This window comes from Taudactylus pleione, unplaced genomic scaffold (assembly GCF_031769625.1).
Source record: "Taudactylus pleione unplaced genomic scaffold, aTauple2 ptg001110l, whole genome shotgun sequence".
Taxonomy (NCBI): Eukaryota; Metazoa; Chordata; class Amphibia; order Anura; family Myobatrachidae; genus Taudactylus; species Taudactylus pleione.
The window spans coordinates 33,718-100,563 of NW_028285511.1; the positions used below are offsets into that span (position 1 = coordinate 33,718).

Sequence of the window (66,846 nt, forward strand, 5' to 3'; positions counted from 1 at the left end):
GCCTTGCATTGCACAGTACTGCCCATAGACTCTCTATCTGATGATTATAGAGCCTTGCATTGCACAGTACCGCCCATAGACTCTCTATGTGATGATTATAGAGCCTTGCATTGCACAGTACCGCCCATAGACTCTCTATGTGATGATTATAGAGCCTTGCATTGCACAGTACCGCCCATACACTCTCTATGTGATGAATATAGAGCCTTGCATTGCACAGTATCGCCGATAGACTCTCTTTGTGATGATTTTAGAGCCTTGCATTGCACAGTACTGCCCATAGACTTTCTATGTGATGATTATAGAGCCTTGCATTGCACAGTACCGCCCATAGACTCTCTATGTGATGATTATAGAGCCTTGCATTGCACAGTACCGCCCACAGACTCTCTATATGATGATTATAGAGCCTTGCATTGCACAGTAACACCCATAGACTCTCTATCTGATGATTATAGAGCCTTGCATTGCACAGTACCGCCCATAGACTCTCTATGTGATGATTATAGAGCCTTGCATTGCACAGTACCGCCCATAGACTCTCTATGTGATGATTATAGAGCCTAGCATTGCACACTACTGCCCATAGACTCTCTATGTGATGATTATAGAGCCTTGCATTGCACAGTACCGCCCATAGACTCTCTATGTGATGATTATAGAGCCTAGCATTGCACAGTATTGCCTATAGACTCTCTATGTGATGATTATAGAGCCTTGCATTGCACAGTATTGCCCATAGACTCTCTATGTGATGATTATAGAGCCTTGCATTGCACAGTACCGCCCATAGACTCTCTATGTGATGATTATAGAGCCTTGCATTGCACAGTACCGCCCATAGACTCTCTATGTGATGATTATAGAGCCTTGCATTGCACAGTACCGCCCATAGAGTCTCTATGTGATGATTATAGAGCCTTGCATTGCACAGTACCACCCATAGACTCTCTATGTGATGATTATAGAGCCTTGCATTGCACAGTACCGCCCATAGACTCTCTATGTGATGATTATAGAGCCTTGCATTGCACAGTACCGCCCATAGACTCTCTATGTGATGATTATAGAGCCTTGCATTGCACAGTACCGCCCATAGAGTCTCTATGTGATGATTATAGAGCCTTGCATTGCACAGTCCCGCCCATAGACTCTCTATGTGATGATTATAGAGCCTTGCATTGCACAGTACCGCCCATAGACTCTCTATGTGATGATTATAGAGCCTTGCATTGCAGTACCGCCCATAGACTCTCTATGTGATGATTATAGAGCCTTGCATTGCACAGTACCGCCCACAGACTCTCTATGTGATGATTATAGAGCCTTGCATTGCACAGTACCGCCCATAGACTCTCTATCTGATGATTATAGAGACTTGCATTGCACAGTACCGCCCATAGACTCTCTATGTGATGATTATAGAGCCTTGCATTGCACAGTACCGCCCATAGACTCTCTATGTGATGATTATAGAGCCTTGCATTGCACAGTACCGCCCATAGACTCTCTATGTGATGATTATAGAGCCTTGCATTGCACAGTACCGCCCATAGACTCTATGTGATGATTATAGACCCTTGTATTGCACAGTACCGCCCATAGACTCTCTATGTGATGATTATAGAGCCTTGCATTGCACAGTACCGCCCATAGATTCTCTATCTGATGATTATAGAGCCTTGAATTGCACAGTAACACCCATAGACTGTCTATGTGATGATTATAGAGCCTTGAATTGCACAGTAACACCCATAGACTTTCTATGTGATGATTATAGAGCCTTGCATTGCACAGTACTGCCCATAGACTCTCTATGTGATGAGTATAGAGCCTTGCATTGCACAGTACCGCCCATAGACTTTCTATCTGATGATTATAGAGCCTTGCATTGCACAGTACCACCCATAGACTCTCTATGTGATGATTATAGAGCCTTGTATTGCACAGTACCGCCCATAGACTCTCTATGTGATGATTATAGAGCCTTGCATTGCACAGTACTGCCCATAGACTCTCTATCTGATGATTATAGAGCCTTGCATTGCACAGTACCGCCCATAGACTCTCTATGTGATGATTATAGAGCCTTGCATTGCACAGTACCGCCTATAGACTCTCTATGTGATGATTATAGAGCCTTGCATTGCACAGTACCGCCCATACACTCTCTATGTGATGAATATAGAGCCTTGCATTGCACAGTATCGCCGATAGACTCTCTTTGTGATGATTTTAGAGCCTTGCATTGCACAGTACCGCCCATAGACTTTCTATGTGATGATTATAGAGCCTTGCATTGCACAGTACCGCGCATAGACTCTCTATGTGATGATTATAGAGCCTTGCATTGCACAGTACCGCCCACAGACTCTCTATGTGATGATTATAGAGCCTTGTATTGCACAGTACCGCCCACAGACTCTCTATGTGATGATTATAGAGCCTTGCATTGCACAGTACCACCCATAGACTCTCTATGTGATGATTATAGAGCCTTGCATTGCACAGTAACACCCATAGACTCTCTATCTGATGATTATAGAGCCTTGCATTGCACAGTACCGCCCATAGACTCTCTATGTGATGATTATAGAGCCTTGCATTGCACAGTACCGCCCACAGACTCTCTATGTGATGATTATAGAGCCAAGCAATGCACAGTATTGCCCATAGACTCTCTATGGGATGATTATAGAGCCTTGCATTGCACAGTATTGCCCATAGACTCTCTATGGGATGATTATAGAGCCTTGCATTGCACAGTACCACCCATAGACTCTCTATCTGATGATTATAGAGCCTTGCATTGCACATTACCGCCCACAGACTCTCTATGTGATGATTATAGAGCCTTGCATTGCACAGTACCACCCATAGACTCTCTATGTGATGATTATAGAGCCTTGCATTGCAGAGTAACACCCATAGACTCTCTATCTGATGATTATAGAGCCTTGCATTGCACAGTACCGCCCATAGACTCTCTATGTGATGATTATAGAGCCTTGCATTGCACAGTACCGCCCATAGACTCTCTATGTGATGATTATAGAGCCAAGCATTGCACAGTATTGCCCATAGACTCCCTATGTGATGATTATAGAGCCTTGCATTGCACAGTATTGCCCACAGACTCTCTATGTGATGATTATAGAGCCTTGCATTGCACAGTACCACCCATAGACTCTCTATGTGATGATTATAGAGCCTTGCATTGCACAGTACCGCCCATAGACTCTCTATGTGATGATTATAGAGCCTTGCATTGCACAGTACCGCCCATAGACTCTCTATGTGATGATTATAGAGCCTTGCATTGCACAGTACCGCCCATAGACTCTCTATGTGTTGATTATAGAGCCTAGCATTGCACAGTATTGCCCATAGACTCTCTACGTGATGATTATAGAGCCTTGCATTGCACAGTACCGCCCATAGACTCTCTATGTGATGATTATAGAGCCTTGCATTGCACAGTATTGCCCATAGACTCTCTATGTGATGATTATAGACCCTTGCATTGCACAGTACCGCCCATAGACTCTCTATGTGATGATTATAGAGCCTTGCATTGCAGAGTAACACCCATAGACTCTCTATCTGATGATTATAGAGCCTTGCATTGCACAGTACCGCCCATAGACACTCTATGTGATGATTATAGAGCCTTGTATTGCAGTACCACCCATAGACTCTCTATGTGATTAATATAGAGCCTTGCATTGCAGTACCACCCATAGACTCTCTTTGTGATGATTATAGAGCCTTGCATTGCACAGTACCGCCCATAGACTCTCTATCTGATTATTATAGAGCCTTGCATTGCACAGTACCGCCCACAGACTCTCTATGTGATGATTATAGAGCCTTGCATTGCACAGTACCACCCATAGACTCTCTATGTGATGATTATAGAGCCTTGCATTGCACAGTACCACCCATAGACTCTCTATGTGATGATTATAGAGCCTTGCATTGCACAGTACCGCCCAAAGACTCTCTATGTGATGATTATAGAGCCTAGCATTGCACAGTATTGCCCATAGACTCTCTATGTGATGATTATAGAGCCTTGCATTGCACAGTATTGCCCATAGACTCTCTATGTGATGATTATAGACCCTTGCATTGCACAGTACCGCCCATAGACTCTCTATGTGATGATTATAGAGCCTTGCATTGCACAGTACCACCCATAGACTCTCTATGTGACATAATAGACACATCCCTACACTACCATCCCTCCCCTGACTGCCATATCATGGGCTCCCTACTCTAGCATCCCTTCCCTGACTGCCATATCATGGGCTCCCTACTCTACCATCCCTCCTATGACTGCCACATGATGGAACCCCTACTCTACCATCCCTCCAATGACTGCCGCATCATGGTCTCCCTACTCTACCATCCCTCCCCTGACTGCCACATCTTGGGCTCCCTACTCTACCATCCCTCCTATGACTGCCGCATCATGGACCCCCTACTCTACCATCCTTACTATGACTGCTGCATCATGGACCCCCTACTCTACCATCCCTCCTATGACTGCCACATCATGGGCTCCCTACTCTACCATCCCTCCCCTGACTGCCACATCATGGTCTTCCCACTCTACCATCCCTCCCCTGTCGCCTGACTGCCACATCATGGACCCCCTACTCTACCATCCCTCCCCTGACTGCCGCATCATGGACCCCCTACTCTACCATCCCTCCTATGACTGTCACATCATGGACCCCCTACTCTACTATCCCTCCCCTGACTGCCACATCATGGACCCCCTACTCTACTCTCCCTCCCCTGACTGCCACATCATGGACCCCCTACTCTACCATCCCTCCCCTGACTGCCGCATCATGGGCTCCCTACTCTACCATCCCTCCCCTGACTGCCACATCATGGGGTCCCTTCTCTACCATCCCTCCCCTGACTGCCGCATCATGGGCTCCCTACTCTACCATCCCTCCCCTGACTACCACATCATGGACTCCCTTCTCTACCATCCCTCCCCTGACTGCCACATCATGGACCCCCTACTCTACCATTCCTCCCCTGAGTGCCACATCATAGACCCCCTACTCTACCATCCCTTATAAGACTGCTGCATCATGGACCCCTATTCTAGCATTCCTCCCCTGACTGCCACATCATAGACCCCCGACTCTACCATCCCTCCCCTGACTGCCGCATCATGGGCTCCCTACTCTACCATCCCTCCCCTGACTGCCACATCATGGGCTCCCTACTCTACCATCCCTCCTCTGTCCCCTGACTGCCATATCATGGACCCCCTACTCTACCATCCCTCCCCTGGCTGCCACATCATGGACCCCCTACTTTACCATCCCTCCCCTGACTGCCACATCATGGACCTCCTACTCTATTATACCTCCCCTGACTGCCACATCATGGACCCGCTACTCTACCATCCCTCCGCTGACTGCCACATCATGGAGTTCCAACTCTACCATCCTTCCCCTGACTGCCACATCATGGGCTCCCTACTCTACCATCCCTCCCATGTCCCCTGACTGCCACATCATTGACCCCCTACTCTACCATCCCTCCCCTGACTGCTGCATCATGGACCCCCTACTCTACCATCCCTTCCCTGACTGCCGCATCATGGGCTCCCTACTCTACCATCCCTCCCCTGACCGGCACATCATGGGCTCCCTACTCTACCATCCCTCCCCTGACTGCCACATCATGGGCTCCCTACTCTACCATCCCTCCCCTGACTGCCGCATCATGGGCTGCCTACTCTACCATCCCTCCTATGACTGCCACATCATGGACTCCCTACTCTACCATCCCTCCTCTGACTGCCACATTCTACCGTCCCTCCCCTGACTGCCGCATCATGGGCTCCCTACTCTACCATCCCTCCCCTGACTGCCACATCATGGACTCCCTACTCTACTATCCCTCCACTGACTGCCGCATCATGGGCTCCCTACTCTACCATCCGTCCACTGACTGCCACATCATGGACTCCCTACTCTACCATCCCTCCTCTGACTGCCACATCATGGACCCTCTACTCTACCATCCCTCCCCTGACTGCCACATCATGGGCTGCCTACTCTACCATCCCTCCCCTGTCCCCTGACTGCCACATCATGGACCCCCTACGCTACCATCCCTCCCCTGACTGCCGCATCATGGACCCCCTACTCTACCATCCCTCCCCTGACTGCCGCATCATGGACCCCCTACTCTACCATCCCTCCCCTGACTGCCACATCATGGGCTCCCTACTCTACCATCCCTCCCCTGACTTCCACATCATGGACTCCCTACTCTACCATCCCTCCCCTGACTGCCACATCATGGACCCCCTACTCTACTCTCCCTCCCCTGACTGCCACATCATGGACCCCCTACTCTACCATCCCTCCCCTGACTGCCGCATCATGGGCTCCCTACTCTACCATCCCTCCCCTGACTGCCACATCATGGGGTCCCTTCTCTACCATCCCTCCCCTGACTGCCGCATCATGGGCTCCCTACTCTACCATCCCTCCCCTGACTACCACATCATGGACTCCCTTCTCTACCATCCCTCCCCTGACTGCCACATCATGGACCCCCTACTCTACCATTCCTCCCCTGAGTGCCACATCATAGACCCCCTACTCTACCATCCCTTATAAGACTGCTGCATCATGGACCCCTATTCTAGCATTCCTCCCCTGACTGCCACATCATAGACCCCCGACTCTACCATCCCTCCCCTGACTGCCGCATCATGGGCTCCCTACTCTACCATCCCTCCCCTGACTGCCACATCATGGGCTCCCTACTCTACCATCCCTCCTCTGTCCCCTGACTGCCATATCATGGACCCCCTACTCTACCATCCCTCCCCTGGCTGCCACATCATGGACCCCCTACTCTACCATCCCTCCCCTGACTGCCACATCATGGACCTCCTACTCTATTATACCTCCCCTGACTGCCACATCATGGACCCGCTACTCTACCATCCCTCCGCTGACTGCCACATCATGGAGTTCCAACTCTACCATCCTTCCCCTGACTGCCACATCATGGGCTCCCTACTCTACCATCCCTCCCATGTCCCCTGACTGCCACATCATTGACCCCCTACTCTACCATCCCTCCCCTGACTGCTGCATCATGGACCCCCTACTCTACCATCCCTTCCCTGACTGCCGCATCATGGGCTCCCTACTCTACCATCCCTCCCCTGACCGGCACATCATGGGCTCCCTACTCTACCATCCCTCCCCTGACTGCCACATCATGGGCTCCCTACTCTACCATCCCTCCCCTGACTGCCGCATCATGGGCTGCCTACTCTACCATCCCTCCTATGACTGCCACATCATGGACTCCCTACTCTACCATCCCTCCTCTGACTGCCACATTCTACCGTCCCTCCCCTGACTGCCGCATCATGGGCTCCCTACTCTACCATCCCTCCCCTGACTGCCACATCATGGACTCCCTACTCTACTATCCCTCCACTGACTGCCGCATCATGGGCTCCCTACTCTACCATCCGTCCCCTGACTGCCACATCATGGACTCCCTACTCTACCATCCCTCCCCTGACTGCCGCATCATGGACCCCCTACTCTACCATCCCTCCCCTGACTGCCGCATCATGGACCCCCTACTCTACCATCCCTCCCCTGACTGCCACATCATGGGCTCCCTACTCTACCATCCCTCCCCTGACTTCCACATCATGGACTCCCTCCTCTACCATCCCTCCCCTGACTGCCGCATCATGAGCTCCCTACTCTAACTTCCCTCCTATGACTGCCACATCATGGACTCCCTACTCTACCATCCCTCCTCTGACTGCCACATCATGGACCACCTACTCTACCATCCCTCCCCTGACTTCCACATCATGGACCCCCTACTCTACCATCCCTCCCCTGACTGCCACATCATGGACCCCCTACTCTACCATTCCTCCCCTGACTGCCACATCATAGACCCCCTACTCTATCATCCTTCCCCTGACTGCCACATCATGGACCCCCTACTCTACCATTCCTCCCCTGACTGCCACATCATAGACCCCCTACACTACCATCCCTCCCCTGACTGCCGCATCATGGACTCCCAACTGTACCATCCCTCCCCTGACTGCCACATCATGGACTCCCTACTCTACCATCCCTCCCCTGTCCCCTGACTGCCACATCATGGACCCCCTACTCTACCATGCCTCCTATGACTGCCACATCATGGGCTCCCTATTCTACCATCCCTCCTATGACTGCCGCATCATGGACCCCCTACTCTACCATCCCTCCCTGACTGCCACATCATGGACCCCCTACTCTAGCATCCCTCCTATGACTGCCACATCATGGACTCCTACTCTACTATCCCTCCCCTGACTGCCAAATCATGGACCCCCTACTCTACTATCCCTCCCCTGACTGCCACATCATGGACCACCTACTCTACTATTCCTCCCCTGACTGCCGCATCATGGACCCCCTACTCTACCCCCCCTGACTGCCGCATCATGGGCTCCCTACTCTACCATCCCTCCCCTGACTGCCACATCATGGACCCCCTACTCTACTATCACTCAGCTGACTGCCACATCATGGACCCCCTACTCTACCATCCCTCCCCGGACTGCCACATCATGGACCCCCTACTCTACCATTCCTCCCCTGACTGCCACATCATAGACCCCCTACTCTACCATCCCTCCCCTGACTGCCACATCATGGACCCCCTACTCTACCATTCCTCCCCTGACTGCCACATCATAGACCCCCTACTCTACCATCCCTCCCCTGACTGCCGCATCATGGACTCCCTACTGTACCATCCCTCCCCTGACTGCCACATCATGGACCCCCTACTCTACCATCCCTCCCCTTACTGCCACATTATAGACTCCCTACTCTACCATCCCTCCCCTGTCCCATGACTGCCACATCATGGACTCCCTACTCTACTATCCCTCCTAAGACTGCCACATCATGGACCCCCTACTCTACCATTCCTCCACTGACTGCCACATCATAGACCCCCTACTCTACCATCCCTCCCCTGACTGCCACATCATGGACCCCCTACTCTACCATTCCTCCCCTGACTGCCACATCATAGACCCCCTACTCTACCATCCCTCCCCTGACTGCCACATCATGGACCCCCTACTCTACCATTCCTCCCCTGACTGCCACATCATAGACCCCCTACTCTACCATCCCTACCCTGACTGCCGCATCATGGACTCCCAACTGTACCATCCCTCCCCTGACTGCCACATCATGGACCCTCTACTCTACCATCCCTCCCCTTACTGCCACATTATAGACTCCCTACTCTACCATCCCTCCCCTGTCCCATGACTGCCACATCATGGACTCCCTACTCTACGATCCCTCCTATGACTGCCACATCATGGACCCCCTACTCTAGCATCCCTCCTATGAATGCCGCATCATGGACCCCCTACTCTACCATCCCTCCCCTGACTGCCACATCATGGACCCCCTACTCTACTATCCCTCCCCTGACTGCCACATCATGGACCCCCTACTCTACCATCCGTCCCCTGACTGCCACATCATGGACTCCCTACTCTACCATCCCTCCCCTGACTGCCGCATCATGGACCCCCTACTCTACCATCCCTCCCCTGACTGCCGCATCATGGACCCCCTACTCTGCCATCCCTCCCCTGACTGCCACATCATGGGCTCCCTACTCTACCATCCCTCCCCTGACTTCCACATCATGGACTCCCTACTCTACCATCCCTCCCCTGACTGCCGCATCATGAGCTCCCTACTCTAACTTCCCTCCTATGACTGCCACATCATGGACTCCCTACTCTACCATCCCTCCTCTGACTGCCACATCATGGACCACCTACTCTACCATCACTCCCCTGACTTCCACATCATGGACCCCCTACTCTACCATCCCTCCCCTGACTGCCACATCATGGACCCCCTACTCTACCATTCCTCCCCTGACTGCCACATCATAGACCCCCTACTCTATCATCCTTCCCCTGACTGCCACATCATGGACCCCCTACTCTACCATTCCTCCCCTGACTGCCACATCATAGACCCCCTACACTACCATCCCTCCCCTGACTGCCGCATCATGGATTCCCAACTGTACCATCCCTCCCCTGACTGCCACATCATGGACTCCCTACTCTACCATCCCTCCCCTGTCCCCTGACTGCCACATCATGGACCCCCTACTCTACCATGCCTCCTATGACTGCCACATCATGGGCTCCCTATTCTACCATCCCTCCTATGACTGCCGCATCATGGACCCCCTACTCTACCATCCCTCCCTGACTGCCACATCATGGACCCCCTACTCTAGCATCCCTCCTATGACTGCCACATCATGGACTCCTACTCTACTATCCCTCCCCTGACTGCCAAATCATGGACCCCCTACTCTACTATCCCTCCCCTGACTGCCACATCATGGACCACCTACTCTACTATTCCTCCCCTGACTGCCGCATCATGGACCCCCTACTCTACCCCCCCCCTGACTGCCGCATCATGGGCTCCCTACTCTACCATCCCTCCCCTGACTGCCACATCATGGACCCCCTACTCTACTATCACTCAGCTGACTGCCACATCATGGACCCCCTACTCTAGCATCCCTCCTATGACTGCCGCATCATGGGCTCCCTACTCTACCATCCCTCCCCTGACTGCCACATCATGGACCCCCTACTCTACCATCCCTCCCCGGACTGCCACATCATGGACCCCCTACTCTACCATTCCTCCCCTGACTGCCACATCATAGACCCCCTACTCTACCATCCCTCCCCTGACTGCCACATCATGGACCCCCTACTCTACCATTCCTCCCCTGACTGCCACATCATAGACCCCCTACTCTACCATCCCTCCCCTGACTGCCGCATCATGGACTCCCTACTGTACCATCCCTCCCCTGACTGCCACATCATGGACCCCCTACTCTACCATCCCTCCCCTTACTGCCACATTATAGACTCCCTACTCTACCATCCCTCCCCTGTCCCATGACTGCCACATCATGGACTCCCTACTCTACGATCCCTCCTATGACTGCCACATCATGGACCCCCTACTCTAGCATCCCTCCTATGAATGCCGCATCATGGACCCCCTACTCTACCATCCCTACCCTGACTGCCACATCATGGACCCCCTACTCTACTATCCCTCCCCTGACTGCCACATCATGGACCCCCTACTCTACTATCCCTCCCCTGACTGCCACATCATGGACCCCCTACTCTACTATTCCTTTCCCTGACTGCCGCATCATGGACCCCCTACTCTACCCCCCCCCCTGACTGCCGCATCATGGGCTCCCTACTCTACCATCCCTCCCCTGACTGCCACATCATGGGCTCCCTACTCTACCTTCCCTCCCCTGACTGCCACATTATGGGCTCCTTACTCTACCTTCCCTCCTATGACTGCCACATCATGGACTACCTACTCTACCTTCCCTCCTTTGACTGCCACATCATGGACCCCCTACTCTACTATCACTCTGCTGACTGCCACATCATGGACCCCCTACTCTAGCAACCCTCCTATGACTGCCGCATCATGGGCTCCCTACTCTACCATCCCTCCCCTGACTGCCACATCATGGACCCCCTACTCTACCATTCCTCCACTGACTGCCACATCATAGACCCCCTACTCTACCATCCCTCCCCTGACTGCCACATCATGGACCCCCTACTCTACCATCCCTCCCCTGACTGCCACATCATAGACCCCCTACTCTACCATCCCTCCCCTGACTGCCACATCATGGACCCCCTACTCTACCATTCCTCCCCTGACTGCCACATCATAGACCCCCTACTCTACCATCCCTACCCTGACTGCCGCATCATGGACTCCCAACTGTACCATCCCTCCCCTGACTGCCACATCATGGACCCTCTACTCTACCATCCCTCCCCTTACTGCCACATTATAGACTCCCTACTCTACCATCCCTCCCCTGTCCCATGACTGCCACATCATGGACTCCCTACTCTACGATCCCTCCTATGACTGCCACATCATGGACCCCCTACTCTAGCATCCCTCCTATGAATGCCGCATCATGGACCCCCTACTCTACCATCCCTCCCCTGACTGCCACATCATGGACCCCCTACTCTACTATCCCTCCCCTGACTGCCACATCATGGACCCCCTACTCTACTATCCCTCCCCTGACTGCCACATCATGGACCCCCTACTCTACTATCCCTCCCCTGACTGCCGCATCATGGACCCCCTACTCTACCCCCCCCCTGACTGCGGCATCATGTGTTCCCTACTCTACCATCCCTCCCCTGACTTCCACATCATGGACCCCTACTCTACCATCCCTCCCCTGACTGCCGCATCATGGGCTCCCTACTCTACCATCCCTCCCCTGACTGCCATATCATGGACTCCCTACTCTACCATCCCTCCTATGAGTGCCACATCATGGACTCCCTACTGTACCATCTCTCCCCTGTCCCCTGACTGCCACATCATGGACTCCCTACTCTACCACCCCCCGACTGCCACATCATGGGCTCCCTACTCTACCATCCCTCCCCTGACTGCCGCATCATGGGCTCCCTACTCTACTATCCCTCCCCTGACTGTCGCATCATGGGCTCCCTTCTCTACCGTTCATCCCCTGACTGCCGCATCATGGGCTCCCTTCTCTACCATTCCTCCCCTGACTGCCGCATCACGGACCCCCTACTCTACCATCCCTCCCCTGACTGCCACATCATGGACCCCCTACTCTACCATCCCTCCTCTGACTGCCACATCACGGACTCCCTACTCTACCATCCCTCCTCTGACTGCCACATCATGGACCCCCTACTCTACTATCCCTCCCCTGACTGCCACATCATGGACCCCTACTCTACCATCCCTCCCCTGACTGCCACATCATGGGCTCCCTACTCTAACATCCCTCCCCTGACTGCCACATCATGGACTCCCTACTCTACCATCCCTCCTATGACTGCCACATTATGGACTCTTACTCTACCATCCCTCCTATGACTGCCACATCCTGGGCTCCCTACTCTAACATCCCTCCCCTGACTGCCACATCATGGACTCCCTACTCTACCATCCCTCCTATGACTGCCACATCATGGACTCTTACTCTACCATCCCTCCTATGACTGCCACATCATGGACCCCCTACTCTACCATCCCTCCTCTGACTGCCACATCATGGACCCCCTACTCTACTATCCCTCCTATGAGTGCCACATCATGGACCCCCTACTCTACCATCCCTCCTATGACTGCCACATCATGGGCTCCCTACTCTACCATCCCTCCTATGACTGCCACATCATGGACTCCCTACTCTACCATCCCTCCCCTGACTGCCTCTACCATTCCTCCCCTGACTGCCGCATCATGGGCTCTCTACTCTACCATTATTCCCCTGACTGCCGCATCATGGGCTCCCTACTCTACCATCCCTCCTATGACTGCCGCATCATGGTCTCCCTACTCTACCATCCCTCCCCTGACTGCTGCATCATGGGCTCCCTACTCTACCATCCCTCCCCTGACCGCCATATCATGGGCTCCCTACTCTACATTCCTCCCCTGACTGCCACATCATGGACCCCCTACTCTACCGTCCCTCCCCTGACTGCCGCATCATGGACCCCCTACTCTATCACCAGCCCTGACTGCCGCATCATGGACTCCCTACTCTACCATCCCTCCCCTGACTGCCACATCATAGACCCCCTACTCTACCATCCCTCCTCTGACTGCCACATCACGGACTCCCTACTCTACCATCCCTCCTCTGACTGCCACATCATGGACCCCCTACTCTACTATCCCTCCCCTGACTGCCACATCATGGACCCCTACTCTACCATCCCTCCCCTGACTGCCACATCATGGGCTCCCTACTCTAACATCCCTCCCCTGACTGCCACATCATGGACTCCCTACTCTACCATCCCTCCTATGACTGCCACATTATGGACTCTTACTCTACCATCCCTCCTATGACTGCCACATCCTGGGCTCCCTACTCTAACATCCCTCCCCTGACTGCCACATCATGGACTCCCTACTCTACCATCCCTCCTATGACTGCCACATCATGGACTCTTACTCTACCATCCCTCCTATGACTGCCACATCATGGACCCCCTACTCTACCATCCCTCCTCTGACTGCCACATCATGGACCCCCTACTCTACTATCCCTCCTATGAGTGCCACATCATGGACCCCCTACTCTACCATCCCTCCTATGACTGCCACATCATGGGCTCCCTACTCTACCATCCCTCCTATGACTGCCACATCATGGACTCCCTACTCTACCATCCCTCCCCTGACTGCCTCTACCATTCCTCCCCTGACTGCCGCATCATGGGCTCTCTACTCTACCATTATTCCCCTGACTGCCGCATCATGGGCTCCCTACTCTACCATCCCTCCTATGACTGCCGCATCATGGTCTCCCTACTCTACCATCACTCCTCTGACTACTGCATCATGGGCTCCCTACTCTACCATCCCTCCCCTGACCGCCATATCATGGGCTCCCTACTCTACATTCCTCCCCTGACTGCCACATCATGGACCCCCTACTCTACCGTCCCTCCCCTGACTGCCGCATCATGGACCCCCTACTCTATCACCAGCCCTGACTGCCGCATCATGGACTCCCTACTCTACCATCCCTCCCCTGACTGCCACATCATAGACCCCCTACTCTACCATTCCTCCCCTGACTGCCGCATCATAGACCCCCTACTCTACCCCCCCCCTGACTGCTGCATCATGGACTCCCTACTCTACCATCCCTCCCCTGACTGCCACATCACAGACCCCCTACTCTACCATCCCTCCCCTGACTGCCACATCACAGACCCCCTACTCTACCATCCCTCCCCTGACTGCCACATCATAGACCTCCTACTCTACCATTCCTCCCCTGACTGCCACATCATGGGCTCCCTACTCTACTATCCCTCCCCTGACTGCCGCATCATGGGTGGTCAGGGCACATTGGGGTACACAGTGTATGATGAGCGGTACAGGGATGGTCAGGGCACGTTGGGGTACACACAGGGTGTAGGATGGGGGTACAGGGATGGTCAGGGCACATTGGGGTACACAGTGTATGATGAGGGGTACAGGGATGGTCAGGGCACATTGGGGTACACACATGGTGTAGGATGAGGGGTACAGGGATGGTCAGGGCACATTCGGGTACACACAGGGTGTAGGATGGGGGTACAGGGATGGTCAGGGCACATTGGGGTGCACAGGGTGTAGGATGAGGGTTACAGGGATGGGCAGGGCACATTGGGGTACACAGGGTGTAGGATGGGGGTACAGGGATGGTCAGGGCACATTGGGGTACACACAGGGTGTAGGATGGGGGTACAGGGATGGTCAGGGCACATTGGGGTACACAGTGTATGATGAGGGGTACAGGGATGGTCAGGGCACATTGGGGTACACAGGGTGTAGGATGGGGGTACAGGGATGGTCAGGGCACATTGGGGGACACAGGGTGTAGGATGGGGGTACTGGGATGGTCAGGGCACATTGGGGTACACACAGGGTGTAGGATGGGGGTACAGGGATGGTCAGGGGACACACAGGGTGTAGGATGGGAGTACAGGGATGGTCAGGGCACATTGGGGTACACACAGGGTGTAGGATGGGGGTACAGGGATGGTCAGGGCACTTTGGGGTACACATAGGATGTAGGATGGGGGTACAGGGATGGTCAGGGCACATTGGGGTACACACAGGGTGTAGGATGGGGGTACAGGGATGGTCAGGGCACATTGGGGTAAACAGGGTGTAGGATGAGGGTTACAGGGATGGTCAGGGCACATTGGGGTACACAGGGTGTAGGATGGGGGGTACAGGGATGGTCAGGGCACTTTGGGGTACACAGTGTATGATGAGGGGTACAGGGATGGTCAGGGAATATTGGGGTACACAGGGTGTAGGATGGGGGTACAGGGATGGTCAGGGCACAATGGGGTACACACAGGGTGTAGGATGGGGATACAGGGATGGTCAGGGCACATTGGGGTACACACAGGGTGTAGGATGGGGGGTAGAGGGATGGTCAGGGCATATTGGGGTACACAGTGTAGGATGAGGGGTACGGGGATGGTCAGGGCACATTAGGGTACACAGTGTAGGATGAGGGGTACGGGGATGGTCAGGGCACATTGGGGTACAGTGTAGGATGAGGGGTACGGGGATGGTCAGGGCACATTGGGGTACACACAGGGTGTAGGATGAGGGGTACGGGGATGGTCAGGGCACATTGGGGTACACAGTATATGATGAGGGGTACAGGGATGGTCAGGGCACATTGGGGTACACACAGGGTGTAGGATGGGGGTACAGGGATGGTCAGGGCACATTGGGGTACACAGTGTAGGATGGGGGTAGAGGGGATGGTCAGGGCACATTGGGGTACACACAGGGTGTAGGATGGGGGGTAGAGGGATGGTCAGGGCACATTGGGGTACACACAGGGTGTAGGATGGGGGTAGAGGGATGGTCAGGGCACATTGGGGTACACACAGGGTGTAGTATGGGGTACAGGGATGGTCAGGGCACATTGGGGTACACACAGGGTGTAGGATGGGGGTACAGGGATGGTCAGGGCACATTGGGGTACACACAGGGTGTAGTATGGGGTACAGGGATGGTTAGGGCACATTGGGGTACACACAGGGTGTAGGATGGGGGTACAGGGATGGTCAGGGGACATTGGGGTACACACAGGGTGTAGGATGGGGGTAGAGGGATGGTCAGGGCACATTGGGGTACACACGGTGTAGGATGGGGGTAGAGGGATGGTCAGGGCACATTGGGGTACACACAGGGTGTAGTATGGGGTACAGGGATGGTCAGGGCACATTGGGGTACACACAGGGTGTAGGATGGGGGTACAGGGATGGTCAGGGCACATTGGGGTACACACAGGGTGTAGTATGGGGTACAGGGATGGTTAGGGCACATTGGGGTACACACAGGGTGTAGGATGGGGGTAGAGGGATGGTCAGGGCACATTGGGGTACACACAGGGTGTAGTATGGGGTACAGGGATGGTCAGGGCACATTGGGGTACACACAGGGTGTAGGATGGGGGTACAGGGATGGTCAGGGCACATTGGGGTACACACAGGGTGTAGTATGGGGTACAGGGATGGTTAGGGCACATTGGGGTACACACAGGGTGTAGGATGGGGGTAGAGGGATGGTCAGGGCACATTGGGGTACACACAGGGTGTAGGATGGGGGTAGAGGGATGGTCAGGGCACATTGGGGTACACACAGGGTGTAGGATGGGGGTAGAGGGATGGTCAGGGCACATTGGGGTACACACAGGGTGTAGGATGGGGGTAGAGGGATGGTCAGGGCACATTGGGGTACACACAGGGTGTAGGATGGGGGTAGAGGGATGGTCAGGGCACATTGGGGTACACACAGGGTGTAGGATGGGGGTAGAGGGATGGTCAGGGCACATTGGGGTACACACAGGGACCCCTCAGACACTGATCCTGTGACGTAGGAGGGCGGGTGCAGTCTCCGGAGTTTGTACAGCTGTGGGCGTGGCTTAAGGAAGCATGTGAGGGAAAGAAGGCGTGGCTATACAGCTGGAAGGGGCGTGGCGGCAGCGTTTCCCGCCCTGTTTGGGGAGCTGCGCGTTGACGTCAGACGCTGCCCCGGGACTGTGCGCGACGGAGAAGTAATCGAGGCCGCGGCTCCGGGCACCACCAGGCCGCAGAATGGGGGAGACCAAGGTGATCTATCACCTGGACGAGGAGGAGACTCCCTACCTGGTGAAGGTGCCGGTGCCGGCTCAGGACATCAGGCTGCGGGACTTCAAGGCGGCGCTGGGCCGGGGACATGCCAAGTACTTCTTCAAGGCCATGGACCAGGACTTCGGGTAACTCTCACCCCCCTATGCCTCTCCCTGCCCCTATACACTGTGTATAACACCCCTGTACCCCCCCTATGCCTCTCCCTGCCCCTATACACTGTGTATAACACCCCTGTACCCCCCTATGCCTCTCCCTGCCCCTATACACTGTGTATAACACCCCTGTACCCCCCCTATGCCTCTCCCTGCCCCTATACACTGTGTATAACACCCCTGTACCCCCCTATGCCTCTCCCTGCCCCTATACACTGTGTATAACACCCCTGTACCCCCCTATGCCTCTCCCTGCCCCTATACACTGTGAATAACACCCCTGTACCCCCCTATGCCTCTCCCTGCCCCTATACACTGTGTATAACACCCCTGTACCCCCCTATGCCTCTCCCTGCCCCTATACACTGTGTATAACACCCCTGTACCCCCCTATGCCTCTCCCTGCCCCTATACACTGTGTATAACACCCCTGTACCCCCCTATGCCTCTCCCTGCCCCTATACACTGTGAATAACACCCCTGTACCCCCCTATGCCTCTCCCTGCCCCTATACACTGTGTATAACACCCCTGTACCCCCCTATGCCTCTCCCTGCCCCTATACACTGTGTATAACACCCCTGTACCCCCCTATGCCTCTCCCTGCCCCTATACACTGTGAATAACACCCCTGTACCCCCCTATGCCTCTCCCTGCCCCTATACACTGTGTATAATACCCCTGTACCCCCCCTATGCCTCTCCCTGCCCCTATACACTGTGTATAACACCCCTGTACCCCCCCTATGCCTCTCCCTGCCCCTATACACTGTGTATAACACCCCTGTACCCCCCTATGCCTCTCCCTGCCCCTATACACTGTGTATAACACCCCTGTACCCCCCCTATGCCTCTCCCTGCCCCTATACACTGTGTATAACACCCCTGTACCCCCCTATGCCTCTCCCTGCCCCTATACACTGTGAATAACACCCCTGTACCCCCCTATGCCTCTCCCTGCCCCTATACACTGTGTATAACACCCCTGTACCCCCCCTATGCCTCTCCCTGCCCCTATACACTGTGTATAACACCCCTGTACCCCCCTATGCCTCTCCCTGCCCCTATACACTGTGTATAACACCCCTGTACCCCCCTATGCCTCTCCCTGCCCCTATACACTGTGTATAACACCCCTGTACCCCCCCTATGCCTCTCCCTGCCCCTATACACTGTGTATAACACCCCTGTACCCCCCTATGCCTCTCCCTGCCCCTATACACTGTGAATAACACCCCTGTACCCCCCTATGCCTCTCCCTGCCCCTATACACTGTGTATAATACCCCTGTACCCCCCCCTATGCCTCTCCCTGCCCCTATACACTGTGTATAACACCCCTGTACCCCCCCTATGCCTCTCCCTGCCCCTATACACTGTGTATAACACCCCTGTACCCCCCTATGCCTCTCCCTGCCCCTATACACTGTGTATAACACCCCTGTACCCCTATATTCCTCTCCCTGCCCCTATACACTGTGTATAACACCCCTGTACCCCCCCTATGCCTCTCCCTGCCCCTATACACTGTGTATAACACCCCTGTACCCCCCCTATGCCTCTCCCTGCCCCTTTACACTGTGTATAACACCCCTGTACCCCCCCTATGCCTCTCCCTGCCCCTATACACTGTGTATAACACCCCTGTACCCCCCTATGCCTCTCCCTGCCCCTATACACTGTGTATAACACCCCTGTACTCCTATATACCTCTCCCTGCCCCTATACACTGTGTATAACACCCCTGTACCCCCCTATGCCTCTCCCTGCCCCTACAGTGTATAACACCCCTGTACCCCCCCTATGCCTCTCCCTGCCCCTATACACTGTGTATAACACCCCTGTACCCCCCCTATGCCTCTCCCTGCCCCTATACACTGTGTATAACACCCCTGTACCCCCCTATGCCTCTCCCTGCCCCTATACACTGTGTATAACACTCCTGTACTCCCCCTATGCCTCTCCCTGCCCCTATACACTGTGTATAACACTCCTGTACTCCTATATACCTCTCCCTGCCCCTATACACTGTGTATAACACCCCTGTACCCCTATATACCTCTCCCTGCCCCTATACACTGTGTATAACACCCCTGTACCCCTATATACCTCTCCCTGCCCCTATACACTGTGTATAACACCCCTGTACCCCTATATACCTCTCCCTGCCCCTATACACTGTGTATAACACCCCTGTACCCCTATATACCTCTCCCTGCCCCTATACACTGTGTATAACACCCCTGTACCCCTATATTCCTCTCCCTGCCCCTATACACTGTGTATAACACCCCTGTACCCCTATATACCTCTCCCTGCCCCTACACACTGTGTATAACACCCCTGTACCCCCCTATGCCTCTCCCTGCCCCTATACACAGTGTATAACACCCCTGTACCCCCCTATGCCTCTCCCTGCCCCTATACACTGTGTATAACACCCCTGTACCCCCCCTATGCCTCTCCCTGCCCCTATACACTGTGTATAACACCCCTGTACCCCCCTATGCCTCTCCCTGCCCCTATACACTGTGTATAACACCCCTGTACCCCCCCTATGCCTCTCCCTGCCCCTATACACTGTGTATAACACCCCTGTACCCCCCTATGCCTCTCCCTGCCCCTATACACTGTGTATAACACCCCTGTACTCCCCTATGCCTCTCCCTGCCCCTATACACTGTGTATAACACCCCTGTACCCCCCCTATGCCTCTCCCTGCCCCTATACACTGTGTATAACACCCCTGTACCCCCCTATGCCTCTCCCTGCCCCTACACAGTGTATAACACCCCTGTACCCCCCCTATGCCTCTCCCTGCCCCTATACACTGTGTATAACACCCCTGTACCCCCCCTATGCCTCTCCCTGCCCCTATACACTGTGTATAACACCCCTGTACCTCTATATTCCTCTCCCTGCCCCTATACACTGTGTATAATACCCCTGTACCCCCCCTATGCCTCTCCCTGCCCCTATACACTGTGTATAACACCCCTGTACCCCCCCTATGCCTCTCCCTGCCCCTTTACACTGTGTATAACACCCCTGTACCCCCCCTATGCCTCTCCCTGCCCCTACACAGTGTATAACACCCCTGTACCCCCCCTATGCCTCTCCCTGCCCCTATACACTGTGTATAACACCCCTGTACTCCCCCTATGCCTCTCCCTGCCCCTATACACTGTGTATAACACCCCTGTACCCCCCCTATGCCTCTCCCTGCCCCTATACACTGTGTATAACACCCCTGTACCCCCCCTATGCCTCTCCCTGCACCTTTACACTGTGTATAACACCCCTGTACCCCCCCTATGCCTCTCCCTGCCCCTATACACTGTGTATAACACCCCTGTACCCCCCTATGCCTCTCCCTGCCCCTATACACTGTGTATAACACCCCTGTACTCCTATATACCTCTCCCTGCCCCTATACACTGTGTATAACACCCCTGTACCCCCCCTATGCCTCTCCCTGCCCCTATACACTGTGTATAACACCCCTGTACCCCCCCTATGCCTCTCCCTGCCCCTATACACTGTGTATAACACCCCTGTACCCCCCCTATGCCTCTCCCTGCCCCTATACACTGTGTATAACACCCCTGTACCCCCCTATGCCTCTCCCTGCCCCTATACACTGTGTATAACACCCCTGTACCCCCCCTATGCCTCTCCCTGCCCCTATACACTGTGTATAACACTCCTGTACTCCCCCTATGCCTCTCCCTGCCCCTATACACTGTGTATAACACTCCTGTACTCCTATATACCTCTCCCTGCCCCTATACACTGTGTATAACACCCCTGTACCCCTATATACCTCTCCCTGCCCCTATACACTGTGTATAACACCCCTGTACCCCTATATACCTCTCCCTGCCCCTATACACTGTGTATAACACCCCTGTACCCCTATATACCTCTCCCTGCCCCTATACACTGTGTATAACACCCCTGTACCCCTATATTCCTCTCCCTGCCCCTATACACTGTGTATAACACCCCTGTACCCCTATATACCTCTCCCTGCCCCTACACACTGTGTATAACACCCCTGTACCCCTATATACCTCTCCCTGTACCCCTATATACCTCTCCCTGCCCTATACACTGTGTATAACACCCCTGTACTCCCTATATACCTCTCCCTGCCCCTATACACTGTGTATAACACTCCTATACCCCTACACACCTCTCCCTGCCCCTACACACTGTGTATAACACCCCTGTACCCCTACACACCTCTCCCTGCCCCTACACACTGTATATAACACCCCTGTACCCCTACACACCTCTCCCTGCCCCTACACACTGTATATAACACTCCTGTACCCCTACACACCTCTCCCTGCCCCTACACACTGTGTATAACATCCCTGTACCCCTACACACCTCTCCCTGCCCCTACACACTGTGTATAACATGCCTGTACCCCTACACACCTCTCCCTGCCCCTATACACTGTGTATAACACCCCTGTACCCCTTTATACCTCTCCCTGCCCCTATACACTGTGTATAACACCCCTGTACCCCTTTATACCTCTCCCTGCCCCTATACACTGTGTATAACACCCCTGTACTCCCTATATACCTCTCCCTGCCCCTATACACTGTGTATAACACCCCTGTACCCCCTATTTCTACTTCAGGGTCCACAGGGTGACCTTGGGGTATAGCTGGATCCTGGATCCTCAGGCACCACAGAGTTAAAGCTTTCAGCTGCTCCCAGGATGCACTTGGGTCCAACCTCCCCTATACCCTGCCCCGAGCCACAGGCACCTCAGTTTTAGATGGTGCCCGGCCGGAGTCGGGTCACCCTGCGGGGTGGGGGGCTGCAGGAGCAGCCCCCTAAAGCTTTTAATTTTTTATTTAACTTAGTTAAATTTATTTATTTTTTCCTACAGTTTTTCTCCAGAGCGGGAGTGCTGGGCTGTCTGTACAGACGCCCACGCTGCCGCTCCTTCTCCCTGCTGGCGCCGCGACGCCAGCACTGAACTGGGGATCGCGGCGGGAGAAGCCAGAGTCTGTACTAGCCGGACTCTGGTTTCCCCCGGGACTGCTGCCGGAAGACGCCGGGGAGATCAGGTAAGCCGCGCACCGCTGATTAGCGGCGGTGCGCGGGTTCCTTTCCAATGCAGTCCCATGCCCCCGGTCTAGGGGACAGACCCAGGGCGCTAGCGGTGGCGGCGGGCCCCCCCTCCAGCGGAGGCATACCCCGCCAGACCACTAGACCACCAGGGTTAATATCGCGGCAAGCGGGATGCCGGCAACCCGGGGGTTAATATGCTAGCCAAGGGAGGAAGCCTTCCCTCTCTAGCGGCTCCTCCCCTCAGCTCAGCGCGCCTTTCAGCTCGTAGTCTGGCGTCACTGAGCTGCACATTACTAGGCCACTCCTCCTCTGAGGTCTCCAGCGGCCATTTTCTCCAGTGGCAGCGCAGATACTCTCAGGGAGCACGCGGACCGGTCCCCCTGTGTACCTCTCCCCTGATTAAGGACAGCGTACACAGCACTATAGCCCTCCCAGACACTGAATCTGGGAGGGTGATTGTAGTGGAAAGGTGCAGTGAGTATATCTTCCTGCAGGGTATGTGACTTCTGCTAGTGCTGCCTGTCTGTGCTTATTTCTACTTACTGTCAGCCTGTACCTATCCCTTTCCTTCTCCTACAAGCCCTACAGGTGTGCGGGGGAAGGGTGTTTCTACTGACCTCACCTATATAGATCACGTATTTGTGAGGTCCGTCACATACAGTTGTGTGCTACACAGTGCCATATTGTGGGCTGTTGTTCAGCACACTGGTGAGTGCGCACGTTTTCTTCCTAAGTCATGTCTGAGGAGGAGATTGAGCACTCCGTGGCTCCGGTATTGTTCTCCTGCAGGCGCTGTTCTGCAGGAGTGGATAGGGAGGATTTGTCACAGGACGGCCTGTGCGGACGGTGCCAGGCGCTCCCTGGTATGTCTAAACCTCCTATGTCGCAGGAGCCACCATGGGCGATGTTTTCCCAGGTGCTGGTGTCCATCGCGGACCGTCTGTCGGTCCCGACTGCCGCCCCTACTAGGGCGTCGCCTCAGCCTGCCATCCCCCATTCCCCAGGTGTCCCACAATTATTGCAGACTCCCCCGGGGTCTCAGCCTGTTGGTCCCTATGCGGGGTTGCCAATGTATATGCAGCCCACCCCGGTGGCACAGCCGGCTGTGGTGCCGTTTCAGGCTCCTGTGGCAGCTCCTCCACCCTGGGTGGATGCGCTTTCCCACACTGTCCAAGATTTGGCGGCAACATCTTCGGCTTTTCAGTCGATGTTGCGCAGTGACGTGCCCTCCAGGGCGTCTAAACGCACAGTTATGGCGTAGGCTGCGCATCTTCTGGATTCTGAGGGATCCTCGGATGATGGTGAGGTGCAGGATGACTCAGCCTCAAATGCCTCAGTCCAGGAGGTAGACACTAAGTCTTCCATCAATGTGCGGGCTCTGGTTAAGGCGGTGCGGGCCATTCTTCTGATTGAGGATGAGGCACCCGCTCCCAAGTCGAGGTATCCTAGTTTTAAAAGAGCTAAGGTTACTTCTGCAGCGTTCCCCTTGTCTGATCAGTTGACTGACCACATGGCGGTGGCCTGGCAGACACCCAGTAAGCGTTTCCTGCCACAGAAACGCTTGGCGTCCAATTATCCATTCCCGGAGGCGCATTGTAAGAAATGGGAAACTCCGCCTGCAGTCGATTCCCATGTAACACGCCTCATCAGGAGTGCTACTTTGCCATTGCCGTCTATATCCTCGCTGAAGGATCCTACGGACAGGAAGGTGGAGACTTGTCTAAAGTCTATTTATTCTCTCTCAGGGGCTGTAGCCCGGCCGTCCATGGCCATCTCCTGGGTGGCCAAGGCCATTGAGGGGTGGGCCAACGCCTTGGAGGACGCGTTTACGGATGAAGCTCCGGACGTCCAGAGGGCGTTGTTAGGACAGATGAGAGATGCCGCCTCCTACATTGGAGAAGCATCTTTGGATGCTAGCCTGTTGACCGCTAGGGTTTCGGCGGCAGCAGTGTCTGCTCGTAGATCCTTGTGGTTGCGGTCTTGGAGAGCAGACGCAGATTCAAAGAAAGGCTTGGAGGCCTTACCTTTTAATGGAGAATTACTATTTGGTCCGGACCTGGACAAAATAGTAGATACCCTGGCGAAATCCAAGTCAGCCTTCCTCCCTTCAGCTACTACACCTGCTAAGGTCCGGAGCTCGGCCTTTCGTTCCTTTCGGGTTCAGGGCAAGGCAAAGGGTCAGTCCTTCCCGAGGCAGTCCGCACCCAAGACCGCCTCAAAGCCAAAGAAGCAAGCCTGGAGTGCTAGGCGCCCTTCTTCCAAGCCAGAAGATAAGCCTTCTGCGTGATGGGACGGGCCTCCCTCTGGGGGACCCCAGAGTGGGAGGCCGACTTCTTCAATTCGCCCAGTGCTGGCACAATACCACCACGGATGCCTGGGTGCGAGAAGTGGTCTCCCAGGGGTATGCCCTGTCTTTTCGGCGCAGGCCGCCTTGCCAGTTTTTTTGCACAAGTCCTTCTCAGGACAAAACCAAGACCTTACAGGTTCGGGAAGCCATAGAGGCCTTGCTGACGGCGGGGGTCATTATACCCGTACCACAGTCTCAACGTGGGATGGGGTCTCTGGGGACAGACCGGAGGCGCTAGCGGTGGCGGCGGGCTTCCCCTCCAGTGAGGCATACCCCGCGTGTCCACAGCCCACCAGGGATTATAGCGGCAGCGGGAGCCGGCATCCCGGGGGGTTAATTGCTAGCCAGGGGAGGAAGCCTTCCCTGTCTGGCGGCTCCTCCCCTCAGCTCAGCGCGCCTTTCAATACTACAGTCTGGCGTTGCTGAGCTGCTTCCTCCGCGGGCCACGCTTCTTCTGAGGTCTCCAGCGGCCATTATCTCTCGGTGGTGCTGCAGAACTCCTAGGATGACAGGGAGCCCAGTCCCCCTGCGTACCTCGCCATTTTGGGTGAGTGTACACAGCGCTATAGCCTTGCCAGACACTGAATCTGGGCAGTTGAATGTAGTGACATAATGCAGTATATTGTATGTCATGCTTATGTGTGTATGTATGTATATATATATCTATCTGCATTGTATGTGACTTATGCTAGTGCTGACAGTCTGTACTTTATTCTCACCTGTCAGTGTATATCTATCCCTTTTCTTCATCTGCCCTAATACAGCTGTACTTGGGGTGGTTCTTAGACCTCACATATATATACTTGTCAATATTTGTGAGGTTTGTCACATACTGTTGCGTGCTGCACGTTGCCACATTTTGGGTGGAACTGTGTGTTGCATACGCTGGTAATGGGTCCCTGCAGCTAATCTTAGCATCAGTCAGGACCAGTATAGCGCTGCTTGATATTTCCGCCAAGAGGGTTGGTCAGATAGGTCTGGCCAGGAGATAGAGCGTTATACTGCACCCATTTTTACTATCCTGCAAGTCATGTGCTGCGGGTGTTAGTGCGGAGGATTTGACTCATAAAGGGTTCCGTATGTGGCGTCATCTGGTGCCGGCCCCTTTCACGACCCCCTTGGGCGGTTTGTTTCTCGGGATCCTCTCAATTGAGGATCGCCGGGCGGGCCCCATTGTCGTAACTCGCTTGTGGTTACTTCACCATACTGCCCTTTTCATCTCAGGGTATCTCGCAGTTTCTTGCACTTTACCCCTGTGTCACAGACTATTGCTCCCTGCCGGGGTTTTTTTTTATTTCACAGTACATGAATTACCTCCGGTACCACGACGGTCTGTCATTCCCCTTGCAGGGATTACCACAGCAGCCACCCTGGCGGATGTCGTTTTTCTATGAAATACAAAATGACGTGATATACGCCCTGTGGTTACTTCCCAGTTGGCTGTGCCGTGAACTGGATGATGTATTGGACTCTTTCCCTCTCACATGGGGGGAGCCGATTTCAGGTATTATTATTATCCCTGCTTTGGGGCTGGTAGCCGGGTCCATTCTGGATATAGAGAATGTCGATCCTGCACCTGTATCTTACACCCTCAGTCTAACGGGCCTTCGGGTTCCCTGTTGCTGACTAGCGGGTGGATCTCATGGCGGGAGTCTGGCTGTAGCCAGATACGAGGAGTCACAAAGGCTTCCTGTTTCCCATTCCCTGAGGGTCATCACAAGTAATAGAAATCACCTCCTGGGGTGGATTTGTATGATAATCGTCTGTTACCGGCGTTAATATACCTCCCATTCCGGCCTGGACGATTTTTACGGAGCAGTTGGTGGTAAATTTGCAGGAAATCAATATACTCGCTTTCAGGGCCTGTTGCCCGTCCTACCATGGCCATCGCATGGTTGGTTAATACTGTTGCATACTGGGCTGATGCATTTGTAACGGTTTTCCCCTCCAACACGTCTGGGGTTCACATGTCTTTTGCCGCTCACATAAAATATGCAGTTGTCATATGTGGGAATACGTACATTGTATGCCAGTCTTCTAACCTTCAGGGTTTCGGCTGCTACTGTATCCGCCACAATACCCTATGGCTGCGCTCTGGGAAAGCAGAGGTGCAGATACCATCTATGGGGAAGATCTTGTTTGGTCCTGACCTTGACAAGATCGTTGCATCACTGGCAGTATCACTCATGGGAAGATACCGTCTTTAGCTACTCCCACTACAATCCGACTAAATCTGTTAAGTCTTTTGGTCCTCAGGGTCAGCCTAAAGGCCTGTTTTTTCCTTGGCTGTCGGCATCCACGGGGGCCACCATTTCCAGTACCGAGCAGACCTGGACTTCCAGACGACCCTGCTTCTAAGCCAAAAAATAAACCTGGGGGATTCCAGAGTGAGATACCGACTTTCTCAGTTTACCCAGTGCTGGTGTCAAGTCACCACGGATGCTTGGGTAGGAGTCGTAATCTCTCACGGGTACGGCCTCTCATTGCTCAGGCGGCCTCCTCACAGGTGTTGTTACACAGGCCCTTCTTCAGACCCGATCAGGGCCTTACAAACCCAGAAAGCTATACAGTCTTTGCGGTAAGCAGAGCTATCTCTATCACTATCTCAGCGAGGGACTTTTTGTTCTACTTTCTTTCTGGGGCAGTGGTTGACTGGTCCTCCTTTGCCTATCCTCTGTCTCAAATCCCTGAATCTGCTTCTAAGGGTTCTTGGACTCAGGAGGAGTCCACCATGCTCCATCATCCGATGTTTGGAACCTGGGGACTTTATGGTATCTCTGAATATTCAGGACACGTACCTACGGGTACATATAGAGCCCTCTCATCAGCATGGGATCAGGTTTGCTGTGCCACGGCAACACTTGCAATTTTCGGGCTCTGCCTCTTGGGACTGTCCTCAGCCCGATCGGGGTTTACCAGCTTTATGGCTTTTCTGACAGTTCACCTGTTTAGTGTATCCGACTGCTCCAGTATCTGGACCGCTTCCTGCTCTTAGCAGGATCACCGAGGTACTTTACAGCCAGGTCAGGATAACCATGGCTTCTTCACGGCACAGATATTTAATCGACAGGGAAAAAGTCCTCCCTGCATCCTTCACAGGGTATTCTTCATCTGGGAGCCCTGCTGGATTCTCGGACTCTGGAGAACTTGTCTTACGCCAGAAAAATTCTCAATCTTCAACTAGGAGGGTGCGGATGTCAACGCAGTCGACATATATCATTACTCTCTGTAATGCGCGGTCAAATATCCAGAGTGTCTACCTTTTGGAAGGGTGGAATGTGCTCAGTTCCATTCCGGGCCTTGCCATAATTGGCTCCTCTCCAGATGGATCAAGTTTTTTCCATCGGATCGCTGTTCAAACGATGATGCTCTCTCCGGAGGCGAGTCGGTCTCTGTCCGGGTGGTGATGGCCAGGGTATTCTTTGCTATGGACAGTGTCTGGTCCGCGTTCATTTCGGGGCAGTTTCAGTCTCTCTTCCGCCCTGCCAATTTACTTGTTGGAACTTTAGGCTGTCTTGGGCTTTCACTCTGGCCTAACACATTGTCAGACTGAACCTTTTCAGGTTTATCGTGAAGTGTCACAACAGTGGTTTCCATCTAGGCAACACTGAAAGTTGGGTGGCAATGACAGGAATGTCACACATTCTGACTTAGCCCGAGGGTCTCATCCTGGCCTTCCCTGCAGTGTTCATTCCTGGAGCTCTCCATTGGGAAGCGGGCTTCCTCAGCCGTCACGATGTGCATTCCGGGGACTAGTCTCTGCTCACCAGGAGTTGAAACCTCTCTTTGAGAAGAGAGGGCATCCCTGAGGTGATCCTCATGGCCTTCTGACTCTATCACACACTACCAGTGTTACAGTCCAGCACTAGGGGTACTGAAGCAACCTTCAGTGACACTTTGTCAGTGAAGTGGTCCTTCCACTTTGTTTGCCTGTGCCCTCCGGTCTCCCTTCTTCCTCGAGGTCTTTGGAAGTTTAATTTGAGACGGAGGGGCTTTCCCTCTGGTGGCTCCAGTTCGTCCCAGACGTCATTGGTACTTAGATTTTCGAAGTCTCCTCATCGATGCTCCATTCCTACTGCTTCTCTGTCCAGACCTGTTGTCTCAGGGTCCTTTTTTTTCCCTGGACCTGGATCGCTTGTCTTTGACTGCATCCCTACTGTGGTCCTAGGGCTTCCCTGGCTCTGTCATCATTGAGATGTTTAGAGCACGTAGGCTAGACTTTGCTGGGATCTACCACAGACTGTGGCAAACATAATTCTTATGGTATCGTACCTGTCTCTACGATCCTCCGGTGATTAGGATTTCCAGAAGTTCTGGCATTCCTTACAGCTGGCTTGGGTCTCGCCCTCTGCCTGGCCTTCCTGTCAGTGCGGATCTCTGCACTGTCAGTTTGGAGGTGGAATTACTCCACTCTCTGGTATCTAGTTCATCCTTCAGGGTGTTTTTTCTGGATTATGCCTCCCTTTATCTCCTAGGGGCTCCTTGGGATTTAGTAGTGGTTCTTCGTGCCCCCCTGGGACTTTCATTTGAACCACTGTCCTTGATAGCCATTACATGGTCTGTAGCTTAGGCTCTCTCTCTTATGGCGTTTGAATCCGTCAGGAGAGTGTCGGAATTGGGAGCGTTCTCAGGTGGCTCCCTTTACTGGATGGTTCACCATGTCAGGGGTGTGAGTTGCACAATCCCTGGGTCTTTTCCTAAAGTGGTTTTTAAGTTCCATGTTATTCTGGAACGTATGGTACTGACATTTTAGTCAACAGTCCTCTCGGCTGGTGTGGCCTCATTGACTGACTGTGGTCTGGCCTTTCTGTTTATGTGATCCGTTCAGGTTCCTTCAGGATCTCAGCCTCCTTATTTGTGGTCTTTGGACTTCTTCACAGGGAAGGATGGCTGGCCGATAATTTGACATTGGCTAGATGACTTCGTATGACTATCTCAGGGGCCTACACATAGGATAGGCCTTTCTGTTTTTGTTGATACTTATTCTACTTGGGCTGTGGCTGGCCCTCGTAGGCGGCTCGTTGTGGCGCCTCAGCTGTTCTGCCTTGCAAGGTGGCCACGTGGTCTTCTGCCCACACCTTTTTAAGATTCTATGCATTGGTTTCCTTTGCCTCTCAGGATAATTCCTTTGGGTGACGGATTCTCCTCTCAGCACAGGAGCGTCCCCACCCTTATAAGGACTGCTTTGGGACATCCCCAAGGTCCACCATGTGGACCCCCTATGGACCCTGAAGTAGAAAACAAGGGATATGGTAAGAGCTTACCTTTGTTATCTCTATTTCTACAAAGTCCATAGGGTGCACAGGGCACCCGCCCTGACGCACCTGGCTTCATATGGGCTGTGTTACTGGTCCCAAGTTTCCCATCTCCCATTTCTGTGAGTATGGTTATTGAGTGTTCCAGTCTTCTCTTTCTTTCCTCCTTTGGCAACTTACAAACTGAGGTGCCTCTGGCTCGGGGGTTGGGTTATAGGGAGAGTGGACCCAGTGCATCCTGGGAGCTAAAAGCTTTAACTGCGTGGTGCTCGGGTTTGGTTCCCAACCTATACCCCAAGGTCAACCCTGTGGACCTCGTAGAAACAGGAGTAAGTTCTTACCATATCTCTTGTTCTACCTCTCCCTGCCCCTATACACTATGTATAACACCCCTGTACCCCCTATATACCTCTCCCTGCCCCTATACACTGTGTATAACACCCCTATATACCTCTCCCTGCCACTATACACTGTGTAGAACACCCCTACCCCTGCACCCCTTTATATACTGTATAATGCCTATATATATACACATACATTTATTTCTCTCTGCCTCTATATACTGTGTATAACGCCACTATATATAGCTCTCACTCTACCTCTATATATTGTGTATAACGCCCATATATATATATATATATATATATATATAGCTCTCTGCCTCTATATACTGTGTATAACGCCCCTATATATAGCTCTCTACATATTGTGTATAACGCTCCTATATATAGCTCTCACTCTACCTCTATATATTGTGTATAACGCCTATATATCTAGCAGGGTGCTAGATTTGACACTGTACGCATTATGCTGCCTTTATTTCATGTAGCGAAGTGTATTTTCCTTAGTGTACCCGATATAAGCGTAATATTATAGTGCTGCTCTGTATTCACTCTGGAACATTGAGAGACAATTTGCTATTATGTCGTATTACCTATAAAATAAAACATTTCTATTTGGGTAGAACTACCCCTACAACATGAGGGGAGTCTATGTACTGTCTAGAAAAGTGTATTGTGACCCTGGCTGTATCCTAATGGCGGTCATACCCGGGATTGGCAGCGAGAGGAAGGCATTGCCCAGACTGTTAGCGTCACTGTGTATAAATCTGGCAGCAGTCATCAGCGGGCTGTGTTCATGCTGGTTCTGCTATTGCTAATCGCTGTGTAACCCTGATGGTCTTCCTCATTGTAGGGTGGTGAAAGAAGAAATATCTGATGACAACGCCAAGCTGCCGTGTTTTAATGGCCGTGTGGTATCCTGGGTAAGAGCGTTGTGTGTATCGAGGAATGCCTGTGCTGTCCTGGGTAAGATCATTGTGTGTATCGAGGAATGCGTGTGGTGTCCTGTGTAAGAATGTGTGTGTGTATGGAGGAATGCGTGTGCTGTCCTTTGTAAGAGCGTTATGTATGGAGGAATGCGTGTGGTGTCCTGTGTAAGAACGTTGTGCGTGTGCTGTCCTGGGTAAGAGTGTTGTGTATGGAGGAATGCATGTGGTGTCCTGTGTAAGAACGTTGTGTGTATGGAGGAATGCGTGTGGTGTCCTGGGTAAGAACGTTGTGCGTGTGGTGTCCTGGGTAAGAGTGTTGTGTATGGAGGAATGCATGTGGTGTCCTGGGTAAGAACATTGTGAGTATGGAGGAATGCGTGTGGTGTCCTGGGTAAGAACATTGTGTGTATGGAGGAATGCGTGTGGTGTCCTGGGTAAGAACGTGTGTATGGAGGAATGCGTGTGATGTCCTGGGTAAGAACTGTGTGTGTGTATGTATGGAGGAATGCGTGTGGTGTCCTGGGTAAGAACTGTGTGTGTGTGTGTGTGTGTGTGTGTGTGTGTATGGAGGAATGCGTGTGGTGTCCTGGGTAAGAACTGTGTGTGTGTGTGTGTGTGTGTGTATGGAGGAATGCGTGTGGTGTCCTGGGTATGAACTTTAGGTGTAGATTTTCTCACCATAATAGGAGGGCTGGATGATTACCTTTTGGCAGGAGGCTAGTTCTGTGTTTCCATCCATAGAATAGACAATGGATGATGATCACCCCGGTAGGAGGCTGGGTCCACGTTTCCATCCTTCAGGATAGACCATGGTTGGTGACCACTCTGGCAGCAGACTAGTTCCATGTTTCCATCAACAAGTTGATAAAGTTGTGGCAGATACCCTGCTGGGAGTATTCCCCATGTATTACTAGTAGCGATGGATGGTGGGGATATAGGGGAGGGGTTACTGAGTAATGGAGCAGAGCTGGGGATATAGGGGAGGGGTTACACAATAACGGAGCAGGGGTGGGATATATAGAAGGGGAGGGGTCACTGAATAACGGAGCAGGGGTGGGGATAAAGAAGGGGAGTGGTTACAAAATGGGTGGGGGTATAGAAGAGGAGGGGTTACAGAATAATGGGGTGGGGGTTACGGAAGGGGAGGGGTTACATCATTACAATGATTGTAGCCTGAGGCCAGTCTCCATGAATGAGAGAAGGATTTACCTTCTGTACAAAGTCTTCTCTCCCTCCGTGGCACAGGCAGACCCGTACCTATGTACCCTCTATGTACCTATGTTGTACCTATATACCTATGTACCTATGTTGTACCTATATACCTATGTTGTACCTATATAGCAGCCGGCAGGTTCGGTAGATGACGCCCTGCTCTCTGGCTGTTATAGCGGATGACTGAGTGATGTAACGCTACCTCCTCGTCGCTGGGCTAGGCCAGAACCAGCAATGACCGTCTCCTTTCCCCTATCACAGCTGGTATCCGCAGAGAACTCGCAGCCTGATCAGACACCTCCCCCCACAGATCTGAGACCTGAGCCCTCCCCCCTCCCTCCTCCGCTGCCACCGCCCCCTGCGGAGAGGACCAGCGGCATCGGAGACTCGCGTCCTCCCTCCTTTCAGTGAGTATTACACCCTAGTGATGTCATTATTATCCCAGTCATTTCCTAGGTGTACACACTGGCTAGTAATAAGCTCTGCTCCATCTATACTGTCCGGCAGCAGGAGCAGCTCGTTCATAGGGGGGGATACTTACTTACACGTGTCTGTGTTCTAGCCCTAATGTGTCTGACAGCGCCGAGCACCTCGACCAGGAAACCGAGACCGAATCCGTTGTGTCGGTACGAAGGGAGCGGCCACGAAGAAGAGAGAGCGCAGATCAAGGTGAGTCTGCTGGCGTATGGCTTTATGGCGTGGGGGTGTACGGCGTGTGGCTTTATGGCGTGGGGGTGTACGGCGTGTGGCTTTATGGCGTGGGGGTGTACGGCGTGTGGCTTTATGGCGTGGGGGTGTACGGCGTGTGGCTTTATGGCGTGGGGGTGTACGGCGTGTGGCTTTATGGCGTGGGGGTGTACGGCGTGTGGCTTTATGGCGTGGGGGTGTACGGCGTGTGGCTTTATGGCGTGGGGGTGTACGGCGTGTGGCTTTATGGCGTGGGGGTGTACGGCGTGTGGCTTTATGGCGTGGGGGTGTACGGCATGTGGCTGGGCTGTACAGGATAAGAGGTGGTGGGGGGCAGGGGTGGGCATGCCTTATGTAAGACGATGGTGGCAGAAATCGGACATCGGTGTATGTTGCTTAGACTTTGGGTTACCGAGTTTTTGGAGCAGCTCCTGGAGGGCCTGCGGTTGGGGATGTCCAGGCTGGAATTGCAGTAGGCATCTGAGGACATGGGGTATCCGTCTCCTGGACTGATTGGTGCTGAGATTTCGGCCTCTGCCTTGCTCAGCGTACGTCTTTTTTGGTACAGAGTTGGATAAGCTTATAGGCCGGGAATGGGAAGAGATTTTCTTACCGTCACTTATTGGGGGTCCTAAGTTTCTGTCCTATCGCTGGTAAAGCACAAGGTCAGAATTTCAGAGGACAATTCTCTGTTCCTCATGGAGGACAGAAAAAGAGAATAGCGCTCAGACTTGGGTCCCCCCCCTCCCCCTCAGTTGTTCTGTATGGAGCATGGACAGGTGGGGACCCTCAGGCTTCTCCACAGAACTGCGCAGGCCTCAGTCTATCCGAACGTGTCCGCCGCTCTGGGGAAGGCTTGTGCTAGACCCGCTCAGTGCCAAAACTCTGCTGTTGTGGAGACACGGGAAGATTTTGGGCTAAGGGCCGTATTCAATTAGAAGTGAAAAGCCATTTTCCGCGGAAAAGTATCGCGGATCGGGGCTTTTCGCGTGGTCGGAACTGATCTCCGTAATCAATTCCAGCCAGTTTCCGCCTACGAGGAAAAGTCAATACAATGTAATAAGCGAAAAATATTCGCCTCTGAATAGCAAGAGATGGTGCAACGTTTGTATTGTGGGGTGCAAAGGTGGGGAAACCACTCAGCCCTTGGGACAGCCCCCCGGGGGACACCTGTGTCAAAACAATCCCAGGAAAAAACACCCCAAAAAAGTACTTTAATTTTGGGGGTGAAAAAGTACAAAGTGGGGGGGACAAGCTTAAAAACTAGCAAAATGACTTCTTGGGGGTCTGTGAGGAGGGGTCAGGGGATTTTAGGATTGCAGGTGCGTTTTTCACGTTTTTTAAAACTTCACGTTAGAGACATTAAACCATGCTAGCACCCATATTCATGTACCCCAAATGTGCCAGGACTACTTATCTTCACCCACACATACCGCTTAATGCCATTCTTCACCACTTGTGCCAAGGCGCTAATAAGAGGCTATTGCCGCCCAGTTTTATCAGGGCTATTCGGACACCTCTACATTGATCCCCAATGTTAGTGCATCTTTTTGGGGGGCTCAGGCTGATCTCCCCAATTCTGAACGCACTTTCCGCCTGTTCTGACTTCGCTGCTCCCCGTTTTCATGTGGCTTGTAGTTGAATATGGCGAATAGCGGGGACGCGCATAAGTTTCCGCTTCCAAAACATGCGATGTCGGCGGGACAGCGGGCAGGCGACACTTTTCTGCAGGTGCGAAACTAATTGAATACGGCCCTAAATGTAATAGCCTGACAACGCTGCAGGGATGTATGTGCGTCTCCCCGTATTTATATAGTGACCGTACTTACTAAGCCAGACTGCGAATGGTCACAGGGAGACGGGCATGATCCCTGCTGCGCTGGGAGGCGATTACATTTACCCCTGGAGAAAGGGGAGGAAATTGGTGACTTAGTGAGGCCTCTGCTTCCCTCCCTGGGGGGTATCTGGGGTCTTCTGGTCCTGTGCACCCTATGATCGCTCTGAATTATAGATCCGCTGTACAGTACAGACCTGATTATGTTGCTTCTCCAGTGCTTGGAAACAGTTTGCTCAATGTCCTATAGGTGTAGGTGGGCGCACGCTGAACGGACGGACGGATCGCCACCTGGCAGGGTACGAGTCCTCCTCCACCCTCCTCACCAGTGAGATTGAGACCAGTATTTGTGATTCGGAGGAAGACGACACGATGAGCAGGTATTCAGCATTTTCTCTCAGCGGCTCTATCGTCCCCCGGATGCGCCTGCTTGTGCGCTGACTGGCGTCTGTGTTTAGTTGACCTTCGTCCTCCCCCTTTCACTCTCTTCTCGTCTTTCCTCCCGCAGTTGTGCTGTCTGTATGGAGCCACTAATATGCATGCATAGGGTATGTCTTTCACTTTAAACAAAATAAATAAGTAAAGAATTTTTAAGTTTTTAATTAAAGATTTAACATTGTAAGTAACTAGATTATATCCGTCGCTTCTCATGTACTCTAAGTCCTGGTGCCATGAAAGGACCTGCGTCACCCCAGTACCGGTATGATCCCTGCGCTGTGCTCTTTCCTCGCGGCAGCTGGTGTATTAGTGGCAGCTGGTGTATTAGTGGCAGCTGGTGTATTAGTGGCAGCTGGTGTATTAGTGGCAGCTGGTGTATTAGTGGCAGCTGGTGTATTAGTGAGACCAGACTGTTCCACCACAGAAATGTCCTCTACAACTACCGCAGCCTCTGAATGCGTATTTCCTTACATTTACTATATACTCACCCATGTATACCTCTCTACCCCATCCAACAGGTTCAGCAGCTCCACCGAGCAGAGCAGCGCATCCCGCTTGCTGAAACGCCACCGCCGCAGGCGTAAGCAGAGACCGCCACGCCTAGAGAGGGTGAGCAGACTTCTCATGGAAACCAGCTCTGTACATTTACATAGGTTTATACAATTTAAATAAGAAAGTTTAGGTCTAATCCTCTATGGGTCCGCCCCTCCCTCTGCAGGGTGACCGTGACACAGAGACTGGCCCCTCCCTCTGCAGGGTGACCGTGACACAGAGACTGGCCCCTCCCTCTGCAGGGTGACCGTGACACAGAGACTGGCCCCTCCCTCTGCAGGGTGACCGTGACACAGAGACTGGCCCCTCCCTCTGCAGGGTGACCGTGACACAGAGACTGGCCCCTCCCTCTGCAGGGTGACCGTGACACAGAGACTGGCCCCTCCCTCTGCAGGGTGACCGTGACACAGAGACTGGCCCCTCCCTCTGCAGGGTGACCGTGACACAGAGACTGGCCCCTCCCTCTGCAGGGTGACCGTGACACAGAGACTGGCCCCTCCCTCTGCAGGGTGACCGTGACACAGAGACTGGCCCCTCCCTCTGCAGGGTGACCGTGACACAGAGACTGGCCCCTCCCTCTGCAGGGTGACCGTGACACAGAGACTGGCCCCTCCCTCTGCAGGGTGACCGTGACACAGAGACTGGCCCCTCCCTCTGCAGGGTGACCGTGACACAGAGACTGGCCCCTCCCTCTGCAGGGTGACCGTGACACAGAGACTGGCCCCTCCCTCTGCAGGGTGACCGTGACACAGAGACTGGCCCCTCCCTCTGCAGGGTGACCGTGACACAGAGACTGGCCCCTCCCTCTGCAGGGTGACCGTGACACAGAGACTGGCCCCTCCCTCTGCAGGGTGACCGTGACACAGAGACTGGCCCCTCCCTCTGCAGGGTGACCGTGACACAGAGACTGGCCCCTCCCTCTGCAGGGTGACCGTGACACAGAGACTGGCCCCTCCCTCTGCAGGGTGACCGTGACACAGAGACTGGCCCCTCCCTCTGCAGGGTGACCGTGACACAGAGACTGGCCCCTCCCTCTGCAGGGTGACCGTGACACAGAGACTGGCCCCTCCCTCTGCAGGGTGACCGTGACACAGAGACTGGCCCCTCCCTCTGCAGGGTGACCGTGACACAGAGACTGGCCCCTCCCTCTGCAGGGTGACCGTGACACAGAGACTGGCCCCTCCCTCTGCAGGGTGACCGTGACACAGAGACTGGCCCCTCCCTCTGCAGGGTGACCGTGACACAGAGACTGGCCCCTCCCTCTGCAGGGTGACCGTGACACAGAGACTGGCCCCTCCCTCTGCAGGGTGACCGTGACACAGAGACTGGCCCCTCCCTCTGCAGGGTGACCGTGACACAGAGACTGGCCCCTCCCTCTGCAGGGTGACCGTGACACAGAGACTGGCCCCTCCCTCTGCAGGGTGACCGTGACACAGAGACTGGCCCCTCCCTCTGCAGGGTGACCGTGACACAGAGACTGGCCCCTCCCTCTGCAGGGTGACCGTGACACAGAGACTGGCCCCTCCCTCTGCAGGGTGACCGTGACACAGAGACTGGCCCCTCCCTCTGCAGGGTGACCGTGACACAGAGACTGGCCCCTCCCTCTGCAGGGTGACCGTGACACAGAGACTGGCCCCTCCCTCTGCAGGGTGACCGTGACACAGAGACTGGCCCCTCCCTCTGCAGGGTGACCGTGACACAGAGACTGGCCCCTCCCTCTGCAGGGTGACCGTGACACAGAGACTGGCCCCTCCCTCTGCAGGGTGACCGTGACACAGAGACTGGCCCCTCCCTCTGCAGGGTGACCGTGACACAGAGACTGGCCCCTCCCTCTGCAGGGTGACCGTGACACAGAGACTGGCCCCTCCCTCTGCAGGGTGACCGTGACACAGAGACTGGCCCCTCCCTCTGCAGGGTGACCGTGACACAGAGACTGGCCCCTCCCTCTGCAGGGTGACCGTGACACAGAGACTGGCCCCTCCCTCTGCAGGGTGACCGTGACACAGAGACTGGCCCCTCCCTCTGCCGGGTGACCGTGACACAGAGACTGGCCCCTCCCTCTGCCGGGTGACCGTGACACAGAGACTGGCCCCTCCCTCTGCCGGGTGACCGTGACACAGAGACTGGCCCCTCCCTCTGCCGGGTGACCGTGACACAGAGACTGGCCCCTCCCTCTGCCGGGTGACCGTGACACAGAGACTGGCCCCTCCCTCTGCCGGGTGACCGTGACACAGAGACTGGCCCCTCCCTCTGCCGGGTGACCGTGACACAGAGACTGGCCCCTCCCTCTGCCGGGTGACCGTGACACAGAGACTGGCCCCTCCCTCTGCCGGGTGACCGTGACACAGAGACTGGCCCCTCCCTCTGCCGGGTGACCGTGACACAGAGACTGGCCCCTCCCTCTGCCGGGTGACCGTGACACAGAGACTGGCCCCTCCCTCTGCCGGGTGACCGTGACACAGAGACTGGCCCCTCCCTCTGCCGGGTGACCGTGACACAGAGACTGGCCCCTCCCTCTGCCGGGTGACCGTGACACAGAGACTGGCCCCTCCCTCTGCCGGGTGACCGTGACACAGAGACTGGCCCCTCCCTCTGCCGGGTGACCGTGACACAGAGACTGGCCCCTCCCTCTGCCGGGTGACCGTGACACGGAGACTGGCCCCTCCCTCTGCCGGGTGACCGTGACACGGAGACTGGCCCCTCCCTCTGCCGGGTGACCGTGACACGGAGACTGGCCCCTCCCTCTGCCGGGTGACCGTGACACAGAAGACTGACCCCTCCCTCTGCCGGGTGACCGTGACACAGAAGACTGACCCCTCCCTCTGCCGGGTGACCGTGACACAGAGACTGGCCCCTCCCTCTGCAGGGTGACCGTGACACAGAAGACTGACCCCTCCCTCTGCCGGGTGACCGTGACACAGAGACTGGCCCCTCCCTCTGCAGGGTGACCTATAGGGTGTAATTGTCTTGTGTTTCAGACCTCGTCGTTCAGCAGCGTCACAGACTCTACGATGTCCCTGAATATTATCACGGTCACATTAAACATGGGTGAGTTGTGTGCGGTCACTTCCCATCTGCGCGTCCCACGATCGCCCCATGGAACAGACTCGTGTAGGGTCTCTGTCACACCACCTTCATTGTCTTCAGCCCCACCCGCCCCATCAGATGGCTGAGATATGGGGTCGCCTCACATGCGGGATAATGGGTGTAACCCCTGCACTCTCTCTGCGCTCTCTCATGTCTCTGGTTCCTCTCTCACTGTGGACTCCTTATCGTTCTCTCTCCAGAGAAGTATAACTTCCTCGGGATCTCCATCGTGGGTCAGAGCAATGAGCGCGGGGACGGAGGGATTTACATTGGCTCTATAATGAAGGGAGGAGCCGTAGCCGCTGACGGACGCATTGAGCCGGGGGACATGTTGCTGCAGGTCGGTGCCCCCCTGGGCTGGTTACATGTTGCTCCTCTCTGGCCCCATGTAGTAGGACAGACACTGATCTCATCCCCGTCCTGCAGGTGAATGATATCAACTTCGAGAACATGAGCAACGATGATGCGGTCAGAGTCCTGCGAGACATCGTCCATAAACCAGGGTAAGTAATGGGGGCTGTAACACGCATGTGCTGGGATATATAGGGGGCTGTAACACGCGTGTGCTGGTGAGAAGGGCTATATAGGGGGATAAGACACGTGTGCTGGTGAGAAGGGATATATAGGGGGCTGTAACACGCGTGTGCTGGTGAGATGGGATATATAGGGGGATGAGACACGTGTGCTGGTGAGAAGGGATATATAGGGGTATAAGACACGTGTGCTGGTGAGGAGGGATATATAGGGGGATGAGACGTGTGCTGGTGAGAAGGGATATATAGGGGATGAGACACGTGTGCTGGTGAGAAGGGATATATAGGGGTATAAGACACGTGTGCTGGTGAGGAGGGATATATAGGGGGATGAGACGTGTGCTGGTGAGAAGGGATATATAGGGGATGAGACGAGTGCTGGTGAGAAGGGATATATAGGGGGATGAGGCACGAGTGCTGGTGAGAAGGGATATATAGGGGGATGAGACACGTGTGCTGGTGAGAAGGGATATATAGGGGATGAGACACGTGTGCTGGTGAGAAGGGATATATAGGGGATGAGACACGTGTGCTGGTGAGAAGGGATATATAGGGGGATGAGGCACGTGTGCTGGTGAGAAGGGATATATAGGGGGATGAGACACGAGTGCTGGTGAGAAGGGATATATAGGGGGATGAGACACGTGTGCTGGTGAGAAGGGATATATAGGGGGATGAGACACGTGTGCTGGTGAGAAGGGATATATAGGGGGATGAGACGCGTGTGCTGGTGAGAAGGGATATATAGGGGGATGAGACGCGTGTGCTGGTGAGAAGGGATATATAGGGGGATGAGACGCGTGTGCTGGTGAGAAGGGATATATAGGGGGATGAGACGCGTGTGCTGGTGAGAAGGGATATATAGGGGGATGAGACACGTGTGCTGGTGAGAAGGGATATATAGGGGATGAGACACGTGTGCTAGGATATATAGGGGATGAGACACGTGTTTTGGGATATATAGGGGGATGATACACGTGTGCTGGTGAGAAGGGATATATAGGGGGATGAGCCACGAGTGCTGGTGAGAAGGGATATATAGGGGGATGAGACACGTGTGCTGGTGAGAAGGGATATATAGGGGGATGAGACACGAGTGCTGGGATATATAGGGATGAGACACGTGTGCTGGTGAGAAGGGATATATAGGGGGATGAGACACGAGTGCTGGGATATATAGGGGGATGAGACACGTGTGCTGGTGAGAAGGGATATATAGGGGGATGAGACACGTGTGCTGGTGAGAAGGGATATATAGGGGGATGAGACACGTGTGCTGGGATATATAGGGGGATGAGACGTGTGCTGGGATATATAGGGGGATGAGACACGTGTGCTGGTGAGAAGGGATATATAGGGGGATGAGACACGAGTGCTGGGATATATAGGGGGATGAGACGTGTGCTGGGATATATAGGGGGATGAGACACGAGTGCTGGGATATATAGGGGGATGAGACGTGTGCTGGGATATATAGGGGGATGAGACACGAGTGCTGGGGAGAAGGGATATATAGGGGATGAGACACGTGTGCTGGTGAGAAGGGATATATAGGGGGATGAGACACGTGTGCTGGTGAGAAGGGATATATAGGGGGATGAGACACGTGTGCTGGTGAGAAGGGATATATAGGGGATGAGACACGTGTGCTGGTGAGAAGGGATATATAGGGGGATGATGCACGTGTGCTGGTGAGAAGGGATATATAGGGGGATGAGGCATGTGTGCTGGTGAGAAGGGATATATAGGGGGATGAGACACGTGTGCTGGGATATATAGGGGGATGAGACGTGTGCTGGGATATATAGGGGGATGAGACACGAGTGCTGGGGAGAAGGGATATATAGGGGATGAGACACGTGTGCTGGTGAGAAGGGATATATAGGGGGATGAGACACGAGTGCTGGTGAGAAGGGATATATAGGGGGATGAGACACGAGTGCTGGTGAGAAGGGATATATATAGGGGGATGAGACACGTGTGCTGGTGAGAAGGGATATATAGGGGGATGAGACACGAGTGCTGGTGAGAAGGGGTATATAGGGGGATGAGACACGTGTGCTGGTGAGAAGGGATATATAGGGGGATGAGACACGTGTGCTGGTGAGAAGGGGTATATAGGGGGATGAGACACGTGTGCTGGTGAGAAGGGGTATATAGGGGGATGAGACACGTGTGCTGGTGAGAAGGGATATATAGGGGGATGAGACACGTGTGCTGGTGAGAAGGGATATATAGGGGGATGAGACACGTGTGCTGGTGAGAAGGGATATATAGGGGGATGAGACACGTGTGCTGGTGAGAAGGGATATATAGGGGGATGAGACACGTGTGCTGGTGAGAAGGGATATATAGGGGGATGAGACACGTGTGCTGGTGAGAAGGGATATATAGGGGGATGATGCACGTGTGCTTGTGAGAAGGGATATATAGGGGGATGAGACACGTGTGCTGGTGAGAAGGGATATATAGGGGGATGAGACACGAGTGCTGGTGAGAAGGGATATATAGGGGGATGAGACACGAGTGCTGGTGAGAAGGGATATATAGGGGGATGAGACACGAGTGCTGGTGAGAAGGGATATATAGGGGGATGAGACACGTGTGCTGGTGAGAAGGGATATATAGGGGGATGAGACACGTGTGCTGGTGAGAAGGGATATATAGGGGGATGAGACACGTGTGCTGGTGAGAAGGGATATATAGGGGGATGAGACACGTGTGCTGGTGAGAAGGGATATATAGGGGGATGAGACACGTGTGCTGGTGAGAAGGGATATATAGGGGGATGAGACACGTGTGCTGGTGAGAAGGGATATATATAGGGGGATGAGACACGTGTGCTGGTGAGAAGGGATAAATAGGGGGATGAGACACGTGTGCTGGTGAGAAGGGATATATAGGGGGATGAGACGCGTGTGCTGGTGAGAAGGGATATATAGGGGGATGAGACGTGTGCTGGTGTGATGGGATATATAGGGGGATGAGACACGTGTGCTGGGATATATATAGGGATGAGACACGTGTGCTGGTGAGAAGGGATATATAGGGGGATGAGGCACGTGTGCTGGTGAGAAGGGATATATAGGGGGATGAGACACGTGTGCTGGGATATATAGGGCAATGAGACACGTGTGCTGGGATATATAGGGGGATGAGACACGTGTGCTGGGATTTATAGGGGGATGAGACACGAGTGCTGGTGATAAGGGATATATTGGGGGATGAGACACGTGTGCTGGGATATATATAGGGATGAGACACGAGTGCTGGTGAGAAGGGATATATAGGGGGATGAGGCACTTGTGCTGGTGAGAAGGGATATATAGGGGGATGAGACACGTGTGCTGGTGAGAAGGGATATATAGGGGGATGAGACACGTGTGCTGGTGAGATGGGATATATAGGGGGATGAGACACGTGTGCTGGTGAGAAGGGATATGTAGGGGGATGAGACACGTGTGCTGGGATATATAGGGGGATGAGACACGTGTGCTGGGGAGAAGGGATATATAGGGGATGAGACACGTGTGCTGGGGAGAAGGGATATATAGGGGGATGATGCACGTGTGCTGGTGAGAAGGGATATATAGGGGGATGAGACACGAGTGCTGGGGAGAAGGGATATATAGGGGGATGTGACACGTGTGCTGGGATATATAGGGGGATGAGACGTGTGCTGGGATATATAGGGGGATGAGACACGTGTGCTGGTGAGAAGGGATATATAGGGGGATGAGACACGTGTGCTGGTGAGAAGGGATATATAGGGGGATGAGACACGTGTGCTGGTGAGAAGGGATATATAGGGGGATGAGACACGTGTGCTGGGATATATAGGGGGATGAGACACGTGTGCTGGGATATATAGGGGGATGAGACACGTGTGCTGGGATATATAGGGGGATGAGACACGTGTGCTGGTGAGAAGTGATATATAGGGGGATGAGACACGTGTGCTGGTGAGAAGGGATATATAGGGGGATGAGACACGAGTGCTGGTGAGAAGGGATATATAGGGGGATGAGACGCGTGTGCTGGTGAGAAGGGATATATAGGGGGATGAGACACGTGTGCTGGTGTGATGGGATATATAGGGGGATGAGACACGTGTGCTGGTGAGAAGGGATATGTAGGGGGATGAGACACGTGTGCTGGGATATATAGGGGGATGAGACACGTGTGCTGGGATATATAGGGGGATGAGACACGTGTGCTGGTGAGAAGGGATATATAGGGGGATGAGACACGTGTGCTGGTGAGAAGGGATATGTAGGTTCTCGAGCAGGCACGTGTGGAATTGGTGGGGGGGGTGGGCTGGCAGGCGAGTGGGATTGGAGGGGGGGTGGGCAGGCAGGCGAGTGGGATTGGAGGGGGGGTGGGCTGGCAGGCGAGTGTGGGATTGGAGGGGGGGGTTGGGCTGGCAGGTGAGTGGGATTGGAGGGGGGGGGTGGGCTGGCAGTCGAGTGTGGGAGAGGAGAATTACCACACCCTGACGTACCTCCCTTTGTTAGCGCGCGCCCTGGCGTACCTCCCTTTGTTAGCGCGCGCGCCCTGGCGTACCTCCCTTTGTTAGCGCGCGCCCTGGCGTACCTCCCTTTGTTAGCGCGCGCCCTGGCGTACCTCCCTTTGTTAGCGCGCGCCCTGGCGTACCTCGCACTCTCTGGATCCTGTAGAGCTCAGATCTCCCACCCCCGTAAGTGCAGTAAGAAGTGTTGGTGACCTTGGCTAATGACTGTTACTCTCTGTTGCAGACCAATCATCCTGACTGTGGCCAAGTGCTGGGACCCGTCCCCCCAGGGTTACTTCACTCTCCCCCGCAGTGAGTGTCCCCTCTCGCCTTATTCCTGTCTCCTCGCCAATGTCTTCCTAAGTAACCTCAGCCTTATTGTCTTGTAGATGACCCTATCCAGCCCATCGATCCAGCCGCCTGGGTGTCTCACTCTGCCGCAATGAGCGGCTCATTCCCAGTGTATCCCGGGAGCGCATCAATGAGTAGCATGACCTCAAGCACCTCGGTGACCGAGACAGAGCGTGAGTCTCCATAGTACTGTCACTGTCTCTCTCTTCCTGCAGATACCTTATCCTGGTCATTGCACCAACCGGTGACCGCTCCCTAGCATCCCTGCCCTCCCTGCACGCTCTCTGGTGACCGGTCCCTAGCATCCCTGCACGCTCTCTGGTGACCGGTCCCTAGCATCCCTGCCCTCCCTGCACGCTCTCTGGTGACCGGTCCCTAGCATCCCTGCCCTCCCTGCACGCTCTCTGGTGACCGCTCCCTAGCATCCCTGCCCTCCCTGCACGCTCTCTGGTGACCGCTCCCTAGCATCCCTGCCCTTCCTGCACGCTCTCTGGTGACCGCTCCCTAGCATCCCTGCACGCTCTCTGGTGACCGCTCCCTAGCATCCCTGCACGCTCTCTGGTGACCGCTCCCTAGCATCCCTGCACGCTCTCTGGTGACCGCTCCCTAGCATCCCTGCACGCTCTCTGGTGACCGCTCCCTAGCATCCCTGCACGCTCTCTGGTGACCGCTCCCTAGCATCCCTGCACGCTCTCTGGTGACCGCTCCCTAGCATCCCTGCACGCTCTCTGGTGACCGCTCCCTAGCATCCCTGCACGCTCTCTGGTGACCGCTCCCTAGCATCCCTGCACGCTCTCTGGTGACCGCTCCCTAGCATCCCTGCACGCTCTCTGGTGACCGCTCCCTAGCATCCCTGCACGCTCTCTGGTGACCGCTCCCTAGCATCCCTGCACGCTCTCTGGTGACCGCTCCCTAGCATCCCTGCACGCTCTCTGGTGACCGCTCCCTAGCATCCCTGCACGCTCTCTGGTGACCGCTCCCTAGCATCCCTGCACGCTCTCTGGTGACCGCTCCCTAGCATCCCTGCACGCTCTCTGGTGACCGCTCCCTAGCATCCCTGCACGCTCTCTGGTGACCGCTCCCTAGCATCCCTGCACGCTCTCTGGTGACCGCTCCCTAGCATCCCTGCCCTCCCTGCACTCCCTCTGGTGAGCTGTCGCTCTCATCTCTGCTCTGTTCCTGCACTCCCTCTGGTGAGCTGTCGCTCTCATCTCTGCTCTGTTCCTGCACTCCCTCTGGTGAGCTGTCGCTCTCATCTCTGCTCTGTTCCTGCACTCCCTCTGGTGAGCTGTCGCTCTCATCTCTGCTCTGTTCCTGCACTCCCTCTGGTGAGCTGTCGCTCTCATCTCTGCTCTGTTCCTGCACTCCCTCTGGTGAGCTGTCGCTCTCATCTCTGCTCTGTTCCTGCACTCCCTCTGGTGAGCTGTCGCTCTCATCTCTGCTCTGTTCCTGCACTCCCTCTGGTGAGCTGTCGCTCTCATCTCTGCTCTGTTCCTGCACTCCCTCTGGTGAGCTGTCGCTCTCATCTCTGCTCTGTTCCTGCACTCCCTCTTCTGAGCTGTCGCTCTCATCTCTGCTCTGTTCCTGCACTCCCTCTGGTGAGCTGTCGCTCTCATCTCTGCTCTGTTCCTGCACTCCCTCTTCTGAGCTGTCGCTCTCATCTCTGCTCTGTTCCTGCACTCCCTCTTCTGAGCTGTCGCTCTCATCTCTGCTCTGTTCCTGCACTCCCTCTTCTGAGCTGTCGCTCTCATCTCTGCTCTGTTCCTGCACTCCCTCTTCTGAGCTGTCGCTCTCATCTCTGCTCTGTTCCTGCACTCCCTCTTCTGAGCTGTCGCTCTCATCTCTGCTCTGTTCCTGCACTCCCTCTTCTGAGCTGTCGCTCTCATCTCTGCTCTGTTCCTGCACTCCCTCTTCTGAGCTGTCGCTCTCATCTCTGCTCTGTTCCTGCACTCCCTCTTCTGAGCTGTCGCTCTCATCTCTGCTCTGTTCCTGTACTCCCTCTTCTGAGCTGTCACTTTATCAGTCATGTTCTCTCCTTGCAGTCTCTCATGCGCTTCCCCCAGTGTCTCTCTTCAGTCTCTCCGTGCATACAGATTTGGCTTCTGTAGTGAAGGTCATGGCGTCACCGGAATCTGGCCTGGAAGTGCGAGACCGTATGTGGCTGAAGATCACCATTCCCAACGCCTTCCTTGGTGAGATTCCCTTAATGCTAAATGATAAAAACAAAGTAAATATGCAAAATTCTAACTGCTTTTCTCATAGAAAGTTCATGTACTTCGATATCTGGGATTGTCCTACTCGTAGAAGAGAAATGGATTATGGGGGGGAAGGAGTGAGGCCAGGGCTGTGGGGATGGGGTTATTGGATCATGGCAGGAGTGAGGACATACCGGAGCACTGAGAGTAGGGTGAGAGCTGTGGGGATGGGGTTATTAGATCATGGCAGAAGTGAGGACGTACCGGAGCACTGAGAGTATGGTGAGAGCTGTGGGGATGGGGTGGTTGGATCATGGTAGAAGTGAGGACGTACCGGAGCACTGAGAGTAGGGTGAGAGCTGTGGGATGGGGTTATTAGATCATGGCGTCAGTGAGGACATACCGGAGCACTGAGAGTAGGGCGAGAGCTGTGGGGATGGGGTTATTAAGATCATGGCAGAAGTGAGGACGTACCGGAGCACTGAGAGTAGGGTGAGAGCTGTGGGGATGGGGTTATTAGATCATGGCAGAAGTGAGGACATACCGGAGCACTGAGAGTAGGGTGAGAGCTGTGGGGATGGGGTTATTGGATCATGGCAGGAGTGAGGACATACCGGAGCACTGAGAGTAGGGTGAGAGCTGTGGGGATGGGGTTATTGGATCATGGCAGGAGTGAGGATATACCGGAGCACTGAGAGTAGGGTGAGAGCTGTGGGGATGGGGTTATTAGATCATGGCAGAAGTGAGGACGTACCGGAGCACTGAGAGTAGTGTGAGAGCTGTGGGGATGGGGTGGTTGGATCATGGCAGGAGTGAGGACATACCGGAGCACTGAGAGTAGGGTGAGAGCTGTGGGGATGGGGTTATTGGATCATGGCAGGAGTGAGGACATACCGGAGCACTGAGAGTAGGGTGAGAGCTGTGGGGATGGGGTTATTAGATCATGGCAGAAGTGAGGACGTACCGGAGCACTGAGAGTAGGGTAAGAGCTGTGGGGATGGGGTTATTGGATCATGGCAGAAGTGAGGACATACCGGAGCACTGAGAGTAGGGTGAGAGCTGTGGGGATGGGGTTATTAGATCATGGTAGAAGTGAGGACATACCGGAGCACTGAGAGTAGCGTGAGGGCTGTGGGGATGGGGTTATTGGATCATGGCAGAAGTGAGGATGTACCGGAGCATTGAGAGTAGTGTGAGAGCTGTGGGGATGGGGTGGTTGGATCATGGCAGGAGTGAGGACATACCGGAGCACTGAGAGTAGGGTGAGAGCTGTGGGATGGGGTTATTAGATCATGGCAGAAGTGAGGACATACCGGAGCACTGAGAGTAGGGTGAGAGCTGTGGGGATGGGGTTATTAGATCATGGTAGAAGTGAGGACATACCGGAGCACTGAGAGTAGCGTGAGGGCTGTGGGGATGGGGTTATTGGATCATGGCAGAAGTGAGGATGTACCGGAGCATTGAGAGTAGTGTGAGAGCTGTGGGGATGGGGTGGTTGGATCATGGCAGGAGTGAGGACATACCGGAGCACTGAGAGTAGGGTGAGAGCTGTGGGATGGGGTTATTAGATCATGGTAGAAGTGAGGACATACCGGAGCACTGAGAGTAGCGTGAGGGCTGTGGGGATGGGGTTATTGGATCATGGCAGAAGTGAGGATGTACCGGAGCATTGAGAGTAGTGTGAGAGCTGTGGGGATGGGGTGGTTGGATCATGGCAGGAGTGAGGACATACCGGAGCACTGAGAGTAGGGTGAGAGCTGTGGGATGGGGTTATTAGATCATGGCAGAAGTGAGGACATACCGGAGCACTGAGAGTAGGGTGAGAGCTGTGGGGATGGGGTTATTAGATCATGGCAGAAGTGAGGACATACCGGAGCACTGAGAGTAGGGTGAGGGCTGTGGGGATGGGGTTATTAGATCATGGCAGAAGTGAGGACATACCGGAGCACTGATGGCAGAAGTGAGGACGTACCGGAGCACTGAGAGTAGGGTGAGAGCTGTGGGGATGGGGTTATTAGATCATGGTAGAAGTGAGGACATACCGGAGCACTGAGAGTAGGGTGAGGGCTGTGGGGATGGGGGTTATTGGATCATGGCAGAAGTGAGGGCATACCAGAGCACTGATGGCAGAAGTGAGGACGTACCAGAGCACTGAGAGTATGGTGAGGGCTGTGGGGATGGGGTTATTAGATCATGGCAGAAGTGAGGACGTACCGGAGCACTGAGAGTAGGGTGAGAGCTGTGGGGATGGGGTTATTAGATCATGGTAGAAGTGAGGACATACCGGAGCAGAGTTGGATCAGTTGGTCAGGGAGGAGAGTTGCAGAGGACAGCGTCGGAGTAAGTGAAGGAGGCGCTTCAGATCTCACACATTGTATGTGTTTTTGCCCCCTTTAGGCTCTGATGTGGTAGATTGGTTATATCACCATGTTGAGGGTTTCCAAGACCGACGAGAGGCTCGAAAGTTTGCCAGTAATTTGCTTAAGGCTGGATTCATCCGTCATACTGTAAACAAGATCACGTTTTCTGAACAGTGTTACTACATCTTCGGTGACCTGACCGGCTGTGAGAACTGTAAGTGCTGGAATCGGCTGGTGACTATTGGGCCTCTCCCCATAGACCTTAGGAAGTAAATGGACATCATCTCTCTTGCAGATATGGCTAATCTCTCGCTGAATGATAACGATGGTTCAAGTGGCGCCTCTGATCAGGATACCCTGGCTCCTCTTCCACTACCTGGTGCTTCACCGTGGCCGCTACTCCCAACATTCTCCTACCAGTATCCGGCCCCTCACCCATACAGCACCCAGCCCCCCGCCTACCATGAGCTGTCCTCCTACAGTTATGGTCTGGGCACTGCAGGAAGCCAGCATAGTGAAGGCGAGTGTCACCAATGGACGTGCCCCATGCCTCACTATGTAAGCTTGGAAGGCTCAGTGGTAACGTGTCCTCCTCTACTTTCTTCCCCAGGGAGCCGGAGCAGCGGGTCTACACGAAGTGATGGGGGTCGTGGGGTACAGAAAGAGGAGCGGTCTGCAGGCGGCGGAGGAGACTCTAAATCGGGATCCGGTAGCGAGTCTGAATACTCCACCCGTAGCGGTTTGAGGCGAAGCGGAGAAGCCGGTCCGCCAAGCGAGCGCTCTACATCTTCTCGCACTCACCACCACGCCCCTTCTATTCACTCCTACCCCGCACCAGGTGTCCCCCTCTCCTATAACCCCATGATGCTTATGATGATGCCACCGCCGCCCCTTCCGCCGTCCTCTTCTTGCCCTCCTTCCTCCTCTGTCCCCCCGGGGGCGCCTCCCCTCATTCGTGACCTTGCCTCGGTCCCCCCAGAGCTGACTGCCAGCCGCCAGTCCTTTCACATGGCCATGGGCAACCCCAGCGAATTCTTCGTCGATGTCATGTGACGCTCATAGGGAGTCATTGTGACCCCATGCGGTTCCCTCTTCCTCTCTCGGATCTGTCAGTAACACATGTACTAGAGCGGAGACGGCCGTGTTTAGGGTGGAGTCCTTGGGGGCGGCCCACGCCCTACATTCCCAATATCACATGGTTTACTCCAAGACGGGTGACTTGTGACCAAAACTGAGATCCCTGATGTGGGCTTTCTGCCTGGTCTTCTCCATGATGGGTCGCCCATTGCATATGGGGGGTGGGGGGCTTTGTCCTCGGTACGTGGGGGCTGGATAGAAGATAGACGGCTCTTTTATGTAGACTCTAACGAGCTGGGATGTTCTCTGCCTCAGCCTGAAGACACTAATTGTAGTGACTTACCTTCTGTACACGCACATGTATGTACTCTAGAACAGACGGTACTTGTGCCCACTTGGGTGCAGTTATTATGAAGTATTGTGTTTTTTTTTATTTCTCCATTTTAGCAGTGTTTTATTCCCTTCCCCTGTAGGGGCAGTAGTGATGTGGGGGCAGCAGACTCCTCTCCCTGCCCCCACTGACCTCCCCTTATATTGCTTATGTTACTGATCTATTGTATAACTATATCTAATGCTGTGGATGTGAGACGGATCTGTTCCCCCTCCGTGTGGGAAGGAGACTGGTGCCTTACAGGTCATGGAAGACATCGGACCCCGCGCTGGCCTGAGCTCGGGGCCATAAGTGCCTCAATAACTTTTTGCTTTTTATTGTATTTATTACTTTTTTTTTAGTGTATAAACTCAACATTAAAATAAAATAAAAAACTTTGTTTTATAAGTAACGTTGCGATGTGGCCGCCGCTCCTGTTTGTCGCACTGACCAGTACACAGCGGCCGATGTTACCAGCACAATGCTTAGGCTAGAAGTCTCGCCTGTGCTAGGAGAAGCAGTCAGGTCATTGTAACGTTCACAGCAGTGCAGAATATTTCAGGAAGGGAGTGTGGAGCATGTGGGAGATTGTGACCCCTGGCCTGTAAGTGGGGGGGGTGGGAGACGACCGTGGATCAACACATGTGGATGCGCCCACTTGCAGCGCCACTGTGCTAAGATTGAGGTGTCGGTCGCACTTCTAGTCCTTACAACGTTCCCGTGTTGCGGCTTCCTACTCATCGTATTGGGGAGACCTTGGGGATTTGCTGGTGGATAAATGCAGGGACTTTACATGTGACCGCTCGTCCGTAGCTCCCACCCTATACCCAGCACCTAAGGCTGAATGTGGCGTGCCCCGGAGAGTCTCTCCTGTGGTTACACTGGGCCGCAGCAGCGCTCCGCAGAGGATGGCAGAGCACGCATAGAGGGGGCTGCGCCAGGCCAGGGTCATAGCATTTCCGCTGTTATCCGGCTCCAAATGGGACAATAATGAGCTGTTTTCTCACCCAGCTCCCTGGCATCCGCTGTATGGTGCTAATCCTCCTACAATCTGTCTGCCAGCGGTGAGCAGGAAAACCGTGGGGGGCTCGTACAGACCTCAGGATGATCTGGTGGCACTTCTCTAGGTATCCACCATAGGGAGACAGGGAAGGTGATCGCTCATTCCCCATAGAGCCGTCCAGTGGGAGACTGGGAAAAAAGGGACGTTAGTGGGAGAATGACTGGTCAGAAGTTGGGGTGTGGAGTTCTCTCCTCCCCGGATCACTGTGGGTAAGATCTGTACCAGTGGGATCTGGCATTTGTCATATTGATGTTTCTACTTCAGGGTCCATAGGGGGTCCACAGGGTTGACCTTGGGGTATAGGTTGGGAACCAAATCCGGGCACCACGCAGTTAAAGCTTTTAGCTCCCAGGATGCACTGGGTCCACTCTCCCTATAACCCCACCCCCAAGCCAGAGGCACCTCAGTTTAAGTTGGTGCCCGGCCGGAGTCGGGTCACCGTTAGCGCAGGGGGAGCTGATTAGCAGCCCCTAAGCTTATTTTATTTTTTTAGGGACAAAGTTTTTTCATGGACTTTGGACTCTTCAGAGCGGCAGCGTCGGACTGTCCATAGGACGTCTAAGCTGCCGCTCCGTCACCCCGCTGGCGCTGAGACGCCAGTACAGATCTGGGGATCTCAGCGGGACCCCAGAGTCTGTACTAGCCGGACTCTGCGGGCGCCCAGGACTGCTGCCGGATCCACGGGGAGCAGGTAAGGTCGCGGATCACCGCTTGCGGTGATCCGCGCATTTCAAATGCAGTCCTGTGCCTCCGGTCTCAGGGGACAGACCGGAGGCGCCGGCAGTGGCGGCGGGCCCCCCATACCCCGTGTGTCCACTAGACCACCAGGGACTTAACGATCGGTGCAGGGAGCCGGCGTCCCGGGGGTTAATAGCCGGCCAGGGGAGGCAGCCTTCCCTGTTACAGCGGCTCCTCCCCTCAGCTCAGCGCGCCTTTCAGTATCCATAGTCTGGCGTCGCTGAGCTGCTTCCTCCGCGGGCCACGCTTCCTCTGAGGTCTCCAGCGGCCATTTTATCTCTGTGGTGCAGCAGAAATCTCTCAGGATGGCAGTGAGTCCAGTCCCCCTGCGTACATCACCATCAGGTCAGTGTACACAGCGCTGTAGCCTTCCCAGACACTGAATCTGGGCAGTTGAATGCAGTGTAATAGTGCAGTATATTATGTGACATGTTTATGTATATATGTATATATCTGCATTGTATGTGACTTATGCTAGTGCTGACTGTCTGTACTTTATTCTCTCACCTGTCAGTGTATATCTATCCCTTTTCTTTATCTGCCCTAATACAGCTGTACTTAGGGTGGTTCTGAGACCTCACATTTATATACTTGTTAATATTTGTGTGGTTTGTCACATACTGTTGCGTGCTGCACGTTGCCATATTTTAGATGGAACTGTGTGTTGCATACGCTGAAAATGGGTCCCTGCAGCTATTTTTGGCATCAGTCAGGACCAGTATAGTGCTGCTTAATATTTCCGCCAAGATGGGTCAGATATGTCTGACCAGGAGATAGAGCGTTATACTGCACCCATTTTTACTATCCTGCAAGTCATGTGCTGCAGGTGTTAGTGCGGAGGATTTGACTCATAAAGGGTTCTGTATGTGGCGTCATCTGGTGCCGGCCTCTTTCACGACCCCCTTGGGCGGTTTGTTTTCTCGGGATCCTCTCAATTGCGGATCGCCGGGCGGGCCCCATTGTTGTACCTCACTTGGGGTTACTTCACCATACTGCCCTTTTCATCTCAGGGTATCTCGCAGCTTCTTGCACTCTTCCCCTGTGACACAGACTACCGCTCCCTGCAGGGGTTTTTTGCAGTATATGAATTCCCCCTGGTGCCACAATAGTCTGTCATTCCCCTTGCAGGGATTACCACAACAGCCACCCTGGGTGGATGTCGTTTTCTACGAAACGCTAATTGGCGTGGTTGACGCCCTGTGGTTACTTCCCAGTTGGCTCTGCCGTGAACTGGGTACTGTTCGGGGCTCTTTCCCTCTTACACGGGGGGAAGCCTATTTCAGGTATTATTATCCCTGCTTTAGGGCTGGTAGCAGGTCCATTCTGGTTAGAGTGAATGTTGACCTGCACCTGTATCATACACCCTCAGTATTGCGTGCCTTCGGGTTACCTGTTGCTGACTAGCGGGTGGATCGCATAGCGGGACTCTGGCTGTTGCCAGATAGGAGGTGTTACAACAGTGTTTGGCCTCCTGTCCCAAATTCCCTGAGGGTCATCACGAGCCCCTCCTGGGGGGGATGGGCGTGTTACTCGTCTGATTACAGACGTTACTACGCCTCCCATTCCTGCGTGGTCGGATTCTTCGGATCCGTAGGTGGTAACTCTGCCTGAAATCAGTATACTTGCTTTCGGGAGTTGTTACCCATCCTACCATGGCTATAGCATGGTTGGTTAATACTATTGCATATTGGGTTGATGCATTTGTAACGTTTTTTCCCCTCCAACACGTCGGGGGTTCAAATGTATTTGGTCGCTCATGTAATATATGCAGTTGTCATAGGTGGACATGCCTATATTGGATACCAGTCTCCTAACTTTCAGAGTTCCGGCTGCGACTGTATCCTCCGTAATACCCTATGGCTGCGCTCTGAGAATGCAGAGGTGCAGATACCATCTTTAGGGTTGATATTGTTTGGTCCTGACCTTGACAAGATTGTAGTAACATTGGCAGTATTACTAACGACAAGTTTACCGCTTTCAGCTATGCACACTACAAGGCCTCAGACTAAGTCTGTTAAGTCTTTTTTGTCCTCTCGGTCAGCCTAAAGGTCTGTTTCTTCGTAGACTGTCGGCATCTACAAGGGCCGACATATCCAGTACCGAGCAGGCCTGGACTGCCAGCCGATCCTGCTTCTGAACCTACGGATATCTCTTCAGTCTGACGGGACAGGCCTACAACTGGGAGATACCGATTTTCTCAGTTCGCCCGGTATTAGTGTCAAGTTGCCGCGGCTACGTGGGTAGGAGGGTACGCCCTCTTTACAAGGGCCTTACAGATCCAGAAAGCTATGCAGTTGTTGCGGTAAGCGGAGCTAATTGGGCCATCCCCACTATCTCAGTGAGGGACTGGTTGTTCTGTTTTCTTTCTGGTGCGGTGGCTGAATGGTCCTCTTTGGCCTGTTCTCTGTCTCAATTCCCTGAACCAGTTCCTAAAGCTACCTGGGCTCAGGAGGAAATCCCTATGCTCCATCATACGATGTTTGGAACCTGGGGACTTTAGGGTATCACTGGATATACAGGACGCGTGCCTACGGGTACTTACAGAGACCTTTCCTCAGCATGGGCTGAGGTTTGCTGTATCACAGCAACACTTACAATTTTTCGGGCTCTGCCTGTTGGGACTGTCCTCAGCCCCACAGGGGTTTACCAGCGTTTTGGATTTTCTGACAGTTCTTCTGTTCAGTATATCCCAATGCTCCTGTACCTGGACGGCCTCCTGCTCTTAGCGGGATCACCGGGGTACTTTACGGCCAGGTCAGGATGACTGTGGCTTCTTCAGGGTGCAGACGTTTAATCAACGGGGAAAAAGTCCTCCCTGCATCCCTCTCTGGGTATTCTTCATCTAGGATCCCTGCTGGATTCTCAGAATCTGAGAATTCTTCTGGCGTAAGACGGAATCTCCTCTCTTCCATTAGGAGTACATGGTTGTCTGCGCAGTCGACAGATGTCTTTACACTCTGGGATGCATGGTGGAATGGGCTCAGTTCCATTCCAGGCCTTTCCATAATTGGCTCATCTCCAGATGGAATGAGTTTTTTCTGTCGGATAACTGTTCAAACGATGATGCTCTCTCCGGAGGCAAGTCGGTCCCTGTCCGGGTGGCTATGGCCATCTCGTCCAGGGTTTTCTTTGCTAGGGACAGTGTCTGGACCGAATCCTTTTCAGTGCAGTTGGACGTCTGTCGATTCCACCCTGTCAATTAACTTACTCTGGCATAACTCTTGTTTCCCGGTGAACCTGAAAAGGTTCAGTCCGACAGGGTCAGGACAGTGGCTTCCTTTTTAGCAACACTGTTCGTTGGGTGGCAATGACAGGTATGTCACATATTCGGACATAGTCCGAGGGTCTCCTCCCGACCATCTCGGCAGCGTTCATTTCAGGAGCTCTCCATTGGGAAGCGGGAGTCCTCAGCCGTCACGACGTGCATCCCGGGGACTAGTCTCTTCCCCAAGAGAGGTTTCATCTCCTGGTGAGCAGGGGGGGCCCCCCTGAGGTGACCCTCATGGCCTTCTGACTTTATCACACTAGGGTGTTACAGTTCAGCTCTGGGGATTCTGAAGCAAACTTCAGCGACTCTTTGTCGGTGAAGTGGTCCTTCCACTTTGTGTACCTGTGTTCTCCGGTCTCCCTTCTTCCTCGAGGTCTTTGGAAGTGTTTTCAATCGAGACGGAGATGCTTTCCTGCTGGTGGCTCCTGATTGCCCCAGATGTCAGGGGTACTTGGATCTTCGGAGTCTCTACATCGATACTCCATCCCTGATGCTTCACTGCCCGGACCTGTTGTCTCAGGGTCCTTGGTTTTGCCTTGGACCTGGGTCGTTTGTCTTTGACTGTGTCCTTACAGTGGTCTTACGGCTTCCCTGGCTTTGTCATCGTTGGAATGATTAGAGCACATGGATCAGCTTTTGCTGGGACCTACCACAAACTGTGGCAGCCATAAATCTTATGGTATTGTACCTGTCGATACAATCCTCCGGTGTCCAGGATTTCCAGATATTCTGGCATTCCTTCCGGCTGGCTTGGGTTTCACACTTGGCCTGGTCTTCCTGACAGTGCGGATCTCTACACTGTCAGTATGGTTAAGATATGGAATTGCTTCACTCTGGTATCCAGTTCATCCTTTGGAGTGTTTTCTTGATTATGCCTCCATTTGTCCTCCCTAGGGACTCCTTGGGAGTAAGTAGTGGTTCTTCGTTACCTCCGGGGACAGTCAATGGAACCGCTGGTTGTGATAGCCATTACATGGTCTATTGCTTAGGCTCTCTCTTTCTCTCAGGGTGTTTATATCAACCAGGAGAGTGTCTGAATTGGGAGCGTTCTCATGTGGCTCCCTCTTCTGGAGGGCATCATGTCAGGGTGGGAGTTGCTCTCGCCCTGTGTTTCTTCTTAGTGGTTTTCAGGTTCCATATTATTCTGGAACTTATGGTACGGCCATTCTGTCCCCAGTCCTCTCGGCTGGTGTGGCCTCATTGACTGTGGTCTGGCCTCTTTGGATTTATGTGATCCGTTCAGGTTCCTTACGGAAATCGGACTCCTTATTGGTGGTCTGAGATTTCTGGTTTTCACAGGAAAGGATGGCCGGCCTATAACCAAATGTTGACTTGGATGGCCTCGTAGGTCTTCCTCAGGGGCCTACCCATGGGTAGGCCTTCCTGTTGTTGATGCTTGTTTTTTCTCGGGCCATGTGACCCTCGTGTGCGGCTCGCTGTGGCGCCTCGGCTGTTTTGCCTTACTAGGTGGCCACGTGGTCTTCTGTCCACACCTTTTTAAGGTTCTAGGCATTGGTTTCCTTTGCCTCTCAGGATGCTTCCTTTTTGGCGACGGATTCTCCTCTCAGCACAGGAGCGTCCCCACCCTTGGTTGAACTGCTTTGGGACATCCCCAAGGTCAACCCTGTGGACCCCCTATGGACCCTGAAGTAGAAAACAAGAGATATGGTAAGAACTTACCTTTGTTATCTCTGTTTCTACGAAGTCCATAGGGTCCACAGGGCGCCCGCCCTGACGCACCTGGCTTCATATGGGCTGTGTGGCTGGTCACCGGTTTTCCGTCTCCCATTTCGGTGAGTATGGTTATTGAGTGTTCCAGTTTTCTCTCTCTTTTTCTCTCCTCCTCCGGCCTTTGGCTACTTACAAACTGAGGTGCCTCTGGCTTGGGGGTGGGGTTATAGGGAGAGTGGACCCAGTGCATCCTGGGAGCTAAAAGCTTTAACTGCGTGGTGCCCGGATTTGGTTCCCAACCTATACCCCAAGGTCAACCCTGTGGACCCTATGGACTTCGTAGAAACAGATAACAAAGGTAAGTTCTTACCATATCTCTTGTTTTCTACTTCAGGGTCCATAGGGGGTCCACAGGGTTGACCTTGGGGTTATAGCTGGAACAGGATCCATGGGCACCACACAGTTAAGCTTTTAGCTCCCAGGATGCACTTGGGTCCTCCTCTATACCCCGCCCCCGAGCCACAGGCACCTCAGTGTAAGCTGGTGCCCGGCCGGAGTCGGTCACCGCGCAGGGGGGCTGCAGGAGCAGCCCCCAGAAGCTTTTTATTTTAAGTTAAATTTTATTTATTTTTAATCTATTTTTACTACAGACGGCAGCGAAGGGCTGTCTGTACAGACGCCCACGCTGCCGCTCTGATCCCCGACTGGCGCCGCGACGCCAGTACTGATCTGGGGATCGCGGCGGGAGGGCAGAGTCCGTACTAGCCGGACTCTGTCTACCTCCCAGGACTGCTGCCGGAGTCGCCGGGGATTCAGGTAAGCCGCGCGTTGCTGGCTAGCGGCGGCGCGCGGAATGCCTTAAATGCAGTCCTTTAGCCTCCGGTCCGGGGGACAGACCGGAGGCTGCTGGCAGTGGCGGCGGGCCCCCCCCATAACCCGTGGGACCACTAGACCACCAGGGATAACCGGCAAGCGGGAAGCCAGCATCCCTGGGGTTAATGGCCAGCCAGGGGAGGAAGCCTTCCCTGTCAGCGGCTCCTCCCCTCAGCTCAGCGCGCCTTTCAGCACGCAGTCTGGCGTCGCTGAGCTGGAGATTCCTCGGCCACTCCTCCTCTGAGGTCTCCAGCGGCCATTTTCCCACAGTGGCAGCGCAGATCTTCAGGGAGCACGCGGACCGGTCCCCCTGTGTACCTCTCCCCCGATATAAGGACAGTGTACACAGCACTATAGCCCTCCCAGACACTGAATCTGGGCAGGTTGATTGTAGTGTAAAGGTGCAGTGAGTATATCTTCCTGCATGGTATGTGACTTTTTGCTAGTGCTGCCTGTCTGTGCTTATTTTCCGCTTACTGTCAGCTTATACCTATCCCTTTACTTCTCCTACAAGCCCTGCAGGTGTGTGGGGGAGGGGCGTTTCTACTGACCTCACTTATATAGATCACGTATTTGTGAGGTCCGTCACATACAGTTGTGTGCTACTCAGTGCCATATTGTGGGCTGTTGTTCAGCACACCGGTGAGTGCGTTTTACTTCTACCCTGGTGCCAGATATATAATATATTCTGTCATGTCAGACGAGGAGGTTGAGCGCTCAGTGGCTCCGGTGTTGGCCTCCTGCGGACGCTGTTCTGCAGGAGTAGATAGGGAGGATTTGTCACAGGATGGCCTGTGTAGTCGATGCCAGGTGGCTCCTGGCCCATCCAGACCTTCTCTGGCGCAGGAACCACCGTGGGCGATGTTTTCTCAAGTGCTGGTGTCTATTGCGGACCGTCTGTCGGTCCCGACTGCTCTCCCTACTAGGGCGGTGCCCCAGCCGACCATCCCCCATTCCCCGGGTGTCCCGCAGTTATTGCGGAGTCCTCCTGGGTCTCAATCAGTTGGTCCCTATGCGGGGTTGCCTATGTATATACAGGCTTCCCCTGTGCCGCAGCAGCCTGTGGTACCTTTTCAGGCCCCTATGGCGACGCCTCCACCATGGGTGGATGTGCTCTCCAACTCCGTGCAAAATTTGGCGGCCGCTTCCTCGGCTTTTCAGTCAATGTTGCAGACTGACATGCCTTCTAGGATTTCTAAACGCCCACTCATGACACGGGCTGCTCAGGTATCGGACTCAGAGGGTTCCTCAGATGATGGGGAGGTCCCTGATGACACTGACTCGGACGCCTCGGTCCAGGAAATGGATACCAAGTCGTCCATTAATGTGCGAGCACTAGTTAGGGCGGTGCGAGCTATTCTTATAGAGGATGAGGCACCGGTTCCTAGGTCGAAGTTTCCTAGTTTCAAAAAAACTAAGGTGGCTTCTGCGGTGTTTCCCCTCTCGGATCAGTTGACGGATCATATGGCGGTAGCTTGGCAGGCGCCCAGTAAGAGATTCCTTCCTCAGAAGCGGTTGGCTTCTAATTACCCCTTCCCTGAGGCACATTGTAAAAAATGGGAAAATCCACCGGCGGTGGATTCCCATGTCACCCGTTTAACTCGGGGCGCCACCTTACCATTACCGTCGATATCCTCGCTGAAGGATCCCACGGACAGGAAAGTTGAGACTTGCTTAAAGTCTATTTACTCCCTCTCCGGGGCGGTGGCCCGACCGTCCATGGCCATTTCCTGGGTGGCCAAGGCCATTGAGGGGTGGGCCAATGCATTGGAAGATACCTTCCCGGACGACGCTCCGGATGTCCAGCGGGCGTTGTTGGGACAAATGAGGGACGCTGCTTCTTACATTGGAGAAGCTTCTTTAGATGCTAGTCTGCTGACCTCGCGGGTATCGGCTGCAGCGGTGTCTGCCCGCCGATCCTTATGGTTGCGGTCCTGGAGAGCGGACTCTGATTCAAAGAAAGGTCTGGAGGCCTTACCTTTCAATGGGGAATTACTATTTGGTCCGGACTTGGATAAAATAGTGGACACCCTGGCTAAATTCAAGTCAGCCTTCCTCCCTTCGGCGGCACTGCCTGCTAAGGTTCGGAGTTCGGCTTTTCGTTCCTTTCGGGTTCAGGGTAAGGCGAAAGGTCAGTCCTTCCCGAGACAGTCTGCGAGTAAGACGGCCTCTAAACCCAAGAAGCAAGCCTGGAGTGCTCGGCGCCCTTCTTCCAAGCAGGAAGATAAACCTACGGCCTGATGGGACGGGCCTCCCTCTGGGGGACCTCAGAGTGGGAGGCCGACTTCTTCTATTTGCCCAGTGCTGGCACAATACCACCATGGATGCCTGGGTTCGAGAAGTGGTCTCCCAGGGGTACGCCCTGTCTTTTCGGCACAGACCACCCCACCAGTTTTTCTGCACAAGTCCTTCTCAGAACAAGACCAAGGCGTTACAGGTTCAGGAGGCTATAGAGTCCTTGCTGAAAGCAGGGGTCATTGTTCCCGTTCCTCTATCACAACGAGGGACGGGGTACTATTCTCTGTTTCTGGTGCAGAAACCCAATGGTTCTCATCGCCCTATCCTCAACTTGAAGTCTCTGAACAAATTCCTCAGAGTTCCCAAGTTCAGGATGGAAACGTTACGTTCCATCATTCTGGCGATGGAACCGGGGGATTACATGGTGTCCCTGGACATCCAGGACGCCTACCTCCATGTTCCGATAGCATCTTCACACCAGCGGTATCTGAGGTTCGCTATCCTTCAACACCACTATCAGTTCCGGGCGCTACCCTTTGGTCTCTCCACGGCACCGAGGGTGTTCACGAAGATTATGGCGGTCATGGCCGCACATCTTCGGAACCAGAATGTACGGCTGCTGCCGTACCTGGACGACCTCCTGTTGCTGGCGAGCTCCCCGGAGGTACTGCTTCAACATCTCCACCTGACGATCGCTTGCCTGCAAGCACACGGGTGGTTGATAAATTGGAAAAAGTCCTCTCTGATTCCATCACAGCGGATGGTTCATTTGGGAGCCCTGCTGGATTCGCGTCAGCAAAGGATCTTCCTGACTCCGGAGAAGGTCGCCTCACTACAGCTGCGGATACGCAGTTGCCTGAGCCGTTGCCGCCTGTCGGTCCATTCGGCTATGAGAGTTCTGGGGTCCATGGTGTCGACATTCGACATGGTGGAATTTGCCCAGTTCCATTCCCGGCCCCTGCAGGGGCTGATTCTATCAGAATGGAACGGGTTACCTCACCGGATCCGCTCTCAGGTGCTGGTGTTGTCTCCGGACGTTCGGCTATCTTTGGCTTGGTGGCTTCAGACAGCTCATCTGGTCGAGGGGCGCCCATTTTGGATCCCGGACTGGGTCCTGCTCACGACGGATGCCAGTCTCCGGGGTTGGGGGGCAGTGACCGGCTCTTTGTCGCTTCAGGGTCGTTGGTCAGCGGAAGAAGCACTTCTCCCCATCAACATCCTGGAACTGCGGGCAGTATACAAGGCCCTGCAGTCGTCCGGCCCCGCTCTTCACGGAAGGGCGGTACAGGTGCAGTCCGACAACGCCACCACGGTGGCGTATATCAATCACCAAGGCGGAACTCGCAGTCAGGCAGCGATGTCGGAGGTGTCTCGTATCCTGTCTTGGGCGGAGGGTCACATTCCAGCGATCTCGGCGGTCTTCATCCCCGGAGTCCTCAATTGGGAGGCGGACTTCCTCAGCCGTCACGACGTGCATCCTGGGGAATGGTCGCTTCACCCAGAGGTGTTTCAGCTACTCGTGGACATGTGGGGACTGCCGGAGCTGGACTTGATGGCCTCCCGTCACAATCACAAGTTGTCCGTTTACGTGTCAAGGACAAGAGACGCAGGTGTAAAGTCTGGTGGACGCGCTGTCGGTGACATGGACATTTCACCTGGCGTATCTGTTTCCTCCGATATCCCTGCTTCCTCGGGTTCTGCGGAAATTCAAGCAGGACGGCGGCATGCTCGTGCTGGTAGCTTCGGCGTGGCCCAGACGTCCTTGGTACTCCGATCTGAGGAGCCTCTCCATCGACGCTCCGTACCTTCTTCCTCAATGTCGGGACCTGTTGTCTCAGGGGCCCTGCCTTTACCCGGATCAGGGTCGGCTGTCTTTGACGGCGTGGCTCTTGAGACAGCCGTCTTGAGGTCTCGGGGCTTCTCCAGTTCGGTTATTGGTACGATGCTCAGGGCACGCAAGCCTGCTTCAGCACGGATTTATCACAGAGTGTGGCACACTTACTTTCAGTGGTGTGAGTCCAGACTTTATGATCCTCAGGTGTTCCGAGTTTCTAGGATCTTGGAATTTCTTCAGTCAGGATTGGATCTCGGCTTACGCCTTGCATCTCTGAAGGTTCATGTGTCCGCCTTGTCCGTGTGGTTTCAACGGCGGATTGCAATACTACCAGACGTTCACACCTTTTTCCAAGGTGTTCTCAGGATCCAGCCTCCCTTTGTGCCTCCTGTGGCTCCTTGGGACTTGGCGGTGGTGCTACGGGTCCTGCAGGGTCCTCCGTTTGAGCCTCTTGAGGCGGTGGAGCTCAAGTGGCTGACATTTAAGACGGTTTTTCTCCTGGCAATTGCTTCGGCCAGGAGGGTGTCTGAATTGGGGGCGCTTTCCTGTCGCCCTCCTTTCCTGATTTTTCACCAGGACAGAGCGGTGCTCCGCACTCGTCCTGAGTTTTTGCCCAAAGTGGTCTCGAAGTTCCATATTAATCAGGAACTTGTTGTGCCAGCTTTTCAGTCCCCTGATCTTTCAGCTGGTGAGACTTCCTTAGATGTGGTCCGGGCGCTTAGAATTTATGTAGACCGGACGGCTTCGGTTAGGAAGTCTGATTCCTTGTTTATCCTCTTTGGTTTTCACAAGAGGGATTGGCCTGCCAACAAACAAACGTTAGCCCGTTGGCTTCGTTCCGTTATTTGTGAGGCTTATGCACAGGAGGGCTTACCTGTGCCAGCCTCTGTTAAGGCTCATTCCACTCGTTCTGTGGGTCCCTCTTGGGCTGCTAGACGTGGCGCTTCTGCTGTTCAGCTGTGTAGGGCGGCCACTTGGTCTTCAATTCAAACGTTTTTGAGGTTCTATGCGTTTGACACCTTTGCCTCTCAGGATGCATCCTTTGGGCGCCGGGTACTCCTTTCAGCACAGGAGCGTCCCCGCCCTTAGTTGTACTGCTTTGGGACATCCCCAAGGTCAACCCTGTGGACCCCCTATGGACCCTGAAGTAGAAAACAAGAGATATGGTAAGAACTTACCTTTGTTATCTCTGTTTCTACGAAGTCCATAGGGTCCACAGGGCGCCCGCCCTGACGCACCTGGCTTCAAATGGGCTGTGTGGCTGGTCACCGGTTTTCCGTCTCCTATTGCTGTGAGTATGGTTTCTTGTGTGTTCCAGTCTTCCTTCTCTCTGTTCCATATTCTCCTCCGGCCTAGGCTGCTTACCAACTGAGGTGCCTGTGGCTCGGGGGCGGGGTATAGAGGAGGACCCAAGTGCATCCTGTGAGCTAAAAGCTTAACTGTGTGGTGCCCATGGATCCTGTTCCAGCTATAACCCCAAGGTCAACCCTGTGGACCCTATGGACTTCGTAGAAACAGAGATAACAAAGGTAAGTTCTTACCATATCTCTTGTTATTTTATTGCTGCCTTTTACAACGTAATAAATATTTCTACTTCAGCGTCCATAGAGTGTCCACAGGGTTGACCTTGGGGTATAGGTTGGGAACCAAATCCGGGCACCATGCAGTTAAAGCTTTTGTTGCTCCCAGGATACACTTGGGTCCATCCTCTATACCCCGCCCCCTAGCCACAGGCACCTCAGTTTTAGTTGGTGCCCGGCCAGAGTCGGGTCACACTGGCGCAGTGGGGTTGCAGGAGCAGCCCCTAAGCTAAGTTTTTTTAAGAAGAAAAGTTTTATTTTTCACTTTTCTGAGCGGCATCATCAGACTGGCCGTTAGGATGTCCACGCTGCCGCTCCTACGCCAGTACAGCCCTGGGAATCGCAGTAGGACCCCGGAGTCTGTACTAGCAGGGCTCCGGGACCTCCCAAGACTGCTGCCAGGTAAGCTGTGAGCAGCGCTAACTTGCGTTGCTCGCGGGGAAATGCAGTCTTTAGCCGCCACTCTCTGGGGACAGAACGGCGGTGGCAGGCTCCCCCTAGCCAGGAATACCCCATGCGTCCGCTAGACCACCAGCGAGTAATGGCTGGAGGTGGGAACCGGCGTCCCTGGGGTTAATCACTAGCCAGGGGAGAGAGCCTTCCCTGTTTAGCAGCTCCTCAGCTCAACCCCGTATATACGGGACATCCTTTACATAGAGGAGGATGCATCGGCCCCTAAGTCAAAGTATCCTAATTTTAAGAAGACTAAAGTGACTGTTTCTACTTCAGGGTCCACAGGGTGACCTTGGGGTATAGCTGGATCCTCGGGCACCACAGAGTTAAAGTTTTTAGCTGCTCCCAGGATGCACTTGGGTCCATCCTCTATACCCTGCCCCCGAGCCACAGGCACCTCAGTTTAAGATGGTGCCCGGCCGGAGTTGGGTCACCCTGCGGGGTGTTTTTTTTTTCTCAAGAGCGGCAGCGATGGGCTGTCTGTACAGACGCCCACACTGCCGCTCCTCACTGCTAGTGCAGCGACGCCAGTACTGAACTGGGGATCGCAGCGGGGGAAGCCAGAGTCTGTACTAGCCGGACTCTGGTTTCCCCCGGGACTGCTGCCGGAGATGCCGGGGAGATCAAGGTAAGCTGCGCACCGCTGATTAGCGGCGGTGCGCGGGTTCCTTTTAAATGCAGTCCCATGCCCCCGGTCTTGGGGACAGACCGGGGGCGCTAGCGGCGGGCTCCCCCTCCATTGGAGGAATACCCCACTAGACCACCAGGGTGAATAACGCAGCAAGTGGGATGCCGGCAACCCGGGGGTTAATATGCTAGCCAGGGGAGGAAGCCTTCCCTGTCTAGCGGCTCCTCCCCTCAGCTCAGCGCGCCTTTCACCACGGAGTCTGGCGTCGCTGAGCTGCAGATACTTGGCCACTCCTCCTCTGAGGTCTCCAGCGGCCATTTTCTTCAAGTGGCAGCGCAGATACTCGGGGAGCACGCGGACCGGTCCCCCTGTGTACCTCTCCCCCGACAAGGACAGTGTACACAGCGCTATAGCCCTCCCAGACACTGAATCTGGGAGGGTGATTGTAGTGGAAAGGTGCAGTGAGTATATCTTCCTGCAGGGTATGTGACTTTTGCTAGTGCTGCCTGTCTGTGCTAATTTCTACTTACTGTCAGCCTATACCTATCCCTTTACTTCTCCTACAAGCCCTACAGGTGTGCGGGGGAAGGGTGTTTCTACTGACCTCACCTATATAGATCACGTATTTGTGAGGTCTGTCACATACAGTTGTGTGCTACACAGTACCATATTGTGGGCTGTTGTCCAGCACACTGGTGAGTGCGCACGTTTTCTTCCTAAGTCATGTCTGAGGAGGAGATTGAGCACTCCGGGGCTCCGGTATTGTTCTCCTGCAGGCACAGTTCTGCAGGAGTGGATAGGGAGGATTTGTCACAGGACGGCCTGTGCGGACGGTGCCAGGCGATCCCTGGTACGTCTAAACCTATGTCGCAGGAGCCACCATGGGCGATGTTTTCCCAGGTGCTGGTGTCCATCGCGGACCGTCTGTCGGTCCCGACTGCCGCCCCTACTAGGGCGTTGCCCCAGCCTGCCATCCCCCTTTCCCCGGGTGTCCCACAATTATTGCAGACTCCCCCGGGGTCTCAGCCTGTTGGTCCCTATGCGGGGTTGCCAATGTATATACAGTCCACCCCGGTGTCGCAGCAGGCTGTGGTGCCGTTTCAGGCTCCTGTGGCAGCTCCTCCACCCTGGGTGGATGCGCTTTCCCACACTGTCCAAGATTTGGCGGCAGCATCTTCGGCTTTTCAGTCGATGTTGCGCAGTGACGTGCCCTCCAGGGCGTCTAAACGCACAGTTATGGCGTAGGCTGCGCACTTTTCGGACTCTGAGGGGTCCTCGGATGATGGTGAGGTGCAGGATGACTCAGCCTCAGATGCCTC

General features: G+C 54.1%; 1 protein-coding gene across 1 annotated transcript; it reads left to right on the plus strand.

Moving 5' to 3' along the window:
• The first annotated feature begins 17,704 nt into the window (after positions 1 to 17,704).
• Positions 17,705 to 51,598, plus strand: DVL2 (dishevelled segment polarity protein 2). The gene is made up of 15 exons (XM_088461847.1): positions 17,705 to 17,985; positions 31,900 to 31,969; positions 33,449 to 33,594; positions 33,750 to 33,856; positions 35,959 to 36,088; positions 36,665 to 36,755; positions 39,677 to 39,746; positions 39,986 to 40,125; positions 40,212 to 40,288; positions 45,073 to 45,140; positions 45,218 to 45,352; positions 47,222 to 47,371; positions 49,772 to 49,948; positions 50,030 to 50,258; positions 50,349 to 51,598. Exons 1-15 carry the CDS (start codon positions 17,825 to 17,827, stop codon positions 50,785 to 50,787), a joined length of 2,190 nt encoding a protein of 729 aa, XP_088317973.1. The 5' UTR covers positions 17,705 to 17,824; the 3' UTR covers positions 50,788 to 51,598.
• Positions 51,599 to 66,846: the final 15,248 nt, after the last annotated feature.

Coding starts and splice junctions, on each gene's coding strand:
- DVL2 (XM_088461847.1), top strand. CDS start 17,825: ATGGGGGAGACCAAGGTGATCTATCACCTGGACGAGGAGGAGACTCCC. Junction 31,970..33,448: donor ATGGCCGTGTGGTATCCTGG/GTAAGAGCGTTG, acceptor CCCCTATCACAG/CTGGTATCCGCAGAGAACTC. Junction 33,857..35,958: donor AAGAGAGAGCGCAGATCAAG/GTGAGTCTGCTG, acceptor AATGTCCTATAG/GTGTAGGTGGGCGCACGCTG.